The sequence below is a fragment of the Manis pentadactyla genome, chromosome 8, assembly GCF_030020395.1.
Source record: "Manis pentadactyla isolate mManPen7 chromosome 8, mManPen7.hap1, whole genome shotgun sequence".
NCBI lineage: Eukaryota > Metazoa > Chordata > Mammalia > Pholidota > Manidae > Manis > Manis pentadactyla.
The window spans coordinates 92,257,569-92,329,368 of record NC_080026.1 but is presented as its reverse complement, the minus strand read 5'-3'; the positions used below and the strand labels follow the sequence as shown (position 1 = coordinate 92,329,368).

Below are 71,800 nucleotides of genomic sequence, written 5' to 3'. Positions count from 1 at the left end.
GCCCACTCAGAATTTCTACATCTATCTTCATAAGTGAAATTTGTCTCTAGTTTTTTGGTACCATATTCAAGTTTTGTTATTAAGGTCATGCTTGCATATAAAGTAGATTGGAGGGGTTTTAAATCTTTTTCAATAATCTGGAATAGTTTGAATAAAAAGATATTTCAGTTCTTTAAAATTCAGCTAGAACTCAACATTTATTCTTCCTGCCAAACCCACACTAAACTACATTTCTCAGCCTCACTTGTCATTTGGGTACCATGTAACTGAGTTCTGGCTGATGAAATGAGGCAGAAGCAAACCCTCTAGGCATAGGCCATAAAAACCTCCAATTTTCCATTCTCCTTGCACTTTCTTCTTTTCCAGTGCCCTCAGAAGCTATCTGTTGTAGATGATGACACAGAATGGAAGGAACATAAATTCTTGAAGTACCTCTAGGAGACAGACAAATTTGATTTGGTCTTTATGTGAGTAAAAGATAAACTTCTATTGTGTTAAGCCCCTGAGATTTAAGAAGAGAAGTTAGAGCAGTTAAAATTGCCTTACTAATACTGTAATCAACTGTAAAATTATCTAGATTGAAGCATTTTTAAGTCACACATTTTCTAATAGCTTTACTGAGTTGTAATTCACATATCATACAAGTCACCCATTTAAAGTGCACAATTCAATAGTTTTTACTATATTCACAGATATGTGCAACCATCATCAAGTCAATTTAAAATATTTTTGTCACCTCAAACAGAAATCCCATATTCTTTAGCTATCACACCCCTAAATCCTTTACCCTCACCCCTAATCCTAAGCAACCACTAATCTACTTTCTGTCTCTGTAGATTTTCCTATTCTGAATATTCTACATTAATCAAATCATATAATTATGTGGCCTTCTGGGACTGGCTTCTTTCATTTAATGTAACATTTTAATGGTTTGTCCATATTATTAGAATTTCATTACCTTTTATGGCCAAACAGTGTTCCACTGTATGGATGTAACACATTTTATCTGTTCATCCACTGATGGACATTGGGTTATCGTCATATGTTGGCTACTATGAATAACACTGCCATAAATATTCATATACAAGTTTTTGTGTGGACTTATGTTTTCAGTTCTCTTGGGTCTAGGAGTAGAATTGCTGGGTCATATGGTAACTCTATGTTTAGTCATATGAGGAACTGCCAAACTCTTTTACAAAGTGACTGCACCATTTCATATTCCCACTAGCAGTGTATATATGTTTCAATTTCTCAGTATCCTCACCAACATGCTATTATATTACTTTTTGGTTCTCACCATCCTAGTAGGTGTGAAGTAGCATCTCTTTACAGTTTTGATTTGCATTTCCCTGATGACTAATGACATCAAGCATCTTCTCATGTACTTATTGCCCATTTGCATATCTTCTTTGGAGAAATGTCTATTCAGATTCTTTGGCCATTTTTTAATTGGATGGTTTGTCTTTTTTATTATTGAGTTGTACTAAGTCATAGACATTTAATCACATTTTGATTCTGCATATGATTATGGGTCTATTCAAGCTTTCTTTTCTCTTTGGATTAGTTTTTGTAACTTATACTCTTCTAAAAAATCATTTGTTTCTCTAGTTCTTTAAGTTTACTGCCATACATTTCATACCATATTCATTTATAATTCTCTTTCTCTCTTTCATATCTGTAATTACATCATGTTTCTTTTTCCTAGTGCTGTGCATTTTAGCTTCTGCTCTTTACTCTGCTCACCTTATTCTGGCTTGTCAAACTTTAACTCTCTTATTTTTTATAAAAGCTAAAAGTTGGTTTTTAAAAATTTGTTACTGTTTTTTCTATTTATTTATTTTGACTTTTGACTTTTTAGAAATTCCCTTTACTGTGTGTACTGTCTGTTCTATTATATTTCTTTCATTGTTCTTTATCTTAGTTTAAGTCTTTTATTCTGAAAAATAAAAACTTTAAGTCTATATATTTTCTCTTGTGAAGAGTTTTAAATGTGTCTGGTAAGTTTTAAATAATTTATTCCCCTTTTGTTAGTAATTTTAATTTTCAGTTTTGATTTCCTCTTTGACACAGCTGTTATTATTATTATTTTTTTTAGATAATTATTTTTTATTGAAGAGTAGTCACAGCTGTTATTTTTTAAGTGTTTATTTTTCTAGTTACAATCTTTTTAAAATAAACTTTTCATCACTGAATTATCATTTAATGAATTAAGATAAGTTAATATGGCCTATAAAATTGTTAGTGTTTCATGTAGTTTTATACAGACATACATATACAATGTGAGGTGCATATATATGTACACATAAGATGCATTTATAACATATGATACATCTATATATGATCTTATGTTATTCAAGTCCTCTACTTATTTGCCTATTTTTGTCTACTGAATTGTCAAATTCTGAAAACTTAACATTTTGATCTGCCACATGATTATGCATTTCTTTAGTTCTTTATTTTTAAGTTCTGTTTCATTTTTAGAAGTTTTTGTGTGTTATTTAACTGCTATGTAGTCTGGCACACAAAGGTTTATAACTGTTTTATGTTCTTCATAAGGAAGGGGTTTTACTTCTAGAAATGGGTATTGGATTTGATCTACTGATACAATATAACTAAATTTATAACTGAAACATCTAGTGAGGCCATCTTGATTTTATTAATTTGCAGAAACCTTTATTTTTTGTTTTTATTATTAGAGAATTATATATCTCTGGCACTTAAAACATCCAATAAAATGTAGATTTCCTTCTGAAAATTTTGCCTTGTACAGAATAAATTCTGAGTTTACCTATCAGTCCCCTCTCCTTTCTTGACAAGTTAAAAAGTATAGAAAAGGGACCCCAAATAGCCAATACAATCTTGAAAAATAACAACAAAATTGGAGGACTCACACTTCTTGATTTCAAAGCTGACTACAAAGCTTTCTTTGAACAGTTTATTTCTAGTTTAATGCCTTTGTGGTCTGAAAAGTTGGTTGGTAGGATTTCAATCTTTTGGAATTTACTGAGGCTCTTTTTGTGTCCTAGTATGTGGTCTATTCTGGAGAATGTTCCATGTGCACTTGAGAAGAACGTGTATCCTGTTGCTTTTGGATGTAGAGTTCTGTAGATGTCTATTAGGTCCATCTGTTCTAGTGTGTTGTTCAGTGCCTCTGTGTCCTTACTTATTTTCTGTCTGGTGGATCTGTCCTTTGGAGTGAGTGGTGTGTTGAAGTCTCCTAGAATGAATGCATTGCATTCTATTTCCTCCTTTAGTTCTGTTAATATTTGTTTCAGGTATGTTGGTGCTCCTGTATTGGGTGCATATATATTTATAATGGTTATATCCTCTTGATGGACTGAGCCCTTTATCATTATGTAATGTCCTTCTTTGTCTTTTGTTACTTTCTTTATTTTGAAGTCTGTTTTGTCTGATACCAGAATTGCAACACCTGCTTTCTTCTCTCTGTTGTTTGCTTGAAATATCTTTTTCCATCCCTTGACTTTAAGTCTGTGTGCGTCTTTGGGTTTGAGGTGAGTCTCTTGTAAGCAGCATATGGATGGATCTTGCTTTTTTATCCATTCTATTACTCTGTGTCTTTTGATTGGTGCATTCAGTCCATTTACATTTAGGGTGATTATTGAAAGGTATGAATTTATTGCCATTGCAGGCTTTAAGTCTGTGGTTACCAAAGGTTTAGGGTTAGCTTCTTTACTGTCTTACTGTCTAACTTAACTCGCTTGTTGAGCTATTATAAACACAATCTGATGATTCTTTATTTCTCTCCCTTCTTATTCCTCCTCCTCCCTTCTTCATATGTTGGGTGTTTTGTTGTGTGCTCTTTTTAGGAGTGCTCCCATCTAGAGCAGTCCCTGTAGGATGCCCTGTAGAGGTGGTTTGTGGGAGGCAAATTCCCTCAACTTTTGCTTGTCTGGGAATTGTTTAATCCCTCCTTCATATTTAAATGATATTCGTGCTGGATACAGTAGTCTTGGTTCGAGGCCCTTCTGTTTCATTGCATTAAGTATATCATGCCATTCTCTTCTGGCCTGTAGGGTTTCTGTTGAGAAGTCTGATGATAGCCTGATGGGTTTTCCTTTGTAGGTAACCTTTTTTTTCTCTCTGGCTGCTTGTAATACTTTGTCCTTGTCTTTGATCTTTGCCATTTTAATTATTATGTGTCTTGGTGTTGCCCTCCTTGGATCCCTTGTCATGGGAGTTCTGTGTACCTCTGTGGTCTGAGAGGCCATTTCTTCCCCTAGTTTGGGGAAATTTTCAGCAATTATTTCTTCAAAGACATTTTCTATCCCCTTTTCTCTCTCTACTTCTTCTGGAATGCCTATGATTCTTATATTATTTCTTTTATATTGATCACTCAGCTCTCTTAAAATTCTTTCATTCCTGGAGATCCTTTTATCTCTCTCTGCATCAGCTTCTCTGCGTTCCTGTTCTCTGTTTTCTAGTCCATTAATGGTCTCTTGCATCTCGTCCATTCTGTTTTGAAGTCCTTCCAGAGCTTGTTTTATTTCTGAATTCTCCTTCCTTAGTTCTTGCATATTTCTCTGCAAGTCCATCAGCATGGTTATGACTTTTGTTTTGAATTCTTTTTCAGGTAGACTGGCTAAATCTATCTCCCCAGATTCCTTCTCAGGGGAAGATGTAGCAGATGCTGAAGCTGTCTGGGTTAGTCTTGTCTGGATCATATTTTTTTGCCTTTTCATGTTGACAGGTGCTATTGACTGTCAGCTGGGAGGGCCAAAATTTTCACTTACTACTGGCCTTTCTTTACTGGGGCAACTGCGACCCCTAGTGGCTTGTGTTGGGTAATTGCGTGTAGAGTGGGTCTTTGTGTCTTGCCTGGCCGGGAGGGAGAAATTTCCCTTTCTGTGGGTGGAATTTGTCTCAGGCTGCTTCTCTGCTTTCGCAGCGCCCGGTGGGGTGATGGATGGGGGGGCTGCTTGACTGTTTGCCTCCGTGAGGGGTCTCAGAGCTGTTGCCCAGGGGGTTAGTGCACCCGGTTTTCCCTGTGATTTCCAGCTGCTGTACTGTGACCTGGGTTGTTTCCGTCAAGCTGTTAAGTCCCTGTCCCTTTAAGACTTTCAAAAAGCCCCCGCTTTTCTTTGTCACAGGGGCATCAGCTTCAGCACCCGCTCAGAGGTCTTACTCCCTGTTCCCCCAGTATCCAGGGCCCCCTGGGCACGTACTGTGTCTGCGCTGTGGCCCGGATGGCTGGGGCTGGGTGTTCGGCAGTCCTGGGCTCCGTCTCCCTCCCGCTCTGCCTATTGTTCTCCCGCCGGGAGCTGGGGGGAGGGGCGCTCGGGTCCCGCAGGGCCGGGGCTTGTATCTTACCCCTTTCACCAGTCGCTGGGTTCTCGCTGGTGTAGCTGCAGTCTGGCCACTGTCCTGCGTCTTCTGGTCTCTCTTTTAGGGCTAGTTGTGTTTGTTGTATTTTCAAAAGTATATATGTTTTTGGGAGGAGATTCCCACTGTCCTACTCACGCCGCCATGTTGGCTCCGCCTCCCAGCTGACTACAAAGCTACAGAAATCAAAATACTATAATACCGGCATAAGGACAGATGTATAGACCAATGGAATAGAACAGAGAACCTAGAAATAAAACTTCTCATATATGGCCAATAGATTTTCCAAAGTATGCAAGAACATTCAATGAGGAAAGTACAATCTTTTCAACAAAGGATGTTGGGAAAATTGGATATCCACATGCAAAAGAATGAAGTTGAACCCTAACGTTATACCATAAAGAAAAAATAACTCAAAATGCATCAAAGACCTAAATGTAAGAGCTAAACTTATAAACTCCTAGGAGAAATATAGAGGAAGAACTTCATTATATTGGATTTGGCAATGGTTTCTTGAATAAGATACCAAAAGCATATACAACACAAGTAAAAATAGACAAATTGGATTTTGTCAAACAAAATTATTCAATAATAAAAATAAACAATCCAATTAAAAAATGGACAAAGGTCCTGAATTGATGTTTCTTCAAAAAAGATATACAAATGGTCAATAAGCACATGAAAACATGCTCAACATCACTAGTCATTAGGAAAATGCAAATCAAAATTACAATGAAATGCCTCTTCATACCCATTAGGATGGCTATTATCCAAAAAATGGAAAGTAACAGGTGTTGGCAAAGATGTGGAGATACTGGAACTCTTTTGTCTTGCTGGTGGAAATATAAAAGGGTGCAGTCACAGTGAAAATCAGTTTGACAGTTCTTCAAAAAGTGAAACAGAATTATCATATGACCAGCAATTCTGCTCCCAAGTATATACCCTGAAGAATCAAAAGCAGGGACTCAAACAGACACTTGTACACCAATGTTCATAGCAGCACAATAGCTAAAAGGTGGAAACAACCCAACTGCACATCAATGTATGATTGGATAAACAAAATGTGGTACCTACATATAACTGAATATATTTCACCCATAAAAAGTAATGAAATTCTGCCACATGCTGCAACACGGATGAACCTCAAAAACATGCTAAATGATATTAACCAGACACAAAAGGACAAATATTGTATGATTCCACTCATATAAGATACTTGGAATAGGCAAGTTCATAGACAGAGTGCAGAAATAGAGTTTTCATGGTCTGGGGGCAAAGGAAATGGGAAGTTACTGTTTAATGGGAACAGAGCTCCTGTTTAAGATGATTAAAGAGTTCTGGAAATGTACGGTGGTGATGGTTGCACAACACTGTGGGTGTACTTCTTACCACTGGATCATATACTTAAAATTGCAAATGGTATGTATATTTTACCACAATAAAAAAAAATTATACCAAAAAGCAACCAATCAAAGGAAAAGCACAGAAAGCCACTGAGAACAACATAAATTTTCATCTATGGATATCCCAAATGGACAAATATTCACATTTAAACATATTTTTTTCCAATTTTTAAAGAAAATAAGCTGTGCAATAAGGTTAAATTCCATTCCATCCCCAGTTCTATTTCCCTTTTCCCCTAATGAATTTGGTGTAGTTGTTTTGATTCCTCATTTTTATACTTTTACTTTTTATGTAGATATCCATAAGCAATATATCATTTTTAAATTGATAAAATGACAATCATATTCTATGTATTATTATGCAACTAGCTTTTCCACTCAACATCATGTCCTTGAGCTCTGACACATACAGATTTGGTTTCTTCATTTAAAGTGCTGTACAATATTCCACTGTGGGACCATACCACCCAGTATCTACTCACTCTATTTTTGGCAAACACTGTTTTCCCACTTTTCACTATTACAACAATGCTGAATGGACATCCTTTTAACTGCATCTATAGGGCACCTATGGGAGTGTCTCTAGGGCTCACCCACGCACCATGATGATTGTTGACCCAATTGAGATTCTTGACCCAAAGCCTGGTACCTCTTTCCTTTACCCAGGGAACTCATAAATATTATTATTTTCTCTGTAAGCACTGAAGAAAGCTAGGAAGGACTGCCATAAGACTTGTGCATTTTTAACTTTACTGAGTTTCTTTGTTTTTCCAGTCAAGAGTTTATATCTTTTATAACTCTATTGCCTCTATTTCCTTTTATTTCTCTCTCTCTCCTTCTCACTCTCTCACTCTCTTGCTCTCTCATATGTGTGTGTGTGTGTGTGTGTGTGTGTGTGTGTGTGTGTGTGAGCTGGCAGTCAGAGAATACCTGTCACTCAGGTGAGACTTGTGACCCTTGTTCTTGTCTCTTCTCACTAATATCCTGTCCTATCCTTTTCCTCTGCATCCGGGGAATGTGTCCCCATTTGGTCCTTTGTATCTTTCATTTGATTTTTATACTTTCGATTCTGTTTATTGCATCAATGCAAATTTTAATTCAGCTATTGTATTTTTGTTTACCACTGTCTCTTACTATGAATTGACCTTGTTTAATAGAAGCAGTATTCTCTTGTACCTTATAGAGAGGCTGAAGTGCAACTATTCTAATTTTGTAAGTAAACTCCATTGCTGAGAAACGTTATACTCAGTCATGTATTCAGTTGACAGAGCAACTAAGCACCTCTGTGTCATGTGGGTCTAGAGCCTTAGTGATGAGATACAGCCTTGCCCCTTGTCCTTTTGTCGTAGGCCCATTTCCCCTCCTGGTGACTCTCCTCTAATGAGGACTTCTTTCTACCAGCCCAATGTCAGATGCTTGGATTACCCCGGCTCCCACACAGGACCCTGAAACCCTGGTGGAATCTTCCTCCCAGACCTAAGGTGGGAGATGTTAGGGTATGTGGCACCCAGCTAAGTGCTGGCCAATAGTCTCCACATGCTGGTCTGCTTCCAGGTGTAAGTCTCTTTTCTAATCCTCCAGACAACTTGGGCCATGAGCCTTTGGATGGACTCTGTCTTCAGCTCCCATGTCCCACACTCTGGACAACTCTTTCCATTGGACCTGGTTTCTGATACCCACTTTTGCTGCCAGCAGGGTCCAAATGACTCTGAAGGGGACTCCACTGCCTTGCTCCAGAGGCTCCCCAGCATTGCCCAACCAGCATCAGGAGGACTGTTAGGGTCAGTCATAAAACCCCTTCTGGGAAACTAAGCCCCGACCAGCTCCTCACTAACGGTGTCTTAGTCTGGCTCCTTGCTAGAAGCTGCAAGATCCCCCTCCAGCACAGGCTTAATTTCTTAAGTCGATGCAGATATTTTTCTATGTGCAGTAATTTCACTGGGAGTTTTGAATATTGGGAGGGGGAGGGGCAGCCATGACATGCTTACTTTAGCAGATGGAGGAAAGAATGTAGGAGCAGGACTAGAGGGGGGACAGTGCACCCATCAGCAAGGTAACAGGTGGCATTCAAGAGCATCCTTACATCCGGCATGGCACCCCCTGAGCCATCACACCTGGAAACCCTTAACTGCTCCCTCTGGAGAGAAGAGAGAGTCCTTGAAAGGGACCAAGATTTGACCAGGCTGACAGCATGTAAGGCAGTGCAACACACAGAGCCTGGCCCTTCGGGATTTGCATGTGGAATACAATGTCCCCTCCCCCAGGCCCAGGAGCCCAGCCCAGTGCAGATTCCCTGTGCTCCAGACCATTTCCCTCCCCTCAGTCAGCAGCTGCTTACTGAGCACGCACCGTGCAGTCACTAGGATCTAAGCACTGGGGGAGACAGCAGAGCATGAAGCAGAGCAAATCCTGCCTGTCCGTTGGGAAGACTGCCTATACCCCAAACAAATCGGCAAGATAGATAATACAGTCAAAGGTCTCTACATTCTGATTGTTGCTCACTCAATTGTTAGGCCTGCTCAGTGCCAAGGGCAAGGACTTGGGGTGGGGTTAAATGCTGAGCCCTCATAGGGCAACAGCTTTATCTGGATGGTGTCATGTCACCCGCAGTGGCTGGCCCAGTCGGGGTGATTATCCTCCTTTCACAGACAACTGCCCTCCAGAGCCTAGGTAACCGTGCTATCTCCCTCCCTAGCCTCACTGTGAGCCCTTCCACAGCTGCCTAAAGGCCAAGGCCGCCCTCTGGTGGTCACATGGTAACAGGGGCTGAGGCTGGACAGGCTGAGCAGGGTAGGGGTCCTCACCTGGGGTCCTGTTTGGGGTGGGGGAAGGACGAGGCCCTGGAACCAATGGGTGACCCTGGCCAGATGCAGGCAGAGTGCTTCCAATCCTGGTTCTTCCCTTTATTCCTCTAACTGGCTTCTTTAAGCCCCAGTGTCCTCACCTGCAAAATGGGAATGACAAAGCTCCTGAGGCCTTGCTGAGAGGACTTAATAGGATGAGGAGTAAAATACGCTAAGCACGGTGCCCAGAATAGAGACCTAAGGATAGTGGATGACAGAAACTATTACTATTGTTAGTTATCTGGCCTCAGTTTCCTCATCTGTAAAATAGGGACGGAAAATCTCATCTGTGCCAACTTCATAGAATGGTCATTCATTGAATGATTACTTATTAAGTGCCTACTATAAGCACGCATTTATAGTATTTTAGGCTCCCTCACCTCGTGGCTCAGTCCTTTGGAGTAGGAGTGGGGAGGCACACCCTAGCTGCCACTTCAGTGCTGGCCGCCCCTTAGGGATGGAGGCGGCGGTTGCGCTCTGTGCTCCAAGCAGTGGGCAGGCAGCGCCACCTAGGGGTGACATGCCACCATGCCAGAAAACGTGACTTCTGCCCTCATGGTCTCTAAGAACTGCGAATTTGGCTCCCTTCGAGGGTTCATAGACTGTGTGGAGCCAGGACCTGATGCAGATTTCTGGGGCACTTCCCAGTCCCACAGAGAGTATTATGTGGGGGCAGGGGCTTGGAAGGAGCCACTCTCTGAGGTTGCTGGCTGAGCCTCTTGGCATACAATTTACTAAACTAGTCTGGTCTGTTTTTGTCATCTGCAAAATAGGTGATCATAAAATAAGTCCCTCCACACACAGAATTGAAATGAGACTTAGGGGAGATGAGGAGGGCAGAATGTGGAAGAGTTGAGAGCTGGATCTTTCTGGTGAGATGACTGATGGGTAGAACCATGTGAGCGAATGAACTTACCCAGAATGAACTGGGTGAGTCCAGGACCTGCTGACTGGAGTGAGGGCCCAGCGATGAGGCCAGAATGGAAGATGGAAGCTCAAATGCCAGTCTGGCACAATGTCATGGAGCAAGGGCCTTGTAGTCAGACGTGTGTTCAAATCCTGGCTGTGCTTTTACTAGATGGAGGGTCCTTGGCATGTCCTTAGCCTTGTGTATCCTGCTCCCTTTTCTAAGACATAGTTAATATGGACGTTATGGGTGAACAGAGCACAGAGCCAGTGCATAACAAGCAGGAAAAAGGGGATGTCATTACTTCACAACAAATTCTAGGAAGCCAGTATCACTTTGATATCAAAACCAGACAGACATAAAAAAAAAAAACTATAGCCCAATATCCCTCCTAAGCATACATACAAAAATTCTAAACAAAATTTTAGTAAATCAAACCCAACAATATATGAAAAACGTAAACACATCATAGCTGGGTGAGCTTATTTGAGGAATGCAAGTTGATTTAACATGTTTAAATCAATGTAATTCACCATATTAACAAATTTTAAAAGATGCAGAAAAAGCATTTGATAAAATCCAACATCCATTCTTGATAAAAATTCTCAATAAACTAGAAATAGAACAGAATTTTCTCAACCTGAGAAAGGACATCAATGAAAAACCTACAACTAATCTTATATTTAATGATGAAGGGCTGAATACTGGGCCTGGGGGAGGGGGGCATTGTTTTCCACATGCAAATCCTGAAGGGCCAGGCTCTGTGTGTTGCACTGCCTTACAGGCTGTCAGCCTGGTCAAATGTCTACTCTCATGCTTTCTACCCAACACTGAATGAAACAGAATAGGGAATGCAGAATAAACACATACATATGTGGGCAGCTGATTTTCAGCAAAAGTGCAAAGGCAATTCAGTGGGGAAAGGATCTTTTTTCCACAAAACGTGCTAGAGCAATTGGATATTCATATACAAAATAAATGAATTTTGACTCATACCTTGTACCTATATAAAAATTAACTCAAAATGGACCATTGGCCTAAGTTTAATAGTTTTGCATAACCAAAAACTTCTAAAAGAAAATGTAGGAGAAAACCTTTGTGATCTTTGGTTAGGCAAACATGTCTTAGATATGATACCAAAAGCACAATGCACGAAAGAAAAAAATTGATAAACTGGACTCCATCAAATTAAAAACTTCTTGAAAAACACCATGAAGAGAATGAAAAGACAAGCCATAGATGGGAAGAAAATATTTGGAAGTCATATCTCTGATGAGGAATTTTATTTAGACTATATAAAGAATCCTCAGAACTGAATAATATAAAAACCAAACAGTACAATTAAAAAAATATATTTGAACAGGCACACCAAAAAATTTATGTGAATAAGGCCATGGAAAAATGCTCAACATGATTAATTATTTAAAGAATGCAAAATAAAACCACAATGACATATTACCACACACCCATACCAAATCCTGGCCAGGATGTTAAGAAACAGGTACTCTACTCTGCTGGTGGGGATTAAAAGTCTTAAAAGTCATGTAACCACTTTGGAAAATACTTTGGAAGTTCCTCATAAAGCTAAACATACACTTATCTTTTGTTCTGGCTATTCCACTCCTAGAAATTTACCCAAGATAAATGAAAATATATGTCTAAGACATGCACATGAATGTTCATAACAGGTTTATTTGTAATAACAACAAAAACCTGAAACAACACAAATATCCATCAGTAGGTGAATGGATAAGTTCTCCATACAAATATCCATATAATGGACTGCTATTTAGCAATAAAAAGGCATGAGCTATTGATGAATGCTTCAAAATGAATGAACCTCAAAATAAGTATATTGCATGACAGAAGCCAGACAAGAAGAGTACATACTGCATAAATCCACTTATATAAAATTTTAGAAAATACAAAATAATGTATAGAGACAGAAAACAGATCCTTGGTTCCCTGGACATAGTGCAGGTAACTGGTGAGGAGGGCTGTAAAGAAGGGATTGCCAAGGGGCAAGAGGAAATGTTTTAATGTGATGGATATGTTCATTATCTTGATTGTGGTGATGGTTTATTAATAATATATTTGTCACTTTAAATATGTGAGGTTTACTTTATGTCAAGCACACTTCAATAAACTGTTAAAAAAAAGTTTCGGGAATGTTATATTTGAAATTTTTATACAAAGCTAGTCTTATTAATGCATTTTATTTTGCTTGCTTTATAAGTATACAACATGTCCAAAATCAAAACCTGTAAATCTCCTTTAGTTTCCCAAATTTTGTGGGCTGCACTAATATCATTATTTTCTGTGTGTGCCAGGGTGAGGAAAAAGGACTTGTTTTAAGGGTCATTCTTCCATCCTTGTGAGATGTGGGGTCAAGGTGGTGCCATTGGCTTTGAAGCACAAATGGGTGCACTAGCAGGGGCTTCTCAACCACAGGACCAAAAAAGTCTCTCCAGCGTTCTGTTTCGCTTTCTGGAGAGGGGAGTGGCTGAGGTTTGAGAGAAAAAGAGCTAAGTGTCTGCTGGTGCTCAGCATCTGTGGGCACCAACCCATGATCCTTCGTCCATATAAGCAGCAGTGGGAGGGAGAGTGTCTGTGCTGGGTGGTGCAACGGGGGAGGACAGGGTGGCCACAGGTTTCCAGGTTCTGGGGTAATGTGACTTTAGATAAGCAGACTCTGTGCAGTCCAAACCCCCTCAGTGTCTCTGCCATCTTGCTGCCCTAAAAGCAGCTGCCTCTCCCTCTGAACACAGAATCCTCAGGGAACAGCCAGAGCTGAGAGCCACAAGGTTCCAGCCAGACAGAGTTTGCCCTGGCCTTGTATGCACAGGTCAGACTGGGGACAAGGCAGAGGCTCCACCAGTGGCTGCAGTGGCCTCCTCGAGGAGTCAGCTGCAGTAGCAGCCTAGCGCCATGTGTCCACATGAGGGGAAAGAGAACGGAGCAGAGGGCTGAGTGCAGGGAGACGCCACCTGGGTTCACGTCATGTACGGCTTTTTCCCTTGCCAGCCATGCGCCTTGGACAAGTTCCTTAACCACTCCATGCCTCAGTTTCTCCACCAATAAAATGGAGATAACAAGAATAGCCACATACAGTTGTGAGGACTAAAGGAGTTAATACCTAGAAGATGTTTAGACAAGCTGACAAAGTATGCTCGCAGATGAGTTTGCTATTGTTATATTATTCTATGCTTTTAAAAACCCCTCTCCCTTTCCCACACATCAGACAACTCAGGCCTATTCACAAAGCAGACAGAGCATCCTGCTACTTAACTTCTGGGCTAATGGCAGTTAAACTGAGGTCTTCAGGCTCAGGGCACTTGCTGTTTTATCTATGGCCCTGGCTGCTAAGAGCCTCCCAGCATATCTAGAACCCAAATCGTGGTGGACAGATCCAAGCAGGTCCTACTGTATCCAGCAGGGGGCAGTCGGCACCAAGGTTTGCCTGGCATTTCACAGCATTCTGCCGCCGACCACCAGGCCCTAGGAACGCACACTATTTATGGTTAGAGGGAGAGTCGCTCAAATTCTAAAGCCAAAGGTAAATTTGTGGGCACTGGTCCTTTCTGGAGCCCTCTTTTTCCTGTTTCCCACCTGCCTACTTCCTGGAGGAGGAGCTTCATGACACAGGTGGCTGGGCCTGTTTTCCAGTCTGTAAGATTGATGTCATTGCTGTCTCCTCCCCTGAGGTTTCCCACATATGAATTTCTAGCAGGAAGAGCAGGACAGGAAGGCTCCAGGCCCAGCCCACAGCACAGCCGGGAAAAGTCGTTTGTTTTAAGTATCAATGCAAAGAAAGGGAGAGGCCTCTCTGAACCAGGAGCAGGCAGCCTTGGGCCAGCTGCTGATCCTCTCCAGCCGCAGCGTCCCAAATCTTGGCTCCAGGGTAGCCCCCATTCAATCTTTGCATCAACCAAGGGCTTCCAAGCCCATGTTGAGGTATTAGTCACCCCCTTCCAACCCAAACAGCACAAATGAAAGACCAAAACAAGACCAAACAAAAAATCATATCTTTATTGTTTAATAAACTTGCTTGGAGGGGCAACAGTGGGCCATGGGGAAACACCCAGCTTTGATTAGTCAGAAACTCCTGATAACTGCATACAAAATGACTATAAAAATCACGTAAAAAACAAGAGTCAGCAAAGCAGCAGCCCTTGGGGAGTTCTCAAGGCAGCTGGGAAGCTGATGAATGGCCTTTGGGGCATGGCTGAGGAACTGGGGGGGCCCCAGGGCTGCACCTCTCCCCGCCTCCATCATAAGGCACACAAACTTTCCTCCCTCCCTGCTTACAAATGACTTCAAAACTGCCCTTAAAGGGGCATGACCACCACAGGCCAAGGCACAGCCAGAAGTGAAATGGGCATGAGCGGGGCACTGAGCTCCCCACTCCCGGCGGCCCCGCCCTGGAGAAGGAACCCTTGCTCCCGCGCCGGCAGCGTGGGCAGGCACAGGATCCCAGAGCCCCCGGAGCAGCCTGGGCCACGGAGGCCGGAGCAGGTCACCACAGCTTTGCTAAGTGCGGCGTGGGGAGCGGCGCACAGTCCCACCCAGGCCCATGACGCGGCCTGAGGGTCTGTGCTGGCCCGACCCGGCAGGAGCGGCCCCAGGTGGCCCTAACTGGGGTAACACATGCAGCACCCTGTGCCCGCTGCCTCCACACTGGGCTTGGCGCCGGGCCCCAGGAGCCCGTCAGTCACAGAGTGCTCCGTGATGATGTCCTCCACCCTGGTGATGTACAGGAATGTCAGCAGCACCCCCAGGAACTGAAGAGAAGAGGCAGGGCTTGTGAGCCCCTACCGGGGGCCTGGAGGGCAGGCCCCAGGCCCTCTCCCAAGCAGCCTGAGCCTGGGGCCCCATCCGCCCCTCCCCGGAAACCCAGAAGTCCTCCATTCTGGGGCTCCCGTCTACCCCAGCTATGCCACTCACTATCGGGGGGCCTTGGGCAAGCCCCTTATGCTTGCTGAGTCTTGTTTTCTCCTCTGTAAAATGGGCATAGTAGGACCTACCTCACAGAACTGAAGGAGGCAGTGCCTGTGAAGCGCTTGGAAGAGCTTTATAAACAATGCTACTAACATTCCACCTCCTTCAAGCCTCCAGCCCTCACAGGGCCAGTCCGGATTGCTGGTACAAGAGTCTTTCCAACCCACCCCTGTACCTTCTATACTCTGTAGTAACAAGCCACACTTTATCTGAACCCACAGCCTGCCCACCACCCTCACCTCTAGCTCCCTTCCCCGGGTGGGGAGACCAGCCAACCTGGGGGAGCAGGATGCCCAGCAGGAGGCCCGCCATGATGGTGTAGTTGTCCGTGAACCAGATGAGCACGGCGTTGGTGCAGCCCCGCACGTAGATGATGTCCTGCACACTGAGACGCTGCCCAGGGAGGAGCCCGCTGAGTCCCCACCTGGCAGAACCCCAGTCCCAACCCTGCCTGCCACTCACTCAAGGTCTGGGCAAATCCCTCAACCGCTCAGTTTCTCACATGCAATGTGAGAAGGTGGCTCTGACCACGGGTCTCAACAAGCAGCACTGTCCGTAGAGCCCTGAGGTTGTCACAGTGATTAAGGTGGGGGCTAAGGGATTGCAGAGCTCAAGGCCTCCCACTGCACAGCCTACCTGCCTCTCAAATGTCCCCCAGGCACCTGGATGGGGGAAAACCCATCCACAAATTATCTGAGCCCAAAGCCTCACTCCAGAGACATAAAAAGCAGTTTTCTATGTGGTTTTACTGTATGCTGAATTTTGCAGAAATACTACTATGTAACTTAAGGAATGATTAGACTTTATTTTGTTTGGAACTTTATCAAGAATTGTTCACCATGTTTAAAAACCCTGTCAACAGCAAGAATAATGCCACAGTATATGACATGCTAACATCACACCTTCCTCCCAGGTCTGGGCTGTCTCTGCGGGTGCAAATACCCAACTGCTTCCCTGTGTCTTCCACTGTATCTATCTAATGCCTGAGCATTTACATGTTGAAATACGATGTATAGTTGTAAATTGTTTTATTTTGTTTTGCCTTTTATCTCAGATAATTTGGTTAATTGTTTTGAAATTATGTTGGTATGTTATATTATCTGTGAATTTCATTTGGGGATGATAAATGACATTACCAAGTGTTTATTATAAAAATTGGCCATGGGCCTAAATGGCTTGAGAACCACCGCTGGTCAGTCTATGGGTCTCCAACTTCACTGTGTGTCAGAATCACCTGCTGCCTTCCTCCTCCACCAAGAATGTGCGTTTCTAACAAATTCCCAGGGGCTGCTGTTGCCTCAGGTCTGGGGACTTCACTTCGAGAACCACTGTCCCCACACATCTCAAGTCATTATTTTTAGCTTCCTTCTCAGCACCACCCCAGCTTCCCTTCTAGTCCAGGGGAGGTGGTGCCCCGGAAGCTGACCCAGGAGGGGTCCTCCAGCAGGCTCTCTGTCCTGTGGGACTCCTGGGTCCCAGGCTGAGGGAGAAGGCATGAGACGTCTGCAAATTGGCAGCTCCAAGAGCAGAGGGAGAGTGGTACTGGGCATGGTGGGCACACAGGAATGCTGGGGTCCTGGGCAAGCGCATGGTGTCTCATACAGACAAGCCCATGGTAGGTGCTTGGCAAGCCCTGGCAAGCAGCCTCTCCCGGCCTGGGAGGATTCTTGGCTCCCTGAGTTCTTCTGTGTTTGGGTAATGGGGGAAACTCTGGCAGTCCCCAGATCCTGTGCACAGCCAGGAATGTTGGAAAATCTCAGGGGCCAGCAGCCCCACCCCTAGGAGCCCCACCAACCACCCTGGGGACAGGACAGGAAGAGCAACCTTTCTGAAGGAGATTTCAGACATTACCTCTTTGTCAATAGTTCTGTAGCCACACATGGTGTTGACGACTTCTGTCTGAAAGAGAAATGTATATTAGCAAACACTTATGTAGTGCTTACTGTAGAAGACACTACTATTCTTCCCTATTTTGAGGATGAAAGAACTGAGGCACAGAGTCACACTGTCTCATATGGCTGGACCTGGGCAGCTGGCTCAAGTCTGTGTCTTAACCTCCCCCTCCAAGAAATGCCATGGAAGGCTAGTTCCATGGTAGTTGGGTGGGAGGACCACTTGTCCACCAGTGGCATCCGAGGAATGCAGAGAAAAGTGCGTGCAGCCCTGTGCTCCCCAACTCCAGCCACCCCAGAGCCATGGCTTCACAGGTTCACAGTTATGCGCTGTCTCTGAGATCAGGGCTGGGCTGTTCCTGCTCTGCTGGCTCCTATGAAGGAAAACCTCAGACCTCAGCCAGCTGCAGTTCACCTAAAGGCAAGGCTGTTCACCTCCCTCCCTGCCCCTGCAGACCACCACCCCACCAGCAGAAGGGCCACCCAACCTCCTTCCTAGGAAGACAGCTGTTCTCAGGAACTCCCAGCTGCCGATTAACCTAGATGCAGGGAAAGCTGTGTTCAGCCTGGACCCCATCAAATCCTTTCCCAGCAGACCATCACAAGGCTGGCAGGGGCACATCCCATTGCTACCTGTGCCCCTGAGTAGTCTCCTCCTTCTATAAGGTGAGAGAAAGCCAGGATGGCCTCTGGCCTCACATTGCCTGGTCCAGATCCTGCTCTGCCATCATGAGCTCTGTGGCCAACCTCAGGTGTACTACGAGGGACCAGCACATGGAGGCACTCAATAAATATTTGTTGAATGAATGAATGAGTAGATTCCTTGGTCTCTTCCATATAGCAATGGTGATCAGTGAACCACCTCATGGACTGTTTTGAACATAAATTGAGATATACATGTAAAGTGCTTATCTCAGGGCTCAGCACCTGGAATAACACAGAAACTCTGGCTAAAGTCACTGTGGACATGATCCCAACCTCTGGAAGGCAAAGAAGGCTGCCTACTCTCCTTCCAGAAGAGTAGGTTGGACTTCAATTGCTTTCCAGATTGGTCTAAATGTCAGGGTCCAGTGTGTGGGAAAAATAACTTCTCTCAGGCTAGACTGGCCCCAGGTGCCTTCAGACCCAAAACACCAAACACCCAGCATCCAGTTAGCATTGGCTGGTGTCTGTGGCCCCTCCAGGCCATGAACATGAGCCCCATAGAGAGGGTCACACCTGAGGAGCAGGTGCATGAGGGCATAATGGGAGCGGGCACTTTCTACCTCATTTGTTCATTCATTCTGTCCTTCACTGAACAAATATTAATTGAGCATTCATTATGTGCCAAGCACTGATCTATGGGTTGAAATATAGAACAAAACAAAGTCCTTGCCTTCATGGAACTTATATTCTAGAAAAGGAGACACAGGAACAGCTCAATAAGTGAACTATATGGTATGTAAGAAAGTGACAAAAGTAACTTCACTTTCCCCTGTCCAAAGCCCTAGAGCCCTCAGGGGCAGAAATGTGGCTGTCAGAGGCCTCCCTAACACAGAGAGCCCAGAACCCTTTTCTAGGCCCTGGAGACAGACGGGCACTCACCTCTCCTGCCAGGAGAGGCCCCTCCATGGAAGGGGAGAAGATGCATTCACGGCCTGTCCAAAGGTAAAGCCTGCCTGGGTTTGACCACAGAATCTATATTCTGCACAGAATCAGTTCTGCTGAAGGTCATGGGCCCTGGGACCAGCTGTTCAGGGCCTCCAGACAGGAGGTCAGAAAGAAGACTCCTGAGCAGCCAAAGTAGGAATACAGTGAAGCTCACAGGGGTTATTAATGTGCCTCCCCCTCCCTAGCACAGGACTGAGGAGCTGGGTTACTGGGTCTGAGCAGCTAATGGGAAAGGGAAGAGAGCCTTATAGGGACAGATGCCCCCAAAGGATTGCCAACAATGAGGGAATAGATAATGATAAAAACTGGACACAAGGGCTCAACAGGAATAGCAGTCTGAGGTCACATAGTATAGAGGCAAGCAGCCCTCTGCAACAGTAGGTCTCAGGGGCATCACTCTTTATTACCAAATTTTACAAGCCTTAGTGAAGTCTGGTACTTCAAATCCTCCACAGAAAGCCTGACATAAGACATTTAAAACTGAGGCTAGGGAAAAAAGGGACTTTCCCTGAAGAACTGGTATGTTTTCTTCTGTACAGCAGCCACAGCCTAACAGACTTTATCTCCCTTTTTCCTCTGGCTGCCAGGGAGCTCTAAGCCACTAAACATGAGGCTCATTTCCAGTGAGTCAATAGGCCCTTTAGGCCTATGTATCAGTATTTTATATTTCTCTCCATCATTGGGACCTCCCATTTTAGAAAATATTTTCTATGGTCCTGGATTTTTTTTTTTAGTTTTTTTAGTCTATGTTTTTCCTGTGCGCTCATTCAGCAAGTTGATTGAATGAAATATTTAATAGATTCTTGCACAAATGACACATTCTACAGAGGAAGGAAACACCTCTTTTATATGTAGAGAATTTTAGAGAAAATTGTCCAGATGTGAGAGGCCCAGGGAGAACCCACAGGGGTTTTGTAATCCAGAACCAGAGTGAACCCAGCCAGGGGAAGATCACGTCCTCACCTTAGTATTCCCATCCAAGTACTGGCTTTACATTCCATTTCTTTGCAGATGGCCTCTGTGTTTATAATCCCAGCCTGGACCTCTCCTCAACACTCCCGACTCCTGCATCTCACTGTCTCTTTGACATTCTTCTGGAACATCACACAGGCCCGTGAGCTCCACATGTCCACGCTGAGCTCTTCGTCCCTCCCAAACTGCCTGCCTAGAGTCCTCTTTTCTCAAGCAATGGCCCCATCCTTCTTGTATCTCAGGCCAAAATCTAGGAGTACTCCTTGATTTCTCTTTCATCTACCTCCCACAACTGACCCATCAGCAAATCCTATGGCTAACTCGTGAAATACAGCTAGAATCTGACCATGTCTTACTACTTCTACCAGCACCACCCACTCTCAGGCTCTGTCTTCTCCCACCTGGTGTGACAGATGCTGTAAGGAGCTGTCTAAACCCCTGCTGCTGCTGGAAGCACTGCCAGCAGGAGCCCTTAGGGGTCAGCCCTCTGTGGTAACTGTCACATGTGGTTAATTTTATGTGTCTACTTGACTGGGTGTTGGGGTGCCCATAGAGTTAGTAAAACATTATTCTAGGTGTTTCTGTGAGGTATTTTCATTGAGTTTAACTTTTAAATCAGTAGATTTACTAACACAGATCACCCTCCCAAACATAGGTGGGCCTCATCCAATCAGTTGAAGAACTGAGTAGAACAAAAAGTCTGCCACTCCCTGAGCATGAGAGAGTTCTTCCTGCCTGACTGACTCCAGATCTCAACTGAAACACTGGCTCTTCCTGGGCCTTCAGACAGGAACTGTATCATCCATTCTCAAACCAGAAAGTCCCTTCCAGGGTGGGACACTGTACTCATGCAATGCCTGGTCATTGTGGGGATAGGAATGCCTGCTCCTTTGCCCCAATATGAGACGACTCTGAAGAATCACCCCAGATCATCTCCATAGATTCAACTGAGGCCCCCATTGAGACTGTATGGTTACTCAACTTCTCCCTCTGCCCAATTCTGCTTCCTTACAGGTATTGGTCCTGAGAGCACTTCCCACTAAGCCTCCTGCCCACCAAAGAGCATCAGAGCCCACATCCAGGAGAACCTAACCTGTGACACCTGGACCACCGCACTAGCCCCTAACCAGACTCCCTGTGTCTACCTCTGCCCCTACAGCAGCCAGGTGATCCTGGTAAGCCTAAGTCAGCTCTTCCACTTGTCCACTAAAGCCCTGTCACTGGCTCCTTACCACTCAAGGGAACACCAAAGTCTTGACCATGGCCTTCAGGGCACCCATGACACCCCTGACTTCATATGCTACTATCCTCCCCCATGCTCACTCTGTGCCAGCCCCACTGGTCTCTGTGCTGTTTCTCTTTGCACTTGCTGTTCTTTCTGCCAGAATGTTCATCCACCAAATATGCATCATTTACTCCCTCACTTCCTTCAGGGTTTTACTGAGAACCTACCTTTTCAACATCTAAAATTGCAACCCTCCATCCCCTGCTGTATTTTACCCCTTAGCACTTATCACCTTCCAGTATACTGTCTTTTATTTATTTATTTTGTCAGTTTTCCCAACTAGAATGTCAGCTCCATGTGGGCAGAGAGTTCTCTGTGTGTTTTCTGTACTGCTAGAACCTAGAATCACATCTGGCACATAGTAGGTCTTCAATAAACATGCTGAATGAATGAATGCAAGTTGGAATCCCACATCTCAACTTGGACATTCAAGCGCCAGCACTCTGGGTGACGAAGTTCAGGATTGCCCCTCACAGGCCTCTCTGAAAACCCTGGGTTCCTCCCCAGCATGCCCCCTGCCCAGAGAGCTACTCTAAAATAGCAACTAAAATTTCCAAACAGACCCCACTCCTGGCCCAGACTTTTTTAGGGCTAGTGCACTTGGCTCAGGAGTGAGGGCCCCACCCTATCTCACTTGGTTTACAGAATCCAGCAGTGGGCACAGATGGTGACATCAGAAAAGAAATTTTCCATGACTATTCAGGGCATGAGTAATTGTAAAGCTCTCTGCCTCGTTCCAATCCAGAAACCAAGCATCTTTTGGACACATTAGTCAAACACAGAGGATTGATGAAGCCTCTCATTCATAAGCAGTGACTGCTCAGGACATCCTCCCAAGTGGCCAAGTCGGTGACTGGGCTGCGAGGGTGCTGCTGGGGAGAGGCAGAGGCTGGCATATACAGCACCAGACCCCCTTCCAAGCGCCGTGTTGCCGATGATCACCAGGACATCAAGTCCAAAGTCTACCGGACATGCCTAGGCTCTACTCTGGCCCTCCAGCTAAGGATGCAGAGCCAGCCGCCCCTGCTAAGCCCTCTGGCATGGAATCTCTTCTGCTCTCCACCTGGCTTGTAACGTAGTCCAGAGCCCAGCTCTGACCATGGCTGCCTGCATTTCATCCCTTGGGCAAGGCAGCTAACCTTTGGTGCCTCAATTTCCTCATCTGTCCAATGGGAAAAGTAACAGTACCTACCTTACAGGGTTGTAGAAAGAACTAAATGAGTTGATACAACCAATGAACCTAGAAGAGGCCTTCACATGGTGGGTGCTCAATGGATCTTAATCACCACTACTAACAAAGACAAGCTTCCCTCCCCCACCCCCAGACTTACCCCTTGAGGCTCAGGGAAGCTTAGCAAGGGCCTCCACTCCTGCCTACCCCACTCACCCACCTGCACCACCCTGTCTTGGAAGATGAGAAAAGTGACCAGCTGGGGCAGCCCCAGGAGCAATGGGTACCGTGTTCCGGAAGCAGCAGGTGTAGGGCACCCCGCAGGCCAGCGGGCCAGGGGCGTTGCAGTCATGGTACTGGTTTTTGCTCCAGTCTCTGTAGTCTTCCCCGCCACAGCACTTAAACTGGAAGAGGAAACAGGCAGGCAGGGGGAGCTGCTGTCACCACTGAGGTACCCGCTGAGGAGGTCCCAGCAGAGAGCAGGAAAGGGCCCACCCGGAGGCCACATGATCTATGCTGTGGGGAGCACCCAGGAGGTAGTGAGCACCCACCACTGGAGAGGCATGCAAGCCAACACTGGACAGCCTTTGGGTGGGATATCAGGGTAATGCCAAACACTGAAGGGAAAGTCCTTCCTTGACAAGTGGACTCCCTTCATGTCCCCAGTACACATTCTTGACCTGAGAAGCTGGCCTTTAAGTTCCCAGAGACTAGAATTCTAGGGAAGGCCCCACAGCCCTGTGGTCCCTGTACCACACTGACCTTTTCTCCTTGCCTGCCCAGCTCTGCCTGTCCTGCCCTGGGCTCAGGACGGAAGCGAGGGTGAGGCTGGCATCATTTCCCTTAGCTTAGCTCCTCCCTGGGTCTTCTGCTACACTTGTGCCAGTGCCTGGGGGAGGTAGTTACTTGACTGAGGTGCAGGCATGTGCCAGGCATTGATCTGGGCTTTGGAGAGACAGGTGAGCAAAAGTGACAGGGCCACATAGGACATATTCTGGGAGAGGGAGACAGAAAGCAGCCACTGCCTGCAAAGGTCAGCAACGTGGTGCTGTGTACCAGGGATTCGGGGAAATGGATTGGGGGAGGGGCAGCAGCAGGTTGGGAGGTCAGGAGAGGCCACTCTGATATGACATTTAATGTGAAACACGAACAATAGGAAAAAGCTAGTCAACATGTGCAAAGGTCCCATGTGGAAACGAGCTCATGTGTTACAGCAGCAGGCGTGGAGGCCAGCGTGTCTGGAGCAGAGCGAGCAAGAGTGGAGGGGATGAGGTCAAGAGGGCGGCATAGGCAGGACTGTGCAAAGCCTGTCAGCCAGAATAAGTAGGGACCGGGGGTTGTATTCTGAGTGATGGCAAGTCACTGGAGTGCTCAACCACGGGAGTGACGTGGTTGGAGGCTCTTGTAGAAACACAAAACAGACATCCTCCCAGAGTCCCCATAGAGCCCTTTGGGTTATTACTTCTTGGGACCTGGGGTGAGGTGCAAAGAATTTGATTTGCAACCAGATTACAGTTCAAATCCCCACACTACCACTCCTAGCTGTGTGACTTCAGGCAAGTCAACAAGCCTTTCTGGGCCTCAGATCCCTGTGTGTAAAGCAGAAAGAGCAATGCAAGCTTTTGCACAGCTGAGTGAGGATTACTAACAGTCGCCATGCACTCAGCACAGGGCCTGGCACCATGCCACTGCCCAGTGAACATGAGACCACCCCATCCCACCCAAGGAGAAACACAGTCCCCAAGCCAGCTGAAGGATGATTTCAATAAAAACATCTTATGCTGCCCAACAGCCAGAGCTGGCAGGCACATCCCTGGCAGAGAAAGGCCTCCCAGAGGCTGCACCTGCTGTGACTACAGTGAAGGCCTGAGCCAAAGGAGTGGCTGCTGTGGGTAGCTCTGGGTGTGGTGAGATGCCAGTTCCACTGAGGGCTAGCACGGCAGACCAGGCCAGAGGAAGCCCCCAAGGTCACATCCCAGGAAGCGCGCCAGGGCTGAGTGGGCCCACGGCCCTCGCGTTCTGCTGGTCCCCACCTGGGAGGACATGACAACAATGACCACTGCAGCTGATGCTTTCTGAGGTCTTACCATGTGCCTGGCACTGCTCTAAGCACGTCTCAGTTAAGTCAAGGCAATCTCACCATGACACCAAGAGGAAGAGACCATTAACATCCCCCAGTGCAGGTAGGTACCTGAGGCTCAGGACTAAACGAGATCGATGCATAGAAGCCACCGAGGGCTGACCCTGAAACTGCTGCTACTATTGCTCCAACGGAGTCGGCTGGGCCCTGGGGGAGAGGGACAGCATCCCCGAACGACTATCATCACAGTCAAAGAAATGTCATGAAGAAAAGGAGAAGTCAGGTTCTGTTCCCCCCTGCAGGGGGAAATGGACCCAGGGAACAGCTCTCTCCACACTGGGCCTGTCCCTGACTCGGTAGGAACTGTGCTCCCCATCACTGAAAGGACTTGGCAGAAGGGACTTTGAACTTGGTGGCTTGGCAGTCACTCCCACCTCAGGGAAGGAGGATCTTCATCCATTGGAGAGGGGCAGCCTGGAAATCTTGCCAGGTGACTTGTTCTTTGTTTTGGTGAGGGGTGGAGGGGCCTTGGGGTGGCCCATGTAACTGGAGAGGGGCAGGGAAGGCAAGGACATTCTGGGCCAGGCACATGGGCAGAGGACTGGTCGAGAAGGTCAGGCCCCATCTTGGTGGCCCATCCACGACCCACCCTTCCCTCCTAACTTGGCCAGCTACCTTCTGTGCGAATGGATAAGTCACCTGACCCCTCACCTTTACACTCTAGTGCAGAGTCCTGAGTGGGGAGCAAAGGGCATGGGAGGCACATCTCTGACTGTGCCAGGCTCACCTCCTGCTGAACAAAGTCCATAATGTTTTTGAAGTCCAGATCATCATAGTAGTTCTTGATTCCTCTTCTAATGTTGTCATTTAGAAAGTCGATGGTCTGTTTAGACAGAGAAATCACAAAAGAAGGGGAACATACATCCCCAGAGTCCAACCCAAGATTCCTCAGAAATCCAGACTGGCACAGAGTATCCACACGCCCAGAGATCCCACCCCACCTCCCCCACTCCCCACCCTGAACACCCACAAACTCTCCATACCCCCAATGACCATCTGATGCCTGAGTCCCTCTGTCATGTCTGAACAGGAGTGATTTACCCCATTTCCTTTAAGGGTCAGGCAAGTCTGGCCCCAAAAGGTGGAGCCTGCCTGGGGGCAGCTCTGACACCACAGTGCTGGGCTGGTGCTCTTTCTGCTACCACAGACAGGCCTGAGCTGGATCTTCCCTTGGCCCTCCAGTCCTCCTCTCCACTCTTCTCTACTGCCCAACCTCTTGCGTTACGGATAAGGAAACAGGCCCAGAACGGGGTCCTGATTCTCCCAGGGCACAGAGCAGGCTGGCTTGGGGCTCAGTCAGGACTGGAAATCAGGTCCCCCTCTCTTCATCACAGCAGCGCTCTGGCCTGGACGAGAGGCCCCACCAGGAACTGGCATGCCACCCTCTCCCAATCATGCTGGGCCTTCTGGATCAACAGCCCAGCTGTTGTGCTGAAATCCAGGAGCACAAAAGGCCCCCCAGTGGGAAGGGGTGGGGGCGGGAATGTGGGCAGCCCAGTTCCATGCTCACAGTGACAATTGGGGCTTTCAGAGCAGGGAGGCCACTGTATCATCAGAGATTGTGCAGGCACAAAGGGGGCATTCTCGGCTCTGGAGCCAGACGATCCACGGGGGAGGCACCCTTGGGTACACTGGGAAAACAGGGCACTGGGATGCCCCTACAGACCGCCTCACAACTACTTCTGCCTTCTGGGCCTCAGTGTCCCACTTGTGAACCAATTTTGCAGGCCTATCTTTAGGATACCTTCCAGTTCTTAAGATCAAACACTAGACTGGCAGGGACTGTCAAGCCTCATGAACAAGAGCAGTCCCTGCAGCCACCCAGGCCGCCGGCACTTCATTTAACATTGGATCTTCCATTTATTTACCTGCAAAATGGAAGGACAATCCTCTGCCTCAGAGGGATTTGAGATTTAGATAAACTAATGCTACAAAAGTGCTTAGCAGGACACTGGGCACACTGTAGCTCCTGGTACTATTATTATAGATATTTCTCTCTCTTTCCAGAAGACAGATACCCTAACGGTACCACTCCATACCCATTATATCATCAGTGGAAAATGGCTAATCCCAAGGGAAACTGAGGCCCCGGGTCACGTCCGAAAGACCTCCTGCAATAGAGACAGACTCCGGGACAAGAGCCAGACCTGGGAGCCCTCACAGACACCCTGCAGCTCAGAGAGGTGGCAGGATTTGTCCCCAAACACCCTGCTGGTCACTGGCAAAGAGATGCTGGAACCCAGGTATCAAACTCCCAGCCTGAGATACTTGAAGAAGCCAAGATAAGAATCCTAGGTGCAGCGTGGGGCCATTTCCCCAAACCATCTCCAGTACCAGCCATCTCCTTCTCATTACCCGCTGCTCAAAGCCATGGTAACAAAGGAGACTGACTCACAGAAATCTTTCTCTGTGGCCAAAAGGCAAGGCCGCTCTGGAGCTGACCTGGGAGCTGGCGAAGATGGACAGCAGCCTCGGAGGCAGTGGGCCAGGCCCTTGCCCCTGAGAAATTCTCTGCATCAACAGTGCCCAGTCCCGCATGGCAGGGACTGGCTGCAACAGCTGCTTTCTGGCCACACAGTCTGGGCAGGGCAGGGGCCCACCTGGCCTCAGCCCATCCTTCCCAGAAGCCCCCAGGTCATGAAGCCTTTCCAACCTTGGGTGCCTACTCCTCTGGAGATGAAGGGACAGGCCAGCCCTGAAGCCCCCCCAACAGATAGGGGATGTCTGGGCGTGTCTAGGAAGCAGGACACCATGGTGGGGGCAGTTTGCCACCCAGGGTTGGATTGGGCAAGGGAATGAGCTCATGACACTGACACTAAATGGCATGCTGGAAGGGGCCCTTGGCTGAGCTGAGGTGCAAGAGCAAGATGCCAGGATCAGGACATGTCCAAAGCCATGTGCGTAGGGGTGTGTCGATTCATTTCCTTCTACTCTTAAGGCACTGAAGACACAGTCCTGGTCCACCATATCCTTCTGCTCCTACCCCAGCCCACTGGCCACCTCCCAGCCCTCCCACTGCTGCATCTCCCAGCCCTCCCACTGGGACACCTGCTGTCTGGACTCTCCTAGAACTGAAGATGTGGGGTAAGGGAAGAGGGCAGGAGGCCCAGGGCAGGGTCAGCACAGGGGATGCCCAGTGGCCCAAAGTGGGAAGGTTTTCCCTTCCTCTTTGGTGAGCAGCTCTGACGTCTCTCCCCAAACCGTCTCAGTCTCTGAGTACTTTCCAATGTGCTGACTCCAAAAAAAGGCCTCTGTGAAAATCAGGCTTCCATCAGGTAAGCTGAGTTGAGTCCCTGCAGGTAAGGGAGGCCCTGCTGCAGGCCTCTCAAAATGGACAAGGGCAACAGATGGTCCCAGGCTCCATGGGCAGCATCTGTTCTAGTTCCCATTGGGACCTCTTTGGGTCATGCTGGCTATTGTGTGTGCCCTGCCTTTGGCACCACATGTGCATGTGTGTGTGTGCCTGCACATACACCAGAGAAAGGAGTAGGCCATTTAGGTAGCTCCCATTTAGGTGGGGGATGGGTGAGGAGCTCCAGTGAGGCAAGTGGGTTGTGCAGTTCATTAATTCACTGTAAAGTGTTATACTATGTTCAGCTATGTCGTGGGGGGCTGGGGGGCCCACTCAGAGGATGTGCCTTGTGGAGTGCGGCAGGGAAAAGAGAATTCTGGCTTCCTCTGCTGCTCCCAAAGGCCAAACACATCCAGTACCAACACTATCCCACTCTAAACCAGGTCACACCAGCAGGGGCAGCAGCAATGAGGACTAGAAAACCACCTTTCATGAATGAATGGCTGACATGACCTTGGAGGCCATGTGGCCCAGGCTAAATTAAGCAGAGTAAGCAAACATCAAAGGCCACAGGATTTTCAGAGCACATTGTTTAAGCCTCCAGAATCAAGCTACAAAGAACTGTCATTCCTATTCTTTTCTTTTAAATCAAATTTTAAAGATACCCAAACCTTCCACAGTAGCCTCTCACAGAGGCACTTAGAGTGGTTTTAAGTGAATGAGGAATTGAAGCAGGTGGGGGGAGCATGGGGAGCAGTTCCCCGAGGATTGGGGGTCAGAGGAGCAGGAGGAGGAGGGAGGAGCGGCGGAGCTAGCAGCTGGAGCCCCCTCAGGCCTCCGGGGATGGAGCTGTCCTGGTTTCCTAGCTCCCCGCAGGCTGCCAGCTTCCATCACTTCCATATCAGTTTCTGAGACCAAGGCTGGGGAGGCCCAGCTGTGTGGCCCAGTTGACACCAATGCTCACCTAGTTCCCACAAGGTGAAGGGGGAGCTCAGCCTAGGACTTCCTCCCCAACCCTCCTCCTTCCTGGGCTGAGCTAGCATAGCTGGAATTTCCCCAGTCCCCCCAGAAGGTGGGGACTCCTCTCCTTGCCTCCCTCCAGACCCCAGCCTCTGGTCCAGCCCTGAGATGTCTTCTACAGATCTTTTGTTTCTGACAAAACCAGGCACCAGAGAGAATCGAGGGAGTAAGAAAAAAGGAGAAAAAGCTGCAAGGTTCTTTGGAATATTTGCCAGACCCTTCCTCAGACCTGGCCGTAAGTCACAGTTTCAATCCCCATGGTGGGAGAGATTACACTTCAGCTTCCCAGGCTCCAGCTCTCACTCCCAAATGGCTGTCCACAGTGGGTTTACCGGCTGTGGGAGTCTGGACAGATCAGTGCAGAACTCTACTTTGCTCTGGGTGGAAAGGATATATTTGTTTAGGTGCTCAGCCACGTAGGCCTCGGTGCCATCTCCTTTCTCCCTGCACCTGACCTTAAGGTCATGTCCAGAGACAGTTAGTACCATGTGCCAGTGCCCTGATAACATAAACAAGTTGTTTGCCACCCACCATTCCCTGCCTGGTGTCAGGTGTGACCACAGCATGCTTTGATCAAGGCCAGTAAAAGGGCTGCTCCTCCCCCTGCCCTGGTGGTAGAGGGAAGGAGGCCTGGGTTGGGGGTACAGCTGTACCAGCTATAGCTCTGTGCCCTCTGGGTGTCCCTGCCAGGCTTTACCTGACAGGAGTTGCCCTCTTCTAACACCATCAAGAGAGGCCCCACAATAAGCTGGGGTCACAGAAGGTCAAGAGGAGTGAGACCCAGACAGCGGTGGAGGTCATTCAGGTTCTCCTCACACTGGCTGAGGTCAGGATGCTGCATTTCTGCTTTGAATGCCAGGGCCTTCAGAGCCACCAGCTCTGTCCCAGCTCCCTAGTGCATGGCCACTAGATCCTGTATAAGCAGAGAAGCCACTTCAGTATGACTGTTAGGTCATGTCTGACAGAGAAACCTCATCTAGGGTCAGAGGTTGACAGAGAGTATCTTCCTTATAGCTGAGAGTCTGTTTATCTTTCACTGCTTAGCTGTGGCCATGGTCTGTACATCTTCCTGAGAACCCAGCATGAAGCATTAGCCTGATGATTAATCTTCATTTTTCACCACAGTGGATTCTTAGAGTCAACAGGTAGCCTGTGTGGATTGACTGGTTACAGTGTGGCTCACAGAAATCTGTCTTCTTCTCTTGATGAGGAAAAAATGGAATTGGGAACTCATCTCCAAGAAGCTGACCTGATTGCTTCTCACCTTTTTCACCACCTCACACTGTCCCTTCCTGCCACCATCAATAGCTGAGCTGCTCCTTCCCTATCCTCACTATTGGCCAGTCTCTTATTTTACAAAATCACATTGCATTAGAGTTTGAAGGGAAATTATTTTTCTTTATATGGTATTTTTTCCCTTGATTATAAAAAAGAAAAGAAAATATGGGAGCTTAGAAAAAATATAAAGGAGAAAATAAAAATCACCCTAGTCCCATGTCATAGATGGAATAGGAGTCAAAATGTTAATATTTCTATTTCCTTTCAGACTTTTCCAGGCCTATTTTTTTTCATTGTGGACATCTTATTGCATCTGTACTTTTGTATATCATCTTTTAAATTATTGCAAATTATTTATCACAGGCAAATGATAGCATGGCCCACTAAAGAGCCCTGATGATGAAGGTCCTTCCTGACCTGCACACTGAGATCCCCCTCCCCGATAGTCTCCATGAGGGGATACCCCCTCCAAGGACACACTTCACCCCACGTTGCCTTCAGGGTTTGGGGATAACAGGACACTCTCACCCCTGACCTCAGAACTATGGCATCCTGAGCCGTAAAAACTAAAGGGCCCCTGGAGGTTTTGTCTTGGCTCAGCTCACTCACTGGAAAGAAGGACTGGTGTCACAGTCCCTGTTGACCTACAGAGCACTGGAAAATGGCAAATCAGCCTGCCTTTGTGAAAGCACACTGGAAACTAGACCTGCTATTCATTTTGGGAACTGTTAATTAAAGCCATTCATGCTGCTGACCACAATCTGGATCTGGTCTCCAGCTAGGAAAGCATGAATCTATAACTTCTGGAAAGCCATGGACCAACTGGGAGCCCAACTGGGTACACAGGAAAGTATTCCCATAGACAAATGGTATAAAATTCTTTCATCCCTCAAGACTGCTGAAAAATAAACCAATACTCTGGATCTGTCAGTTCAGAGAAAAGTAGAAAAGAGGAAAAGGGAGGAGTATGTAGCAAGACTAAATAGGGGCACCTAAGATAATCAATGGGGCAAAAAAGAAAGCAAAAGGGACATTAAAAAAATCTTGAGATAAATGATAATGGAAACATAACATGCCAAAATTTATGGGATGCAGAAAAAGCAGTTCTATGAGGAAAGTTCATAGTGATAAACATATATATTAAGAAAAAAAAGATATCAAATAGTCTAACTTTACACCTCAAGAACTATAGAAAGAAGAAAAACTAAGTCCAAAATTAGTAGAAGGAAGGAAATAACAAATATCAGAGCAGAAATAAATGAAATAGAGACTAGAAAGACAATAGAAAAGATAAACAAAACTAAGAGTTTTTTTTTGAAAAAGATAAAATTAAAAAAATTTTTTGATAGACTAACCAAGATAAAAAAAAGAAGTCAAACAAATAAAATCAGAAATGAAATAGGAGACATTGCAATTGATATCACAGAAGTACAAAGGATGATAAGAGACTGCTATGAACAATTATACACCAAACTGGATAACCTAGAACAAACTGGATAGACTAGAAGAAATGGATAAATTTCTGGAAACATATAACCTACCATTCCTGAATCATGAAGAAAGAGAAAATCTGAACAGACCAATAACAAATAAGGAAGGGGAGTGAATTAGTAATCAAAAGTATCCTAATAAGAAAATTCAAGAGCCAGATGGCTTCACTGATGAATTCTACCAACTAACTGGAACTAATACCAATTCTTCTCAAATTCTTCCAAGAAATCAAAGAGGAGGAAGCACCCCCTAAAGTCATGTATGAGGGCAGAATTACTCCGATACCAAGGCCAAACAAGGACACTACAAGAAGAGAAAATTACAGGCTAATATCACTAATGAACATAAATGCAAAAATCTTCAACAAAATATTAGCAAACTATATCCAACAGTACATTAAAAGGATCATAAACTATGATCAAGTGGGATTTATCCCTAGTATGAAAGGATGGTTCAATATCCTTTGATACAATATATTAACTAAATGAGGGATAAGAATCATAGGATTATCTCAATAGATGCAGAAAAAGCATTTGACAAAATTGACCACCCTTTCCTTATAAGAACTCAACAAATCAGGTGTAGAATGAATGTACCTCAACATAATAAAGGCCATACCTAACAAGCCCACAGTTAATATACTCAACAGTGAAAAGCTGAAAGTTTTTCCTCTAAGATCAGAAAGAGAAAGTGCTCACTCTCATTACTTCAGTTCAAGATAGTACTGGAAGTCCTAGCCAAAGCAGGAAAATTAAATATAAGTCATCCAAATCAAAAAGGAAGAAGTAAAATTGTCTGTTTGCAGATGACATGATCTTATATATAGAAAATCCTAAAGACTCTGGCAAAAAACTGTTGAAAACTAGTAAATGAATTCAGTAAAGTTGCAATATTCAAAAATCAACATACAAAAAACAGTTGTACTTTTATACTCAACAATGAACTGTACAAAAACAAAATTAAGAAAATAATCCCATTTAGAATAGCATCAAAAAGAATAAATTACTTATGGATAAATTTAGCCAAGAAAGTAAAAGATCTATATACTGAAAACTATAAAACATTAATTTTTTTAAATGAAGAAGACACAAATAAATGGAAAGACATCCCCTTTTTATGGATTTTAAGAATAATTATTATTAAAATGTCCATACTACCCAAAGCCATCTATAAATTCAATACAATTCCTATCAAAATTCCAAAGGTATTAATCACAGGGATAGAAAAAAATCCTAAAATTTTTTTAGGAACCACAACAGAACCCAAATAACTTAAGCAATCGTGAGCAGAAGGGGAAAGCTGGAGGCATCATACTTCCTGGTTTGAAACTATATTGCAAAGCTATAGTTAACAAAACAGTATGGTATTGGCATAAAAACAGACACATAGATCAATGGAGCAAGATCTAGAAATAAATCCATGCATATAGGGTCAACTAATTTTTGACAAAGTCACCAAGAATCCATAACTGAGAAAGGTTATCCTCTTCAATAAATAGTGCTGGAAAAATTGGATATTCACATGCAGAATAATGAAATTGGACCCTTAGCTTACACCATATAAAAATCAACTCAAAATGAATAAAAGACTTAAAACATAAGACCTGAAGTCATAAAACTGCTAGGAAAAGACATAGGGGAAAAATTCCTTGACACTGATCGTGGCAATGATTTTTTTGATCTGACACCAAATGCAAAGTCAACAAGAGCAAAAATAAACAAATGGGGCGACATCAAACTAAAAAGCTTTTGCACAGCAAAGGAAATAACCAACAAAGGGCAGCCTGTGGAATGGGAGAGAATATTTGTAAATCATATACCTGATAAAGGGTTAATATCCAAAACCCATAAAGAACACTTACGTCTCAATAGCAAAAAACAAAAAACAAATAATCTGACTAAAAAAATGGGCAGAGGACCTAAACAGGTATTTTTCCAAAGAAGACAGACAAATGGCCAACAGGTATATATGAAAACATGTTCAACATTTCTGATCATCAGAGAAATGCGAGTCAAAACCAAAATAAGATATCACCTCACACTTGTTAAAATGGTTCGTATTAAAAAGAAAGACAAGAGATAACAAATATAGCAAATATTGGTGAAGAGAAAAGGGAATCTTTGCATACCGTCAGTGGGAATGTAAATTGGTACAGCCATTATGGAAAACAGTACGAAGTTCCCTCAAAAATTCTAAAGTATAACCACCATATAATCCAGCAATCCCACTTCTGGGTATATTGCCACAGGCAATGAAATCACTATATAAAAGAACTATGTCATGGAAAGAAGTCCCATGTTCACTGCAGCATTATTCACAATAGCTAAGATGTGGAAACAACCTAAATGTCCATCAACAGATGAAGGTGTAAAGAAAATGTGATTGATCTATATAATTTTTTCATATTGATATACTTATATTGTACATATATATTCATTGCACATATACACACATACAATAATATATAGATATATATGTCATATATTGGATATATATATATATGTATATATATATGTGTGTATATATATAGGATAAGCATTCTTATCCTAAAAGCCAAAAAGAAAGTTAACTATGTGAGGTGAGGATGTGTTAATTAACTTGATAGTGGTAATCATTTCACAATATATACATATATCAGATCATCAAATTGTACAGTTTAAATATATTACAATTTTATTTGCCAGTCATACTTCAATAAAGCTGGAAAAACAAAAGGAAAAAAGAACTGAAAGAAAAGACTGAGCTGCCTTTGTCTTGCTGTGTGCTCGTAGGAGGGCTTTCCTAACCTCTCTGTGCCTCAATGACTTCGTCGATATGATGGGAACCTCCCCTCCCCTCTCCTGGGGCTCATAAAACAGTAGGAAGATTCCTTGATTCCATGGGTATAAACAGGCCTGTGGCCTGTTCCCACCTGGGCTAGAACACCAGTTGTACCCACAAAGAGTTTGGAAGGAGTCAGACACTGGGTCATTTGAGGGCTTGGCACAACCCAGTCTCTGGGATAGTGACTGCTGCCTTGGGCTGAACTTTTGACAAGAAAGACAACTGGCTGCAGCCCTGTTGTACGCCCACCCAGCAGCAATGCCCAGGAGCAACAGGAACCAAGCTGTCTGGGTGGGGAGGGGTGGAGGTAGGGGAGTGGACAGAGAAAACTGAGCTTCTGCAAAAATGTCCTGCTCCCCAAGGCCCACCTCTAGCACCAAAGGAGTAAGACTATGGGAGAAATGATGGAGCCCTGGGTTGGAAGTCAGCCCTGCTCAGCCACGAGCTTTCTGCAGGACCTTGGGCAAGGCCTTTCTCTTCTCCAGGCTCTGGGCAGAGGAGCTGCTGTGCAATGAACGTCTGCTAGGGGCCAGACCAGGCCAGGTTCCTGCCATGCATTCTCTCAGCAAATCCTCACCCAAAACTCCATGAGCGAGGGACTAGGATCTCCTAAGGAACCTGTGGGTCCGAGAGGCTAGGGGACTTGCCAAGGTTACACAGCTAGCATGAGGCACACATAGCCTACAATGGAAGAAGTGGGAGATCAAGACAGCCTTTCCCGTTCAAAGGGTCCCTGGTTCCTGCACATGCTTCCAGGGCCAAGATGCCACCCTCTCAGCCTTCTCTCAGCCCACCTCTATATCCAGAACAATGGGGTCCTGTTGGTACCGCATCCAAAATGTACACCAAAGCCTGCCATTTCTGCCCAGGCCCATCAACTCATCGGGGGTCAAGCCCATCATCCCCTCTTTCCTGAACGACCACTACAGCCTCCTGGCTGGTCTCCCACACTCTCCCTTGCCTCCCTACTGTCTGTTCTCCACCCAGCAGCAAGCAGAATGTAAATCAGATCGTATCACTTCCCCACTCAAAACTCTCCAAAGGCTTCCTACTGCCTTTAGAAAACATTCTGAGCTCCTAAACCTTGGACCTACATGATCTGGCCTGGCCCGTCCATCTAACTTGGCCTTCCATCTCCTCCCCATCACTCACCTGCTTCAGCCAAGCAGCTGGCATACTGGTCCACAAATCTGCCTAGCTCTTTTCTGCCTCAGGGAGTTCCCCTGCCTGGACCTCTGTGGCCTCTGGGCCTCTCCTGGTCAGCAACTTCTCATGATTTAATGATTGTCCTCCTTTGCCCCAGGCATCCTCCTGTCACCCTGTTTTGTTTCTTATTCTCTGGGTTACTTGTTCAGTGCCTGTCTCCCCAGCAGAATGGATGCTCCAGGAAGAATGATCTACTCTGCCATCTGCACAGTCCCAGTTTATGGCCCAGGGCACCCACACAGTGGGTGCTCAGCATACACGTGACTGATAAATGCACCACAGGCCCACCTGGTTCCGGAAGATCAAGGCCAACACTCCACCAATGAGCTCGATTATGAGGCAAAGCCCAAGGATGTACATAAACTGAAAAACAAAATTCCGAGATTTACCTAGAGGTAAATGGCAGAGGATGTGCCATTTGCTCCAAGGTCAAGCCCAATAAAGAGAAGCATCTCTGTTGGAGCTCTAATTGGCTCCTGGGCCTCTTGGCCCTTCCTCCCATGAGGACACAGGATGTGGACAGACATTCCTGGGAAAGTCCACCTCTGGAGTCAGAGGTCAGGAAGAGGGAGTCAGCTGTTCCCGCCAAATGGTCATCGAGGTTTGTCCCAGGGGTCCTCATAGGACTCTAGGTGGAAAAACACAGCCTCTCCCCATTCCCCCCACCACAGGGAGAGCCGGTCCTCTCTCCCACTGATCCAGAGGGACAGGCCTGGCTTCATGGCCAGGCTGGGAAAGAATTTCCAACTCTGCCTGCAGAGCTCCTCAGAAGTGGCTTCCCAGACCCCAAAGGGGTGTCTAGAGCTTAGAGGACATGTACTGCACCTCTGCCTTTTATTGCAAAACAGGCATTGTCCAAATTGACACCAGAAACTTCCAGCCTCAGGCAGCACCAATATCCTGCTTTTAGGGGCTTTTAGGGGCTTCCCATGTAAGGGGAAACAATGAGGTCAGACATACACGTGGGTGCAGAGTGGGTGGATCTGCCTACCTGGCACCCCCAGCTTTGGGGAGCCATCCCTCATCTCACGGTAAGGGGGGCAGGAGGGCTGTCCCCACCCCCTAACCCCAGGGCAGGGACTTGGTCCAAGCAGGCCCATCAGAGTTCTGGAACTTCAGCCAAAGTTACCAGGAAAGATTCCTTGGGATCAAGAGCTGTGAAAACTCGACTGGCCTGGGAGCCCAAGGACAACACCAGGCATCCAGACGGCAAAGGAGAGCCCAAGGGCACTGTCAAAACCCTAGGCCCAGTGTGTGTCTGCTGGTTACATAAGCTCACCAACAACAACTTTTTGGTTTTACAAGCTCTCATTTGAGTGTGATTTCTCCCACTTCCAGCTGACAGTCTAGACCACACATGTTTTAAGTAAGAAGAATAGTATTAAAATCAGCCTTTTTACACAGAAGTGGAGGTGGTCTGGGTTCTCCTGGGCCAATATGGACAGGTAGGCTGATCCAGGAAACACTCTAGAAGAGCTGCTTTGAGGCAAGGACTGAAAAAACTGGGCCACCTGAGGACCTAGGGGCAGTGTCCCCAGCTCTCCTAGGGATTTCAAAGTCAGCCCCCCACCCGCCAGCTGAGGGGCACGTGGGACCAACTCACCGCTTGGAGAAGGCTCAGGTTGTCTCGGAGGGAAGCCAGCACTCCAATGAAGGAGACGATGAACATGATTACCCCCAAGAGGATTAGGATGATGGCTGGAGCCAGGAAGGCACTTTCGAGGGTTTTGTATTTCTGCCGCTCAACCTCTGCATAGATCCCCACGGACAGGACCACGGCCCCAATCAGCTGTAGCAAGAAAGGAGGGCGTGAGAAAAGAGGACTGGTTGTCACTTGATTGTCATACAAGGGAAAATTGTCTGGGTACTACGGTGCCTGCCACTGAGGGATTGGGTTTGTGGGAGGGGCTCCTCCCAGATACCCGTACATGAAGGAACCAGTTATGGGCTGAACTGCATCCCCCTCAAATTCATACACTGAAGTCCTAACCCTTGGCACCCCAGAATGTGACTGAATTTGGAAATACAGCCTCCAAGGAGGTAGTTAAATTAAAATGAGTCGTATGATTGGACCTTAATTCAGTATGACCTTGTTCTTAAACAAGAGATTAGGTCACAGACATACACAGAGGAAAGACCATGTGAGGACACAGGGAGAGGACCGTCATTTACAAACCAAGGAGAGAGGCCTCAGAAGAAACCAATTCTGCCAACACCTTCCTCTTGGACTTCCAACCTCCAGAATTGTGAGATAATACATTTCCGTTGTTAAAGCACCCAGTCTCTGCTACTGTGTTATGGCCACCCTAGCAGACGGATACAGGCCCTATTTTGAAATACCACTGTGGGTTAAAATTGCAGTATTTCCAGAATCTTTCACCTGGCTTTGGCATCTTAATATCAATAGATGTTTCCAAGGGGTGGAGAGAAGTAGTCCATCTCCACATCAACAGGTGATTACAAGGGTTGGAGGAATGAGGATATATCTGAACTGGAGAGGTTTGGTGGGGTCCGTTTTTGCAGCTGGGTAGTGAGAGACACAGGCAAGCAGAAGTGGACAACTGTGTATAAGCAATAAACAGGTTTCTCCCATTTTATTTCTCACTTTGACTGGTTTTGGTTTCAAAGGTATTTGCCCCAGGTTGGGAAAATATTTTCCTCCAAGAGTTACAGCCACTTTGGAAGAAAGTACTATTGAGTCCAGGGAAACGGCACTGGTTAGAGGGTCAGAGAACCCAGCTCTGCCACTTGTTAACCTGGGGCTTTGGACATGCAATCTGACCCCACGAGTCTGTGTTCTCCTCTGAAAAATGGGTATAAGATATTTGTTTGTGCCCTGCTCACCCACAGGTCTTTGTAAAGCTTTAGTGAGATGAGGCAAGCGGGAGCACTATCAACCTGCGCGCCTGGGGCCACCGTGTTGTGTGTTACGCAGGCAGGTCACCCAAAGGAAGTTTCGGAACTGTTCAGGGCGACAGCAATTTCCACATTGACATGGAGGTGCTGATTTTCAGGATGAACATTGGAAAGGCCAAAGGTCAGAACAGGAGGAATTTTGAGGGTATTTTCACATCGAGTTCCTCATTATCAACTTTCCTAACAGTGGGAAGATGACCACCGCAACACCTCACCGGGGAAAAAACGGGCAACACAGCCCTGGGAGAACCCCTTTTTCTCTTAGCCTGAAAAGCCGCTCATAATAAATTTTTAGGGATATTTATCAGCTGACACCACCTCCACCCCTCAGACAAATCTGGGGCTACACTGACACATCGCCCTGGGATCCTGCAGTACTGTCCTACCTGGGCCCCTTCAGCCTATTCTCCACACTAGGGTGACTGAGGAAAACCTAGCCAGAACGGAGGCTGGTTCTCTCTGCATGCAGAGTAAAAGCCACAACCCTAACCACAGCCTACAGGCCTACATGACCTGTCTGACCTCATCTCTTACTCACTCCCCTCATCTCTTACTCTACTTTAGCTGCCCCGGGCTGCTCACTGCTGGTCAAATGCATAAAGTGTGCCCCCAGGGCCTTTGCACAAGCTGTTCTTACTGCCTGGAATGCTCTTTCCTGAATCCACATGGTTCACTCCCTCACCTCCTTCCTTGCTGCTCAGTTGACACCTGCTTGGTGAGGCCTTTCTTATTTAAAAGTAGAAAGTCCCTCACTGTGAAACTCCCAATTCCATTTCCCCATTTTATTTTTCTCCTTTGCACTTACCAGTATTTAATAGAGTATGTTTTTTCTTTTATTTCTTTATTGTTTGTCTTCCCCACAAGAATATGAACTCCATTCCAGGAGAGAATTTTCAGCTGTTGCAGGCAACCCCAGCACCCAGACTAGTACTGACATTCAGGAATAACATTTGGTGTTTTACCACCAGTGTCTGTTGATGGATGGAGCAGGGTACCCCAAGAGACCCCCGTGGGTTTGAGCCTGATGCTCCACCCAGTCTCCTGCCTGTCCAAGGATTCTGACTTTCCAGGCCATACATTCCCAAGGGCAGGGACAAATCAGTAGCTACACTGGACACTGCTGAGCAGAAGGGAGTGTGGGAGAGTAACCAGAAGCTGTGGCGCTATAAGCTAAGGTCCACGTTAAGGAAATGAGGGATAATACAGACAAGATGTTGGCAAGATATGCCATGAGCACAGCTACCCTGGAGTCAACATCCGGAACACAGAGGAGGTGGCCATCCCTCCAGTTACTCATTGGTTTATCCCAGCCTTAAATTGGCTATAATGTGCCTCAGAGGAGATCCCCTTGGCTGTCCCGAGGAAAGGCAAGCACCTGCCTCCCCCCAAGCTTTGACAGGTAGCAGGGGTACCAGAAGTCCAGCAGACAAAGCTCACTTAGAAACAACAGACAACAGAGGGTTGCCAGGAAGCCACTTCCTTCAGGTCAAGTATTCTGCTGTATTTCACAGCTAAGTGCCATTCCCCTTGGTTTGAAAAAATAATCTAGGATTACTGAGACCCACTCCCCCTGGTCTAAAAGGCATGCCTTTCCAATACAGGCAGATGGGGGTGCTAAAGACATTGACAAACTTGGAGGTGAGCTACTTATTAACAAGTTGGCCATATCAGGAAAACTGAGTGAAGTGATGTCATCAAAATTACCCACTCGGGTAAAATTTTACATTTATAAGGCAGGACACCCACCCACCCAGCCCTCCATAGGAAGGTGGTGATCACAGGAAATAAAATCCACCTTTGGTAGAGAAAGATTAAGCAGAGGCGGACTGATCAGTCACACTCCAAACCCCAGACCATGGTAAAACCCAGAACACTGTTCTAGGCTGGCCTAAGCCTCGGGGATCCTCTGAGAACAAGGGCAAGCAGCTTTAAAAAACCAAATGCCCTCCCTACTTCTGGAACACTAAACTTATAAGGAAATCTCACTCAGCCCCAGCCCTGAGCCAGACAGAGCCCAGAGATTCCTCCACCCTGAAGTTGAGGATTAGAGTTAAAGATGAACCCCACAGAGAAGTGAAATCTTCAGGGCCCAGGCTAAATATGCAAGGACAAGATGTACTTGAGGGTGACAGAGGTGAGGGCTTATCTCCTGTCACGATGAAGAGTATGATTCTTATGCTGTCACAGAACTAACAAGATAACATCTTAATATTTTCAGAATCGATTCTATATGCTTTCAAGAGTTCTGTTTCCTGTTACTAAAAAAAAAGTTTAGGCAGGATGGACATGGACTCTGATAACTTCCCACCACCTAGGTCTGTCCCCCTCCCTCATTCCCACATGACTGTACTTTTGGGTTAAAGTACCCTGCTTTGAAAACCATCTCCAAACACCAGAGCTGTCCTTGGCCCCAATTCCAAGCAGAACTGACCCCAGCCCTCTCCACAAAGGTAATCAGAGGCTTCTTCTATTTTTACAAGCAGCCCAGAGCCCTGGGACCCTCTCCAGAACAGTTTTGCTGGCAGGAAACATAACTTCCGTTGGTCTGATCTCCCTCCTGTTGCAAAGCATTGCATTTTCCTTGCTAGTCGGCCTTGCGACATTCCCAGATCACTAAAGCCATAGGAAAAGCTTCTGCGGCAAATGCAAACCCCAGCCTCCCAACCCCCTACCACTGTGGACAGAGCTGTGGGACTGGTCCTCCTAGTCCACCCTCTGGGCTGCCTGGTCGATAACCCCCGAGAGGGTTCCCCACACAGCTCAGGCTGATCTGGGCTCCTCATTCAAGACTTAAAGGGGCAATGGGCATGGAGAGAGGCAGGCACATCCCTTCCCGGGAACTTCAAGGTTTCCAAGTAATATTTACATCTCCAATGACATCAGTTTATGTTTCCATCTGAGTATAAAATGAACTGTCAGTGCCAGTGGGCAATCCTATCCACTCTTCTCTGCTAATTATAGCCTTTCACAGGCAGCCAACCACTCTAGCTCCAGTGCAGGAAGCAAACGGCCCATTTTTCAAGCAGAACAGCTTCAGCTAAACAGGTCTGGGGTGGGGGGCACATGACCATGCCCATTTGGGGCCAAAGAGGGAAAGTGCATGCAGCAGGCAGCCCACAGGCCCAAACACTCAGGCTTTGCAAGCCATGTGGCATCTTCAACAGGGTGCACAGGGGCCCTGGCACCAAGTGTGAACTGGACCCAAAGGTCTCCTCTGAGCCCAACAGCTGGGAACCAGCTTCGTCCTCCACAGGGAGAGGCCCAGGGAGTGGCCCAGCTTCACCCAGCTGCTAGGAAGCGGGGGCCGTGTGATGCATTCCAGCACCTGTGTCTCCTCCTGCAGGAAGCATCTAGTCACCATCCGGGCTGGCTCACCCCCAGCTGGAGCAAGTCTGCACTTTGAGGGGGCCAGAAAAGCCCATTTTTACCTCAAAAGGCACATACCAGGCAGCTATTGTGTTCTAGGCCCTGGGTGTCACAAGAGTAGACATGGACTGGGACAGTCTGGGAGAGGGGTTAAGAGAGGCTGGCAATGATCTCTAGGGTCGGATGGATAGGCTTCAGGGGATCTTTCACTAGGAATGGAGGAAAAAGTCACACTTTTACTTTCATTAACCTCTAACTGAAATGTTCCTGGCACAGAAAATGTGAAGTAGCCCTGGTCTGTGGAAAGCAAACTACAATTCCTACCATGGGGAGGTGCAGAGGGCTCTGGGGATTTGAATAAATGTGGGGAAGCAGGAGGGAATGTCAGGAAATCAGGATGGCTTCCTGGAGAAGCCAGTGCTTCCTGGGAGGCCCCAAGAACTGATTCATTCTGGAATTACCTTGGGGCACTGGAGGATGTGGGGCTCTCTGCTGGGCCCAAACAAACACTTTTCTGAGTTTCTACTTTGAGAGGATATGGGGAATAGGTGAATTCCAAGGCCTGAGAGAGATTTTAAATAAAATGGGGTTAGCAGGACCCCTGAATCCAGCCAAGAAACCCTGGGCTTTGCGTTCACCAGCCCTCTGCCCCAGGCCAATTCTGCCTGGTCCTGGGCTGAGCCCACCCTGCAGAGAGCCACCTCCTACTCTGCATGCCCTGAACCAGCTTCTCTCCTGTACAGATTAGGGTGCTGGAAGGAGCAGTAGAAGCAAGACAAGAAATGGGGTGACATTCTGGGCCTTCATTTATTAGGTTAGTGCCCTTGGCCATGTCACTTCTCCTCTTTGTACCTCATTTTTCACCTGTAAAATAATGAAGCCCACTGCCACTTACAGAGGAATTTTGCCACGCCAGCAGCCTGCAAGGCACTATTCCCACAGCATGCCCACCCCCTGCATGCCCCCACACAGCCAAAAACAGCCGGCCTCGGCCTTGGCTTACACACCAGGCTCAGTGAAGCCAAGTGACACAGAGCACATGAGAGGCAGGTCACGGTTCACAACCAAAACCTGCCTGTCTGACCTGCCCTGAGGCCTCCAGATGGGCCTTTTGCAAAGACCTGGGAGAGAACTGATCTGAAATGTCTTTGCAAACTGCAAAGGTGCCAACGGCAGAGCATTGCTGTGAAGAGAATATTCTGTGTGATGCTCATGTCTACATGGTAGCCACTAGTCATATGTGGCTAGCAAGTCCTTGAAACGTGGCTTGTAAGCCTGAGGAACTGAATTTTTTGTTTTCTTTCATTTTCATTAATTTAAATTTGAACACATGTAGCTAGTGGCCATTGCCTTGGACAGCACAGCCCTAAAGCATCTCTCATTGGATGCTGACCCTTCCTACTCTCACTGCTCTTTTCTGAAGGTAGAGACCATCTTTATTTTAAAAATCACATGCCCTAATCATCCTGCCCCTAGCTAGAGAAGGATCAGTTAATATTCACTGACTTCATTCATCAGGAAACAATATCTTCTCCCATTTGGCCTGGGAAAACTCAGCTCATGTCTCACTCCTCTTGCCCCTAAGGAAAGCAGGACAGGCCAGATCCTGAAGGCCTTGGCAGCACCCCCAATCCAAACCCAGAGAGTGCCAGCCCCACCTCCAGGGCCATGTGGCAGTAGTTAGTCTAAGCTCTGGGGCCCTGGACACGAGTGCCACTGAGCTGGCCCCAGCCCTGCTCCCAGGCACCTGTGCTTGAGTAATGGGATTCCTCCCCACCCCAAATCAAAGCCAGCCCTTGAGAAAGCAGCAGAAGCTCCCTCTTACTGCTAGCAAAGGAGCCAGTCCCTAGTCTTTGTCACTGCAACTTTGCTACGAACTCTGCCTTGACCCTGGACACAATTTCTTTCTTTCTAAAAAACTGGATATCAAGTGCAGAGAACTAAATTAATTGCAATCCTTGGTCCATGACATTCTCTGACATAGTCTGCTTTCATTTATAACATAATAAGCACTATTTATTAACCAGTTGTCCTGTGCACACTGGTCTGCTATGATCCCACTGTCATACACTAAGGTTCCACATACACCTACATCTGTTTCTGGCTCCCTTTCGCTTCCACTGGACAATCTGTCTATTCCTAAAGAGACCTCCCGATCGCAGTGACCATAGCTTTATAACATTTTGGCATGTGGTAAGCCAAGTCCCTCTTTCCTGTCTTCTTCAGAAGTGTCCTGGATATTCTTGGACCTCGAGTCTTCCATACACATTTTAGAATCATCTTAATCAAGTTCCATGGAAAAACCTGCTGAGTGAGGCGTGACTGGAACTGCGGTGAATCTATAGGTCCCTTTGAGGGAAATGGACTCTATCTTTACTCTACCAGGCCTTCTGCCCATGAGCATGGTCTCTCCCTTCTTTACAACACCTTTATTATGCCTTCTCTAATAACAGTGCTCCCCACCTCCCTCAAGCTTTCCCAGGGCTTTCTGGGAAGAGCTGGAGAAAGGCTTCCAGAAGTACTTCCCAGCCCTGCCTGGGAAAGCCCCCCTCTAGGTCTATGGATGGAAAACACAGCCTCCAGGCAGCAAAGTAGGTATGCCGATTGGTTTTGCTGCCCCTTGTGTCACCAACAGGGTCAGAAATCTGACTTAAAAGACTCCCACAAGCACACAGCACATTCCAGGCTATAAAAGAGCTAAGCTGGGAGGTTAGCAAGTGCCAGCTATTCAAACCAGCCAGGGCAGACAGTAGAATTTTGAATCAAGAACCACCACAACCGTGCAAAGCACTGGTGATAAGAGATGACCCAGCCAGGACCTGCTTAGGAAGGAGTTAGGGGCAGACAAGTGCAAAGTGGTAAGAAATAATTGTTAAGGACATTCTGAGACAAGAGGCAGAACAATTACCTCCTCCTGGGAAACCAGAGAAGGCCCACTGGAGCTGAGCCTTGAAGGATACACAGGAATCTGACTTCATACCACTAGATCCTCTGTGAGCACAGGGACTACTGGCCCAATACCTCTATCAGAAGAATGAATCTGAGAAATGATACAGCTTCAGATGCCTATAAACCCAAAGAAAAACTCTGTTGATCTCGTTCCTGAACAGAGCCTTACAAGGTTTAAGGGTAAGAGGGAGCTGCGCATATCTGAAAACCAGGGAAACGGCTATGGGACAAAATGAAAAGCAGATCACCTCCATCCAACACACTCCTCTCTCTGGTTTTCTTTTCCCCTCCCTTTCCAGACCTCTGGCTTTCTCTCATCACCTTCAGTGTCTGAACCAAGAGAGTGGGAACCTGCCTCTCGGGGCTATGTTCCCATGGCCTCTGAGTGATTACCTTCCCATAACTCAGCCCTAGGTAGGCCCCAAGCCAGCCCCCAGGCCAAGCTGGCTCATTACCCAGTGGATAATCAGAACAGAAGCCAGTGCTCCCAGAAAGACACATGGGCCCGGCACTGGGGACAGGCAGTCCCTCAGCTCAGGCTACTGCAGACAGCACCCTAGGCCCAGGGTTGGAACTCTAGCTGAGAGGCTAGGGGTGGGGGGTGGAGGCTGGGATTCTGGGATATGGGCTTGGGGATCCTAGAGATGAAGAGCTATGCAGCGTGCAGGTGGGGGCACTTCCTGTTGGGGTAATTGCTCAGGTACATCCTGGGACAAACTACCGCTTGTTCCCCTGCTCCCTTCTTCCTCTGGCCCAGAAGTGCCTTCCCCTACAGCCTACAGCAAAGGCCCCACAGCTCAGGCCCCACCACTCATGGCTGTCGGCTGCTAGCAGGAGCAGGTAAAATGACCCCGGGCTTCTTTCAAATGCTTTAAAAAGGGGACATGGGCTCACAGAGGTGACAAGGGGGCTTTGTTCTAGGCAGCGGCCTCCAGTTCAGGCCCCAGAGCACCCATGTGTCCACAGGTGAGAAGTGGTAAAAGAAAGAACTAGTAAGGATATTCTGAGAAAAGAGGCAGAGCAGTTACTTCCTCCTGGGAAATCAGAGAAGATGGGCCGGGCATCCAGCCACCTTCCCCTGGCCTGGGGCCTCTCCCAGAGACAGCCTGGGGGTCTTCCCTGCAGGGCCCAAGGGAAGGCAAGCAGGGGCTTCCCTGTGATCTCCTCTCTCTGACCCTCTAGGCTGCCAGAGGAGAAGCCACAACAAAGGAGGGAGCCCCCCAAAAGGGAGCTGGTAGTGGAAGGAGGGAAGGATGAGATTAAGAAAATTCTAGCAGCAGGCGGAGGGCAGTGAGGCCTCACAGCCAGGACTACTGCTTCCCAGGGGACACCTGACTGAGTCGGACATTCATAAATCAAGGGCTGTCCCTACACCATTCTGGCAGCAACAGGGCTTACTAAGTGTTTCATGACGTTTCTTGTTTTTAATGTTAGATTAGTTTTATACCTAAGAAAAAAATGAAACCAATTCTTATATATGTATCACTCAGCCTTGAACAAGGCTGGGGTGGGCAGGGCATCTCTGTCTCCTGTAGGGACTTTCTCATGCAAAAGTGTGGGATCTCCTTTGATCATATATATAACCTTTGGTTTGTTCTACCCCCCTTTGCACAAAATACCACATTGGAACTGACCCTGTGCTCCTGAACTAGAGTTGGAAGGCAAAGGAGGCAATCAGACCACAACTGTCAGTGCCTGGCATGTGTAGGGCCTTAAAGAAATATAAACTACCCCCACTCCAAGGACTCATGGCTCCAAAGAGGTCGAAAGGCAAAGTGAAAAAGGAGGCATCACACATTGGAAGGAGCATTGTGGGTTGGGGGAGCCCTGGACTTTAATCCCAGCCCTGTCACTAACTCCTATGTGACCTTGGGCACGTCCCATCCCCCCTTTGGGCCTCAGTTTCCCTGCTCTAAAAGGAGTTTGGGAGTTGCTTCCCAACCCCCAAAATCTCTTTATTGCTCCAGGAGTCCATGGACACTTATGTCCAGAGAGTCCCTCCTAGAACTTTGGCCATCAGCAGACTGAGGGTGGCCCAATGTCGCCTCTCCTGAGTCCTCCACCATGGGTCTGCACCTGCTTTCCCACCTGGTCCACATGTGCATGAGAAAGACCTTAAAGGGGACAGAGATGCCCTGCCCACCCAGCCTCGATGAAGGCACAGGCCTCCAGCACTGCCTCCCACAGCAGCCATGGAAAGAAGACCAAATGTTTTTGGAAATAATAAAACTAAAAAGGGCTAATACCCATCCTCCCAAGCTCAGCTCAAGGCCCTCCTCCCTTGGGAAGACTTCTTTGTTCACCCCAGCTATAGGGATCTCTCTCTACTTCTGATCACCTGTGCAATCAATCATGGGAAGCCCTCAATTGTACTGATATTCATAGTACTAACTATGCCTATTGAACAGATAGTTCCAGACATTTATTACCTTCTGCGAAGCAAAGCACAGTGGCAGGACCCAGCAGCATGCATGCCATGTTTGACCTTGACAACTTCACAGTCTGCACGTTCCAGCAAATGCGTTAGTCCCAGACATTCACAGGAAGTTTAGTGGCTTAGTTCCCAGAACACACTTCCCCACAGAAGCCATATGGAAAATGGTTAGGGCCCAAGCCAGTTCACAGCAGACTATGAACCACAGTGCCCTTGAAGCAAAACACCATGCAAAAGTTCCTGCCCCCCAACAGGTATTCAGTAAGTGTTGCTCTCCTTCCCCAGTAAAGCTGCGGTACTGTTATAACATTGACATTTTAGGTTTCAAATCAGATGCCAGAAATCATTTCCCCATTAGAGGCACTTTGGTCCAAGGATAATTCAGGGGAAAGGGAGTCCCTATTCTGATTTCCAAGGCAACACTCATTGGTTCAAAATACATTTATTAAATGCCTCTTACATACCAGGCATTGGGAATAAAAAGATGAGACCTAGTTTCTGCCTTCAAGGAGCTCAGTCTGGTAAGACATACCTGCCCACCAATGAACGCAGCAGAACTGGGTAAACACAGGGTTAGAGGTAATTGAGTGGGCAGAGAGGCAAGAGAAGAGGAGATGCTAACTCATGGGCAAGACCAGTGAGATCAAGGAAGGCTTCCTGGAGAAGGTGATATTTGAACTGAGTCCACTTAATGCATGCAATGGACAAGAAAGAATTTCTGAAGTGAACAAGGGGTTTCAAGACACTCTTGAAGGTGCCACGGGTTCAGGTCAGCATAGCTGGAGCCAAGGACTGGAAGACAGGGAAGGGGAGGTGGGCAAGGAAGCTCACAGAAATCAGATCACCAAGGCCAGGTCTGTCAAGTTAAACCAAAAAGTTCATTCATTCATTCATTCATCATTCAGTATCTCTTTACTGAGGGTTGTTTAAGCCAGTGGTTCCCAGAGGTTTTGGTCTTAAGACTCATTTTCATTCTTAAAACATTTTGAGGACCCTAGAGCTTTTGTTTTTATTGGTTATATCTACCAATTGTTTAAAGGAAATTAAAGTAGACATAGTTTAAGTAATTATATAATGTTCAGAAATAACAAGATTTACACATTAACATAAATAGCATGTATTTTATTTTATTTTATTTTAATTTTTTTGGAGATAATTATTTTTTATTGAAGGGTAGTTGACACACAGTATTACATTACATTAGTTTCAGGTGTACAACATAGTGATTCAACATTTATATACATGATAATTCTAGGTACCAGCTATCACCATACCAAGTTGTTACAATATTTTGACTATATTCCTTATGCTATACATTACATCCCAGTTACTTATTTATTTTACAATTGGAAGTGTGTACTTTTTTTTTTTTTTTTTTGTGAGGGCATCTCTCATATTTATTGATCAAATGGTTGTTAACGACAATAAAATTCTGTATAGGGGAGTCAATGCTCAATGGACAATCATTAATCCACCCCAAGCCTAATTTTCGTCAGTCTCCAATCTTCTGAGGCATAACAAACAAGTTCTTACATGGAGAACAAATTGTTACATAGTGAATAAGTTACATGGTGAACAGTACAAGGGCAGTCATCACAGAAACTTTCGGTTTTGCTCATGCATTATGAACTATAAACAGTCAGTTCAAATATGAATACTCATTTGATTTTTATACTTGATTTATATGTGAATACCACATTTCTCTCTTTATTATTATTATTTTTAATAAAATGCTGAAGTGGTAGGTAGATACAAGATAAAGGTAGAAAACATAGTTTAGTGTTGTAAGAGAGCAAATGTAGATGATCAGGTGTGTGCCTGTAGACTATGTGTTAATCCAAGCTAGACAAGGGCAACAAAACATCCACGTATGCAGAAGATTTCTCTCAGAACAGGGGGGGTGAGGTTCTAAGCCTCACCTCTGTTGATCCCCAATTTCTCACCTGATGGCCCCCCTGCGACTGTGCCTGTCTTAGGTTGTTCCTCCCTTGAGGAATCTTACCCGTCTCTGGCTAACCAGTCATCTTCCGGGGCCATACAGGGAAATGTGAAGTTGGTAAGTGAGAGAGAAGCCTTATTGTTTGAAATGGTTAGCTTTTTATTTCTTTGCATATTTATGCCCTGTAGCTTCTATGCCCAGCATTTGTCTTGAGGTATCTTTACCACTTGGACGAATTACGATACTCGGTAAATTTGATATGAGGCACGAATTCTATTTAAGGATTGTAATTAGGAAAGAAGAAGAAAAGCTATAGAAGTAGCAGGCCGAAGAAAACATGGGAAGATTGATTATTTCTTTGACATATCTTCTTGTAGAGTAACTTCAGCATGTATAGGTTTTAAAATACTAATTAAATTGTGCACACACATTAACATAATAGGAGTATAGTTACATAACCAAAGCATACCTGTAATTACCAGCCATCTCCAGTGAAACCAAGAAAACCAGTTAGGCACCTTAGGCATTTGTGAAAACTTATCTCTGATATGGTGGATATTGTCCAACTGAACTTGAACAGTCTGAGAGAAATCAGACAAATTAAAACAACCCATTCCTGGGGAATGTTCACATCCCTTATGTTCTTTTAACAGTAAATAGTCTGTAGTTGTAAGATTTTTGGAGCGCTACAATTTGCACTTCTCCTAATTCTTGATTGACTTCCAACAGTATAGATCCAGTCAAATTTGTTGTTTTACTGTATGCACAGGCCAGCTTAGATATCTCCTTCCTCATTCCCATGGCAAGTCCAGGAACGGGTGGGATGAGTGCATCTACAGCTGTAGCAGTGCGTGGATCTTTGTTGGGGTTTTTTGATGATCATCATCTGGCATGAGTCTTCCAGAGAGTGCTGATGTTGGAAGTTCTTTTTCATATCGTATCTTAGTTCATTTTCGGGGTAGCCAAATTAAGCTTTGATCCTCTGTATAAACACAAACAGACCCTTTGCCTACACTTTTATATGCCCTTTATACCCTTGTGCGGAACTCATTGGAGGTTACCACACAGGAACTGCCCTTTTTTTTTTTTTTTGTATCACTAATCTAGACTTACATGACAAATATTATGTTCACTAGGCTCTCCCCTATACCAGGTCCCCCCTATAAACCCCTTTACAGTCACTGTCCATCAGCATAGCAAAATGTTGTAGAATCACTACTTGCCTTCTCTGTGTTGTACAGCCCTCCCTTTTCTCCTACCCCCCATGCATGTTAATCTTAATACCCCCTACTTCTCCCCCCTCTTATCCCTCCCTACCCACCCATCCTCCCCAGTCCCTTTCCCTTTGGTACCTGTTAGTCCATTCTTGAGTTCTGTGGTTCTGCTGCTGTTTTGTTCCTTCAGTTTTTCCTTTGTTCTTATATTCCACAGATAAGTGAAATCATTTGGTATTTCTCTTTCTCTGCTTGGCTTGTTTCACTGAGCATAATACCCTCCAGCTCCATCCATGTTGCTGCAAATGGTAGGATTTGCCCTTTTCTTATGGCTGAGTAGTATTCCATTGTGTATATGTACTACATCTTCTTTATCCATTCATCTATCGATGGACATTTAGGTTGCTTCCAATTCTTGGCTATTGTAAATAGTGCTACGACAAACATAGGGGTGCACTGATCTTTCTCATACTTGATTGCTGCATTCTTAGGGTAAATTCCTAGGAGTGCAATTCCTGGGTCAAATGGTAAGTCTGTTTTGAGCATTTTGATGTACCTCCATACTGCTTTCCACAATGGTTGAACTAAGTTACATTCCCACCAACAGTGTAGGAGGGTTCCCCTTTCTCCACAGCCTCGCCAACATTTGTTGTTGTTTGTCTTTTGGATGGCAGCCATCCTTACTGGTGTGAGGTGATACCTCATTGTAGTTTTAATTTGCATTTCTCTGATAATTAGTGATGTGGAGCATCTTTTCATGTGTCTGTTGGCCATCTGTATTTCTTTTTTGGAGAACTGTCTGTTCAGTTCCTCTGCCCATTTTTTAATTGGGTTATTTGTTTTTTGTTTGTTGAGGTGTGTGAGCTCTTTATATATTCTGGACGTCAAGCCTTTATCGGATGTATCATTTTCAAATATATTCTCCCATACTGTAGGGTTCCTTTTTGTTCTATTGATGGTGTCTTTTGCTGTACAGAAGCTTTTTAGCTTAATATAGTCCCACTTGTTCATTTTTGCTGTTGTTTTCCTTGCCCGGGGAGATATGCTCAAGAAGAGGTCACTCATGTTTATGTCTAAGAGGTTTTTGCCTATGTTTTCTTCCAAGTGTTTAATGGTTTCATGACTTACATTCAGGTCTTTGATCCATTTTGAGTTTACTTTTGTATATGGGGTTAGACAATGGTCCACTTTCATTCTTCTACATGTAGCTGTCCAGTTTTGCCAGCACCATCTGTTGAAGAGACTGTCATTTCGCCATTGTATGACCATGGCTCCTTTATCAAATATTAATTGACCATATATGTCTGGGTTAATAGGGATTCTCTAGTCTGTTCCATTGGTCTGTGGCTCTGTTCTTGTGCCAGTACCAAATTGTCTTGATTGCTATGGTTTTATAGTAGAGCTTGAAGTTGGGGAGTAAGATCCCCCCTACTTTATTCTTCTTTCTCAGGATTGCTTTGGCTATTCAGGGTCTTTGGTGTTTCCATATGAATTTTTGAATTATTTGTTCCAGTTCATTGAAGAATGTTGCTGGTAGTTTCATAGGGATTGCATCAAATCTGTATATTGCTTTGGGCAGGATGGCCATTTTGACAATATTAATTCTTCCTAGTTTAGCATGTATTCTATAAAACATTTTTTAAAAAACTGAGAAGAGTGGCATGGGCTTACATTTTTGCAAATGCTTGTTAATAAGAAGATAGCTGGATTCTTATAGCTGCTCCTCACCCAGTCCTTGGCCCATCACCAGCATAGGCCCCTGAAATTCTCTACTGTACCCTCCTGAGGGAATGAGAATGGGAGAGGCAAACAGCATCTTCTGTATTATTACAGAAGTGGGTTTGACTTCCCAGACTCCTTGAAAGTTCCCCCACGGATCCGTGGAGCACACTTTGAGAGCAGTGGATTCAGGAAGGAGGTGGGGAGAACAGCTATAATAGCGGAATGTCTTAGCTTTGCGGGAGCTCACATTCTAGTTGGGGAGAGACAAACAAGAAAAACACAGTGCATGTCATGCTTATAAGTGTTATGGAGGAAAAAAAACAGGAAAGGAGGTCAGGGAGGCTGGGGGAAGGGCTGTCATCTTAAATAGCCCAGCCAGGGAAAGCTGAGCAGACTTGAAACAGGGGAGGGCTCTCTACCATCAATAAACGTCCAAGCAGCTACCAAGACCTGGGAATGTGCCCCTGTGTTCAAGGAATAGCTGCTACAGCAGGACAGAGGGGAAAGTGTAGATGAAGCCAGAGGGTAGGGGTGGGGTAAGGCAGATCAGGGGGAGACTTTAAAGTCACTGAGAGGACTCTGACTTTTGCTCTGAGTGGGATGCATTACAAGTTTGCAGAGGAGTGATCTGACCTGACTCTGATTTTTAAATGAGTTACTCCAACTGCTGTGCCTAGAACAGCTTGGGGATGGAGGAGCGAAGGGACAGCAGTCAGGGATCCACTGCAGTAACCCAGATGCCAGGCAGCAGTGGCCTGGACCAGCAGGGGCATGTAAGGTGGCAAGAAGTTGGAAGACTCAATATATTTTGAAGTTGGAATAGGGAAACCACTGAAATAATTTAAGCAGGGAAGTAGCACACTCAGATTTGCTTTCAAAAGTTCTTTCTCCAAACAGAATATGCACATAGCCCCAAGTGTTGCCCCCCCAACTTATGCATGTGTCATCACGGGAAATGCACATGTACCACAGAGTGGGCTGGCGGTCAGCTTGGCATGGTGAGCAGTGGGGTGGCTGGACATCAGGCACCTCCTAACGTGGTATCCCGCATCTTGCACTGAATCGCCAGGGCAGCGCTCCTGCAGGAAATGGGTGGCCCGAACGTAAATTACCAGGAAACCATAAGCAAACCCAGAAGGCTGGTGTTCTGCAGATCAACTGGCCTGGAGGCTTCAAAGGACCCAAAAGCAGGGAGGATAGTCTGTATTAGGGAGATTAAAAAGATGTGGCCGTTCACATCTTTTTAATCTCCCTGATACAGACTGTCCTCTGAGTGCATCCTGGATTGAGTGAAAGAGCCCCCACAGAGGCCGTTTGGGGAACAGCTGGGTACATTTGGATATGTACTGCATTTCAGATGTTTTATTTATTGGTGATTTTTTTTCAGACAGACAATGACAGCGTGTGCGAGAATGCCCTTTTTGAAAAGCTGAATGCTGGAGTATCTCAGGGTAAGGTCATAAAGGCTGCAGCTTCCTTTCAGCTGGGTTGGCAAACAAGTTGTATTGAGAGAGAGTGAGAGAGGCAGAAAGATGAGTGAGAGAGTTAAGACAAGATGGTAACCACTGGTCAGTCAAAAAGACACGCAGGTGTTCTTCAACTCTTCCTTCAACTTGTCTGTGGGTTTAAAACTTTTTTTGAAAGCTCATTTCCCCTGTCACAGCTTGATTTGGGAACTGCTGACTGGGGGCTTCTCCGGCAACTAGTGCTCTCCACCTTGCAAGACAGAGGCTCCTCTCCTGGCCCCACCCCAGCCAGACCCCAAGCCTCAGAACCAAGAAACCCAGAGACTCTGCCCCACGCATCCAGGACACACTGACTTCCCCAAAACCTGTTCGTGCACACTGGTTGTTTGCAGAATGTCTATGATCTGGGCTTGTTGGGTCTGTCCCCCCCAGCACACTGGGGGCAGCCAGCTCTGGATCATGCAGCTCTTTAGAACATCTCCCCCAAGTGCCTGGCACAGGGCCAGCGTGTCCAGCTGCTGATCAAAGTTGGGCACCCAGGGAGTCTTGGGTCTGGCCTCCAGCCACTGAGCAGCTCCCCTTCCAATAGGAAGAGGGCTCGTGAGGAAGCCCCCGCAGCTCCACATCCATATCAAGGCCCAGCAAGCCTTTCCCTGTCCACTTTTTGAATTTCCCTTAACAGAGACAGCAAGGTCCCAGTAGGTCTTGGTGGATCAGGCAAATGCATGAAAGTAACACATGATCAATTGTCTTCCAGGGACTCCAGGACATAAAACATTGAGGGCCTCAGAGGTAACCCCTCATGTTTCAGATGCAATGGACCATTTTTTGTCAAAATGAGATCCAGTACAATGCATAAACTGGGATGCTGGATCTTGATTTTATTTTAATACACCATAAGAAACATTTTAAGGACAGTCAGAGGAGTTTTAATATGGACTTCGTAATTTCTTAGGCATGATAACGGTGCTATGGTTATATGCAAGAATGTTCTTTTTTTTTTTTTGAGGAAATGCATCCTGGGATATTTGGAGTGAATTGTTATGATGTCTGCAACTGACTCTGACATTGCCAAATATTACAATTACTGATTCCGGTTGGCAAGTATATGAGTGTTCTTTGTGTCATTCTTTCACCTTCTCTGTTTTAATTTTTTACACTAAAAAGCTGAGAAAGCAAGCAAGATCCAAGTTCCATTTTTTCCAAGAGGAGGTCTGTTTACAGATCTTCATCTCCCTTTGGCCTGGGAATTCTCAATGGCCACAGCCAGGGGACAGCTCATCAGAGGCCTGGCACAGTCAGCCTCCTCTAGCCTGGAATTAACGCCCTAACCAGATGGTTCACTAACTGCTAACTGGGGCTAACTTCAGGGCTTCCCGGAAACCTACCTATTACACATCCAAGAGAGTCTTGGAGAAAACAGGACCTGAGGACATTGGGACACACCCCTCGCTGCACCTGCAGAGAGGCCTGGAGGGAGGGAGAGAGAGTGTCAATCCCCTCCTCCTCCGCTTTCAGAAAATTAGGACAAGAGGAGATACACACAGCAAACCAACATCATGATGAAACCCCAGGCGCGAGGAGGTAAGGGCCACGTGGCCGCCTGCTCCCCAAGGTGGGGCTGGTGTGACTCGGAGAAGAGCCAACGCCGGCTGGAGATGAGAAGCTGTGTGACCACGGATGGACCACATCCCTCTCTGAGCATCGATCACATCTGCCATTAAATAGGAATGATAATACATGCCCAGTGGTCACTCAGAGGAGCCTGTGAGATGGAGAAACTCCTTTGTAAACTGACACATAGTGAGAATCCCTGTTCTTTCTTCAAAAGTCCACAGATACAAATACTGTTAAGTGGCTACTCTGTGCAGGAGGTGCTATTTTTCTTTAAATAGATAGGCTTTTCTTACTAAAATAAATATGTTCCTGACCTGTCAGCATCTATGAAATCACAGATATGAGGAACTTTAATACACATTATGCTTATGCACACATATTAAATTTTAAAGTGTTCCTCTAGGAACCACCTACACCTGTCCTGTGGAATGAGCAGAGAGACACTGTTCTGGCCTTATTTTGCAGATGGAAATCTGAGGCCCAGAGAGAGGCTGTCACTCCCACAAAGCCACACAGAATATTAGCTGTCAGGCAGCAGCTGTGACCCAGGTCTCCAGACTCCCGGGCCAGTGTTCCACCACAAGCTGCTCTCCCACATGGGGACCAAGAGCCCTCATGCCCCAGCAGGTCCTCTCCTAAAGTAAAAATAAAACGGACAGTGACAGACACAGAAGGACAGTGATGCCAGCTCTGTGTTGGCGCTCCTGTGCTCCAGAGAGCCTGACGGGGACCTGGATACAGGTGCCTTGTGCCATTCGAGAGTGCTCCCTCTGTTCCCAATAGGGTGGCAGTCAACGCACCTCCTGCCCAGGACGCTGGTCCCCACTCCACGGCTCTTGCTCATCTTGCAGCGCCTTAGAGAGAATCATCTAGGGAACATTAGATGAGTGACTAAATGACCAAACCAATGAGGAAACAACCCCTCCTCAAACAGCCCAGCTCCCTGAGAGAGACTTCTTCTGAGGAAGAACCCCTGGCGCAGGAAGGAACTGACAGTGAGGCTTTGCATTCGCTTGTGAGTCCCCAACCTGAGTCCCTCTTTACCTCCATGGAGAGTGGGGCAGTAACAGCGCTGCCTCTCAGGGTTGCTGAATGATTAAATGAGAGAATGTCTAGAAAAGAACTCAGTCCAATGCCAGCACAGACGGAGGGCTCAGTGTTAGCTTTACAAAGATAAAAGAGGAGGAAGTGGAAGGTACAGCCAGACTAGATGGAGGGGCAGCAGGTGGGGATTTCCCGACTGCAAAGGGCAAAGCTTGGTTCTAAGAGAGGCCATACCTCTTCCAGTGGGGAAGGAAGACAGAAACAGTCACCACTCCTGTCTCAGAAACTGTGGGCCCCTGAACAACTCCTGTCCTCATCTTATTTCTGCTCTGATTATGAGTCCAGCCCCCTTGGGGATAGAAAGGGTCAAACTGCCACCCCTATGGGAGCCCAGAGCCCAGCCATCCACTGCTGACTAAATGTCCCCACCAGAGAGTCTCCTGGGAGCCGCGATCCGGCCCTTAGCATGAAGCTACCTTGAGCACACTGCTAGGACTCAGTGAGTGCCAGCTGTGCAAGGAACAGGGACTGGGCTGGCTCATCCATCCCCCAAGCCCAGCCAGGGCCAGGCAAACAGCAGTAGTGGGTCAGAGGCTGAGCAGAACCAAACCAGAAGCCTGAGTTCCAAGGCACTGCCTGAGCTCTCACTGGCCCTGCAGGGAACACCCTTCCCCTCCTGCACAGAAGGCCAGTCTGCGGGAAGTCACAAATCAGGCCTCTGCCTGGAACACAGCAGCAACCCCCTTTACAGTGTAGCCCCCGAACCCCAGCTGGAGAGGATGATCCTAAGGTGGTCACTGAGGAGGGCCCACTGTCCCCTCTGAATGATGTGGGTTGTCCCACTGGGCACAGTTTTAGAACCAGAGGCCTGTGCTATACGGTCTGATCTGTTTCCTCCTCTCTGAAAGGAAAAGGTTACACCAGGTGCCCTCCTCGGCCCTTCAAGGTTCAGCCCAACTGGGAGCCCAAGTCACAGTTTAACTGCCCCATGTGTCAGGTGCCACTCTTGTTCTGAAAAGCTCTAAGGGAATCCCAGATGTTTTGCAGCCCCACTTGGCAGGCAGTTTTAATTGAACTACTTTCAGAACTAGAAGTCCTTCCCGAGAGCTAACTTACATTCCCCTCCCCTGTTTTAAACTGCATCAAGCCGTCCTTGTAGAGGGGAAGCCCCTAAGAAAGCAGGTGTGTGAGCCCAGCCATTGACCTGTGTGGGTACACAGGCTGGGATGGGGCGGGGCCACGGGAGGGGCGGGGCCGCCAGTCTCACCTCCCGCCCCCACCCCACCCCCGCCGCCCCTCCCAGTCTCCACCTCAACCTTCTGCTGGTCCTCAGGAAGGGAAAGAGATTTGCAGAGCCCTGCTCAGCTGGGTCCCTCCCTAGTCAGGCAACCTGGTGAAGCAGAAAGGGCTTGCATAGTTTCCCGGGCTGCTGTAACAAATTACAAGTTTCCTGGGCGGCTGTAACAAACGGGGTGGCTTAAAACCACAAAGGTAGTCTCACAATTCGGGAGCCCATAGGTCCACAGCCAAGGTGTCACAAGGCCCCACTCCGTCCAGAGGCTCTAGGAGTGGGGCATTTCCTTGCCACTGGTGGCTCCAGGTGATCTGTGGCTTGCCGGCCTCTGCTATCAATGGTCTGTACCCTGCGTCTGTGTCTTTTTTCTTCTGTCTGTCTCAAAGCTCCATCAGCTTTTCTAAGGATACTTGTCATTCAATTTAGGCACACCCAGGTGATTCAGGATGATTTCACCTCAGGATTCTGAACCTAATTTTATCTGCAAAGAGCACTTTTCCAAATAAGGGTCACATTCACAGACATGAACATACCTCTTTTGCGAGGGAGATGGGGAGTCACCATTCAACCCATGACCAAGCTCAGTGGTCAGAGGCAAAAATCAAGCCCTCATCCTTCCACTAACTGACCACTATCTCATCACCATGACCTCAAGCAAGTTCACCTGCCCTATCTGGACCTGTTTTGGCATCTGTAAAAGGGGGGATAGACCACCACCTGCCATGCATCTCCCGTGGGGGACAGAACTGCATGTCGGCGACATCACAACCAACTTTCCAACACGAGGCCCATGCATCAGTAGTTCTCAAACTAGAGACATAATTTAAGGAGGTAAATTATCACAGCTCAACCCAAGTGTGTGTGTGAATCCCTGATCCAAAAAACTCAAATCTGGCTCTGTAGGAACTTCTTCAAGTTACAAAGTTAACTACAGAGAAGTGTTGCCTTTTAGAGCAGACAAAGGAATGTTGTAAAGATAATCAAAAGGAAAACAAAATTCTAGAACTCAAGGACCCTTCACTCCACACTGCCCCCTCCATTCATCCCAGTCCTCTGCAGGAGAAGCCCAGAATCCCAAACCATCTCCCATATCTGCAGGGTGCGGTCTCCACACACCTCCACCATCCCTTCCTGACCCTAACTGGGCCTGCCAGTGCCCCACACCTCCTCCTCCACCCCCAGCTAGCACCTTCGCTTCCTTTCTGGGACCACTCCTTCAATGGTGGGTCTCTCCCAAAGGTGTCCACTGGCTTCCCCAGTCCACAGAGACTATCCAGATTGTCCCAGAGGCTGGGAAATGGTTCAGCAGATCACTCAGGATTCACTGGAGACAAAGGCAGCTTGGAAACCAGGCCAGTCTTGTCAGAATTCCCTCACAGACACTGCCATGAGCTGGGGTTTCCATTCCAACTGGCGTGTTGGAATCACCTGGGGAAGTTTAAAAATTATAGGTGCCTGGGCTCCCACCACCCCAGACTCACTAAAGCAGCTCTGAAGATGGGGACTGGACTTGTGTACTTGTAAAATACTCCACTGCTGGGAGCCTCAAGCCATAGTCAAGGCCCACTGGTCTAGAAGTCCCATCTTTTGACCTCAGGAAGTGACCCAGACTCAGGATTCTGCACCAGCCTCAGAAGCCAACACCCCATCCACTCCAGCTGGGGGACGAGCCCCCAGTGTGCAATGAGGTCGCCCAGGGTCCTGCCTCCGCCCGTCTCTGGGCCCTCAGCACCCAGCAAACAATGTGTGCACAGGAACTGACTCCCTGACCCCAAGTGCTTCCATGGTTCTCCCACACTGCACCCAACACAGCCAGTCCTCTGGTAAAGGAAGGAAACAGCACAGAGAGCCTGTGCAACTTGTCCAAGGCCATACTCTGCATCCTGGGAGGGGCTTCCAGCAGCCCTGGTTGCTAGTGGTTCCCAACTCTCCCAGCAGGAAAGGGGAGGCTCTGAGCCCTGACCAGGCCAAGGCTGTTTTCCTTCCACCCTCCTGGCAAATATTTATTCTCCACAGGTCAGGGTGCAAATGACTCCCTTGGTGAGAAAGTTCCCTTTGGAAGACATTAAATAAAACACAGCAGGCACCCTTCCCACTGTGAAACAGCTCTTGTCCCAGGGATGGATGCAAATGGTTGCTGTGGCGGTTACTCCCCCTTCTTGAGTCCTCAGTCACTTCAGCTGTAAAATGGGACAAGTGTCCTGTCTGCCCAGATCACAGGATCGTTCTGAGGATCCAAAGGAGTGAGGTGAGGCAAGCGCAAGACAGCATCTCTCCTGTGCCCTCCAGACCTCTCTCTCACCAACACTCAGCAAGCGCAGGGCCCTTGCCCAGTGGTGCCATTCCTGGGCAGCTGCATTAACATTAATGCCTGTAGAGTAAGACACTCCACTAAGAGCCCTGGAGGCACTGCCCCATCCAAGCCTGGCCCTTGTCGGGGGGGCCCCTTACAACAGTTATCCCCTTTCCACAGACAAGGAAACTGAGGCACAGACAGCCAATCAGACCTGCTCCTTACCCATCAACCCAGAAGTGCTCATTCTCCTAACCTGCTGCCGGCCAGAGCTGGCCTCAGCTGCAAGGCCCCGGCCTTCCCAGAGGGCACTGCTGGCCTTGCCATCCAGCTGCAAACTTCCCTTTCCACAGTGTCTCTGTTTCTTTGTTTCTCTTTCGCACATGCATCCTCGCCACTCCTCTCGAGTCCCCTACCCCTCCTCAAAGTCCTCCCAGAGGGCTCCTCTGCAGTCATGGCCATGCAGCCCAGCAGGAAACCACACCCCACCTCTGCTGTCCGAGCCCAGCTTCCATCTCCCTGAGGGACAGAGGACCCTCTAATGGGGAAGATGACACCTCAGTCTTCTCAGACCCTCCTCCTGGCCCAGGGTCTAGCCTGGAGCTGAACAGATACGCCCTTCCGCTGCCACCTGTCTGCCATTCCCCAGGAGGCAGACCCTGCTCCTGGGCCCACTTCCCCAGGTGGCAGGACCAGCTCTCAGATTTTGCAGGTCACATCTAGAACTGTCTGTCTTGGCCCATGCGCCTGTCATGTGATGCCCAGCCTCTGTTGGGGTGCCACTAAAGCCCAGGAACTAAGGAGTGGGAGAAACCCAGTCCCCAAGAAAGCATGCATGCATCCCCTAGGGGTCAGATTTATCAGCACAAGGGCATGGCCACAGCCATCTACTCTAGGCAACCAGAGCATCTCCAGCAGAAAGTACTCTCCTCAGACAAGACAGACTGCAGAAGTTTGCATTACATCTTCAGTCCCAGCTCCCCCTGAGTTCTGTCAGGCTCTGTGGACATAAGGCCCTTATAGTGTGGTTGGTGTTTTTGCATCTCATCCTGCAGGAGCCTCCACACAGGCCATAGGGTATCCATAGGTGGTGAGTCTAGGAGGCACAGAGAATTGGTCCTTCACCCAGTCACACAGCAGAACCAACACTTGATATGTCTCCCGATGGCAACTGCCATCCAGTCCTGATAATCAAACCTCCCCTCGGTTACTCAGACCCTAAACTCATATGACCAGGCCCCTGGCACTCTCTCCACCCACAGCTTGGTCCTTTCTAGGATTCCTCATCTGCTCCAGCCTTACTTGCCCACCTCAGAGCCTTTGCACTTACTGCCCTGAGATGCTCTCTGCAGGCCTTTTTTTACAGCTGGCTCCTTCTCACTCTCTGAGCCTCACCTGTAATGTCAGCTCCTCAGAAAGGCTCTCCTTGACCACACCATCTAAAGCAGGAACTCCAATCTCTCCTGGTTCCCTAATTCCCTCTTTAGCACCTATCAAAAACTATGTCTATTACCGGTTTGTCTTCCAAGGCCTGGACTAAGCCTGTCTTGTTCATAGTCATTTCCCTGTAAATATCACAGGGCCTAGGATACACAGTAGGCATCAAATAACTCCCTGTTGAGTGAATAAACAAACAGTTCCCACCCTGCAGAGAAGGGAATATCAAGACTTGACTCTCTTGCCTTCCACTAAAATGTTTATTCAAACCCACTCACATCCAAAGGTTCTCTCTGGAAAAGGTTAATCTTTTCAGTCTCCTGTGTTCTGGGCTTACCCAGAAGACATCTTCCCCTGTTTGTGGAGCCAACTGGTACAGAAATTTCATTATCAGTCCCTTATCTGGATTACTCCGAGCCCCACCCCAGGTTGGCACTGTGAGTCGCCCAGAGAGAAGAGGCTCAGGGCAGGGGAAGGCAAGAGGGCAGGCTGTCACTCCTGGTCTCAGGAACAGCCAAAGACAGCAAGGCCCCCCACAGCTTGGACCAGTCCCTCTCCTACAGGCATGGTTCACTCATCTGTCAAATGAATGCATGGGAAGGTTCTCCAAACCCCTTCCCAGGATGGCTTTCCTGATACTCGGGCTGCGGGAGGGGAGGACCTCTCTGGCCTGAGGCCCTAGCCGAGTCCCAGTGCTTCCAGACCTTCTCTGACAGCTCATTAGGCTCTGTGACCACTTCTCTGGTGTGAAGGCTGCCTCACTTTCTGCTTGATTTTCACTATTTTCTCTTTGAAATGCTTGCCTAGAACAAAAGGAAATGGACCTGCCTGCCTGATGATTCAAGCGCTTTTTTTAAATTTAGGAAATAAAATGCGTATGTATACATACAAGGAGATGTCCAGAGGGTGTCCCCTAACGTGTTACAGGGGTTCCCTCCCAGTGACTTTTATCAAAGGTGACTTATATTGTTTCCAGTGTACTTACCTAAATTGCTTGAAGTTTTTTAAAAACTATGGGCACATATTATTTTCAAAAAAACAATAAAGCTCTTTTCAAAAGTTGGAATTTCCTGGTGGAAACTGAACCTACTTTCTTTCCTGTCTAGTTTCACCTGGTGCTTAACTAGGAGGCCAAGTACCTGGATCCTGGCAGAAATGCTGTTTCCCTTCTACAGACATTGGGCAGAGACCATGGGGGATGGGGACAAGGGGGAAGGTTGGTAAGGGTCCTGGCGACCCAGTGAAGAAACTAGGATCAGGCAATCTGGGGCATGGTGGTGGTCTGTCACTGATTTGCTGTGGGGTCTCAAGCAATTTGCTTCCTCTCTCCAGGCCTGTTTTCTCCTTGGTAAAAGGAAAAGGTCACACTAGACGACCCCTTAAGGGCCCTTCTAATTTTCAGTCTATGGCTCTTGAGCACCTAGAAAAAGAGAGAGGAAGGTAGGGAAAGAATGGCTTAAGTAAAGATCCTTAAAGTTAAGAAAGATCCTTAAGTAGCCGATGTATTGTTTATAATGTGCCAGGCACTGCCCTAAGCCCTTCCTATATATTAATCCATTTAGTGGTCTTAGCAACTCTCAGATAGGTTCTAATATCACCCATTTTACAGATAAGGCAACCGAATCACATGGAGGTTAGGACCTAAGTTACTCAACTTAAGAGTGCCAGAGTCAGGATTTGAAGCCAGCTAGCCTGGTACAGAGTCCACACTCTTAATCATTAAACTACAGGGAAACAGAAAGAATCACACACCAAGCTATAATATGAGAGTCCATGCTTGGAGAAAGCAAGGAAGAGTTAATACTGCCTCTAGCATTAACTACCTCCACCACCTACCCATGCCCACTTCCTTCCCACTCACCACCCTAAGTCCTTTTTCTTCTGATTAGTCAACTCCACTCAACCCTGACACCCTTAGCCGACTGGAAACCCTGCCCCATTGTCAAGGCACTAGGCTGGTGTTTCTGGAGAGCCAGCATCTCCATGTTTGGCCTAGCTCACTTTGCAAATTCAAGGCCTCAGGAAACCTGACCACCAAGCTCAGCCTCTAATCCTGAAGCTGCCATATCAGATCCCTGCTTACAAGACTCAGGTTGGGACTTGACTATCCCACGGCAACAAGCCTTCCCTGAGCATCTACTGTGTACCCAGCCCAAGACCAGCATTGAGAAGAGGATATGAATGAGCTACAGCCCTGACCTCCAGGAGCCCACAGTCCAGCTAGGAAAAACAGTCATGTAAACAGATCTCTAGGACACCCTGTAGTCAGTGCTAAAATTAGAGGTGTGTCCCCAAAGGGCTGAGGACACATGTGTTCAAATGATTCACTCTGTGCAGTGGGAAGAGGAATCACCAAGTGCCTCTGGGTGAGCTCATTTCTCATGGAGACACCCCAGTGGCCTCCTGGAAGAAGCACTGAATTGGGGAGACATGGGGGCTCATGCCAGCTCTGCCAAGTGACCCTGAAACACATCCCCTCTTATCCCCGAGGTCCCCCTCTGAGAATGAGAGGGCACCCAAGTTGGGACAGGAGAGTGTTGTAAGTGGTTCAAAATCATATTCATGTTGACGTGAAGACCGCAAAAAGTTTTCAGTGCTCAAATTTCCTTCTGAGCCTTCTGATCACATCAAGTTCTGGTGCCAGTTTATCTTTAAGCCTCTCAAGCACTTACTGACCTGCCTTTTGAACACAGAGGGCAGGCCTCAGGCCTCAGGTTCACAGCCTACTGCACCCATAATATCTAGCCAGGATTTAATAACAGCACTTTGTTTCTCCCATACTATATTTACCATAACTATTAGCTGCTATTTTTGATGAGGAATACTGGTTTCCCATTGGCAGTAGTGATAAAAAGCCTCCTCTAAAAAAAAAATGTTAAGTTTGAAAAGTGAGTCAGTTTAAAGTAATATAGTAAATAATATTATAATTGGTATGAACTCTATGTATGGCAATTCAAGAACATCAAAAGTTTAAATACAGGTACAAAAGCAGGCAGAGCTGCTCTCTGCCATTAGACATTCCAGGAGTGACTGCCACTGGAGGGAGGTGGGAGTGCCTGGAAGAGGGCACAAAGGGGGCTTCTGGCTTCTGCTGTCCATTGTGTTGGTTGACTTGGGGACTGACTACACAGGTGTGTTCACCGGGTAAAAATTCATCAGGCTATGTACACTTATGAATGGTGCCTATTCTGTATATGTATTATACATTCACATGCCCTTTAACCCAGGAATTCCACTTCTAGAAATTACACAACAGACAAACACACACATATGCAAAATTTCACATTCAAAGATGCTCACTGCACTGCTGTTTTCAGTAACCAAAGATTGGAAACAACCTGAGTTCCCCAGCTGGGGACTCATTTAAATAAGTGTTGGCATTGCCTCCACAGTGAATTTCACTCAGCCATCACATAGAATGAGGCAGTCCCTAGCAGAACTCCAAAATGTATGTGGATTTAAACTGAAGTGAAAAGGTAAGGGCAGAACGATGTATGGTGTGCTATGTTATGTGGGGGGAAAAAAGAATACATGGTACACACACATTTGTGCTTAGGGCATCCTATGACTAGGATATTACCTCAGAAAAGAATCACAAGAAACTGATCAGAGATGGCTCCCCTCTGGACACGGCAGGTGGGAGAAGAGAGGTGGAAGGGAGGCCTTTCACTAATGAAATGTTAAAATTTAAATTTACTTTTAACTTTCATACAATGTCCTCACATTTCCTATTTGATAATAAATTGTAAAGCAGTAAATCTTAAGGAAGGTATATGGCAGTGGTAAAACTTACAACCCCTTCCAGATGAAAACTTCAAAGGCGAAGTGTTAGCACTTGGAGCTTATAAAGCAAATAACCCTTGGCCCACACCTCTGCCCGAAAGATGGTACCAGAGATAGTGAGCTTTCCTGCAATGATTTCCAGTGAACAGCAAACCTGGTCTAGGACAAACCACTTCCTCACGCTGGGCCTCTGCCCTGCAGACAAACTCTGGCACCTGGAGCTACCGTGGCAGAGTTGGCAGGTGGCTGAGTTCTTGGCATGAGTAAGGAGCCTTTCAAACAGAAATAATTCCAGGAATGGTACGTCAAGGATTTGGTAAGGCAATCTCAGCTGGCTGGAGAGGAAGGATTCCAAGTTCTGAGTCCCAATTGGCCCCAAGAGAAACAAAACGTGGGCCATAGGGTAGGTAGTCTTCTCTCAGCGCTGCAGGTGACAGCAACGGGACAAGGCCTTGAAGATTTGAGTTCAGTTTTAAGTGTATGACTTCCTTTTTTTTTTTGCTTTTTCTAAGGAAAAGTTTATTGAGAAAAATACTTCTTTCTTTTCTTCACCCACAATTGTTTTTGTTTTTTTTAAGTTTATTTTTTATATGTAAACTTGTTACTTTTTACATATAAACTTAAATATAAAGTTCTATTCATCCCCTTATTTTTTATTTACTTCAAAATACTAGCTTATGTTTTTTTTTTTTGAGAGGGCATCTCTCATATTTATTGATCAAATGGTTGTTAACAACAATAAAATTCTGTATAGGGGACTCAATGCACAATCATTAATCAACCCCAAGCCTAATTCTCAACAGTCTCCAATCTTCTGAAGCATAACGAACAAGTTCTTACATGGTGAACAAGTTCTTACATAGTGAATAAGTTCTTACATGGTGAACAGTGCAAGGGCAGTCATATTACAGAAACTTTTGGTTTTGATCATGCATCATGAACTATAAACAATCAAGTCAGATATGATTATTCATTTGATATTTATACTTGGTTTATATGTGAATCCCACATTTCTCCCTTATTTATTAATTTTTTAATAAAATGCTGAAGTGGTAGGTAGATGCAAGATAAAGGTAGAAAACATACTTTAGTGTTGTAAGAGGGCAAATGTAGATGATCAGGTGTGTGCCTATAGACTAAGTATTAATCCAAGCTAGACAAGGGCAACAAAACATCCACGTATGCAGTAGATTTCTCTCAAAACAGGGGGGGTGAGGTTCTAAGCCTCACCTCTGTTGATCTCCAATTTCTCACCTGATGGCCTCCCTGCGACTGTGCCTGTCTTGGGTTGTTCCTCCCTTGAGGAATCTTACCCGTCTCTGGCTAACCAGCCGTCTTCCGGGGCCATATAGGGAAATGTAAAGTTGGTAAGTGAGAGAGAAGCAATATTCTTTGAAAAGGTTAGCTTTTTACTTCTTTGCAGATTTATGCCCTGTGGCTTCTATGCCCAGCATTTGTCTTGAGGTATCTTTACCACTTGGAAGAATTATGATACTCGGTAATTTTCGATATGAGGCACGAATTCTACTAAAGGGCTGTAATTAGGAAGGAAGAAGAAAAGCTATAGAAGTAGCAGGCGGAAGAAAACATGGGAAGATTGATTATTTCTTTGACATAACTTCTTGTAGAGTAACATAAGCATGTATAGGTTTTAACAAGCTACTAATTAAATTGTGTACACACATTAACAGAATAGGAATACAGATACATAACAAAAGCAGACCTACAATTACCGGCCATATCCAGTGAAACCAAGAAAACCAGTTAGGTACCCTAGGCATTTGTGAAAACTTATCAGTAATACGATGGATATTGAAGTGTATGACTTTCTTTTGTACAGCACTTGGCTTGCCCACATGTCACTATCTCCCCATAGTCCTAAACCCCAAAACAATCCAATGAGGTGGGGCAGGGCATTAGTTATCCATTGCAGAGACAGGGAAATGGAGGTGCAAGGAGGTTAAGAAACTCGTCAGTGATTATCTTTGGAGAGAAGGGGTGAAGCCAGAAACATAACCCCCCTCCTGCTCCTGTTCTTCCCTTACTTTCCCACCCCTCTAGCCATTCAACTCTGACCTACAAAGAAAAAGGCCCTACAGGCCAGACAAGCCAGGGGCAGGCAAAGAATCCCAGAATCAGAATTGAGGGAACTATGAGACCAACAAGCCCAGTATTTTTCAATCCTGACTATGTACTAGAATTACCTGGGGAGCTTAAGTAAATTTAAATAAATACCTATGCCAGGGCCCAAGTATCTGCAGTGCTTTTACAGCTTACTCTAGTGGATTCTGATGCAACTTTGGGAGAGAACCACTGAATGACAGCTCAGAGCACCCCACCCCAATCCCACACACAACCTTCTGACTCCTTAGGGCTTCCACCAATGCATCCATTCTCCATCCTCTGACCCCCAAACATGCTGCTCATCTCTCTTCCACATTAAGAGTCAGAGAACTCGACTGGCAGCTGGGTTCAGCCTAGTTTTCTAGATAGGCAAGTCATTTAACAGCTCCAAGCCCCAAACAGGGAAGTGACTTGCCTGAGATCTCCCAGTGAGTCAATAATAGAACAAAACTAGAATCTGGATCCCAACCACCAGGCAAGGTCACATCCCCAGAGGGGTGAAACGGAAAATGGGGCCTGATGGCAGATCCTGCTGGCAGAACAGACCCACTGAGGGGCCGAGGGGACCACGGTGGGCATGTGTTTGGGTGGGGCAGGTGTCAGCGACCTCTCCTCGGGTCCCTGGGCTGGTCTGCCCTGTGGCATCTAGGGGTCAGCAGACTGTTAGAGAGTGGCAGAGCTGGAGATGGCCTGTAGAAAGAGGTCCTCACTTCTAGGTGGGGACTCAGCCTAGTCTGGAATCTCAATAAAGAACTCAAACTCTTGGGACAGCGTACCAGGAGGGCTCAGCTTCCCTGCCCACAATAATAATAATGGCTCACACTTCCTCAGCTCATCACCGTCTCTGTACTGAGACTGTATGTGGCCTATTGCATTTCATCTCCACAACCATCCTAAAAGCTAAATGTAATTGCTGTCTCCATTTACAGAGGAGGAAACTATGGCCAAGAGCATTTAAGTAGTTTCCCTACACTCACTCAGCTAGAAAGTGGTAGCACAGGATTTGAAGCCTGGTTCGTGTCCAGCCACTACCATCCTACCTCCCAACAAGACGCAAGACCAGGTAAAGCCCAGTGGCACAGAGATAGTTACTAAGCACCCCAGAGGGGCCAAAAACCTCCCCAGATGTCCTCCGGTGGAATCTCCCCAACCACTTGGCGGAAAGGCATGCACATCCTCCTTCCTCCAAAGAGGAAACCAAGGCACAGTGGGGAAACATCTTGTTCGGGGCCATCAGCGAGTTAGGAGTGGATATAGGAGCTGGAACCAAGGTCTCCCGACAGGGACTACAAAGCTTAACCACTTCTCCTCAGGCTGATGGGGAGGCAAACTCAGAAATACCCGGCAGGCGGGGAGGGCGCAGCCAACGCGGTAACAAACGCCCACAATGCCCACAGCACCAAGGGATGGGCAGCCCCCGCGGCACCAAACCGCTGGTCAGGTGCCTGCAGGTGAGCCAGATGGCTATCCTTCCTCTTAGCCAACCAGCTCTAACACTCCCGACCTGGCAGCTGACATTCAGGCTGAGCTCGCGCCGCCGGAATTTCCCGGTTCTCAGGGAGAGTGGGACCGGGAGTCAGGCGTGTGCTCCCGGCGCTCTCCCTGGAGCAGCCAAGTCTGGACCCAGCCCCAGGCTTGGCGTGAGGGCGATCAAGGGAGTGTATGCACTCCCCCCCATCCCGGGGCCCTAGTGGGGTCACTCACCCAGAACACCGTGGAGTAGAAAACCAGCAAGAACTTGAGCCAGAGGTAGGAGAGGCGGGCGCAGTAGCGCACCTGCTCCGAGTCCCCACGGGGCATCCTGGGCGCTCCCCTCGGGGCTCCAGGGCTTCTGGGTTAGGTCCCTCGCTGTGAGCGGCCCCACCTGCGGCTGCCAGCCTCGCCACCGCTCTCGCACTGGGACTGACACCCGCTAGCGGCAATCACAGCCCCGGCCCGGGACCAGCCAGCCCCAGCGGCCAATGGGCGCGAGGCAGCGGCCCAGCCTCTGGGAGTGGACGGGCAAGGGGCGGGGCAGTGGCCCAGAACCCTGAGGAGGCAAAGGGGAGGGGGCGAGGGTTTTGCAAACAAAGTCGCGCGCGTGCAACTCTGGAAATGTCTGAGCTAATGGCGCAGAGGGATGGCCTGGGAGCGTGTACAGAGGAGCCGTAGGGGCAGAGTCAGCATGCCTAATCCAGGGTACATAGAAACGACGCTTTAAACTGCTGTCAAGAGGGAAGACTATGGGAACAGGGTAGGAATTAACCGCTAACATGTAAGTGTGCATGTGCAAGACATGAATGGAATAAGGAAGTGGAGTGGCTGAGCTTGAGGGTGGCTGGAGGCTGCATCTACGAAGGTGCAGCAGACTAGGCTGGGGGACCCACAGTTTCTTTTGGTAACAGATCCTCAGTTGGAGGCCTTTCCCCAACAAGTCTCCTGAAATCCGCTTCTCTGTAGCCAGGCGAAAGTTCAACCCTGCGTCCTGCCCCACACCTAACTTCAGGCCAGGTCAGTGGCCCCTCTGTAAACACACTCAGCCCAGGTCTGACCTGGTCTCTTCCTGCCTGGCCTTTCCTTTGCCTGAGGTCAGACACTGTCTTCCTGACTGTGAGTCTGTCTCCCACTACCCCAGCTTGACTCACCAACGTTTCCTTGCCTGCCAGGCCCAGCTCAGTTTGGGGCTTGGGAGCCCGGCAGTCCTGTTTGTGGCTTTTGGTAATTAAATATGTGTCCCAGAGGTCAAGAGCTCAAGGCAATGCTGGGGTCCCTGGTGGCGACTGCAGGAATGGCACCCTTGTCCAAGTCCTCTACTCTGGGCTCCCCAACTCCTGTACACACATACTCCTCCAGAGAGACAGACGCGCGTGTGAGAGAGACACCAGGCCAGCCTCAGCCCCCAGGGCTCTGGCCTAGAGGAAAGAAAGTAAATCTGGGGGAGGGGAGGGAGGCAATGCCCAGAGGGGTAAAGGGAAGCCATTGTCCTGGTACAAAAGGAACAAGCCCTACAAGAGTGTTTGTGTTGGGTACAGACATGGTGCCAGGGACTGCTGCGGGGTACCTTCAAATAAATAACGAAGGGCTAAGACGACATCTTCCCACAGTGTTAAAAGTTATCTTTTCTGTCCTTTGAGGAGGAGGAAACTAACTCTTTACCCGTCTTTGGAGGACTAGCTTCCCTCACCCAGCCCTGCAGAGCTAGCATTACACCTACTCTTTGAGGTGCTGGGGAGGGGTGAGGAATGGACCCTGTTACCAATTTCCATAGCGTAAATATTTCCACCATGTTCGGTTTCAAGTTACAAACTTGAACTCAATGAATCTGGGGGCTAAGAAACAACATACACAATCACACATAGTTTAGCCTGCCCCTGTAGCTCTGCTATCTCAATCCACCCCTGCAGCTTTACTGATCAGCATAGAGAATGAAGTAATGTATGCATCAGTGAAATTCATGGCTTGTCAATTAGCATAACAGGTGTTAGAAATGAGCTCTCCTTGGGGGTCGTAGTATTCAAGATATATGGGTTGGCTTAAATAGTTTAGGGACACCACCCATTCCATGTCCAGAGTAAAAGCATCTCACCTGGGATGAGGCACTAGGCTAAATCCTTGAGGGTCCCACATCCCAAGGTGTTCTGGTTGCCTGATGTGACCAGTGTAACTGAATCCTGCCTGTAGAATACTGAATCTTCCTTGGACCCTTCATGCAAGGTGATAAACCACCTAAAATGACACACAACTGAGGCTTCACTGACTTTACGGAACACATTGTATGAACTGGTTTTGTGACTCCTTGCTAGTAAATGTTTGTTTTAGTAGGTATTTGTATGGGCAGCAGGATTTGTCCTGAGATCTGTTTTTATGATAACCTGGCAGGGGGATCTGGGGGGATGGGGGTAACTAACCCTTATCTGTAGTGGCTACTACCATTTACGAAAAAGCATGTAAGGCCTGTGCATGACCAACTTGGCTTGCATAAGTGTGCATCTGTGCCACTGGGCAAGTGACTCTGAATGTGTCTCTGATTCCCAGTCTGTGAAACCATGAGGCTAGTCTGTTTCTCTTCTAGCTCTACCAATTTTAGCTATAGTCCTCACAGTCAAATCAGTCAGCAAATGTATGAGCTTCTCCTATGAGTCAGGTCCTGCCCTGGGCTCTGGGGATGCAGCTGCAAATAAAATAGACAAAAGATTCCATTCTTTTCTATGGGGGAGTGGGAGTTTGTGGGGAGATGCAACACGCATGAAAACACATACACAAAAAGGGTATTTTCATGTGCTGATATTTGCTGAAGATCTGGGAGAAGAGCTTCTGAGTAGAAGAAACATCAAGTGCAAAGGCCATGAGAGGGAGAAAATATTGGAGAGGTCCATGGGGCTCATGCAAGGGACTGTGGGAGAGTAGCAGGGGGCCAGGTCAGAGACATAGGAGGAAGCCCCATAGCTTGGGTAAACTGGTAGGATTTAAGCAGGGATGTGATACAGAATCTAATTTATGCTTTTTAAAAGG

The 71,800-nt window shown here is 46.9% G+C and overlaps 1 protein-coding gene across 3 annotated transcripts; it reads right to left on the bottom strand.

Moving 5' to 3' along the window:
• Positions 1-14,499: 14,499 nt before the first annotated feature.
• Positions 14,500-69,231, bottom strand: TSPAN15 (tetraspanin 15). 3 transcript variants are annotated; one of them, XM_036928684.2, is made up of 8 exons: positions 69,014-69,228; positions 37,315-37,500; positions 36,000-36,074; positions 25,329-25,424; positions 22,749-22,865; positions 17,343-17,390; positions 15,768-15,884; positions 14,500-15,274 (listed from the first exon to the last, which is right to left on the bottom strand). In XM_036928684.2, exons 1-8 carry the CDS (start codon positions 69,107-69,109, stop codon positions 15,125-15,127), a joined length of 885 nt encoding a protein of 294 aa, XP_036784579.1. In that variant the 5' UTR covers positions 69,110-69,228; the 3' UTR covers positions 14,500-15,124. The 3 variants fall into 3 exon arrangements, with proteins under 3 accessions (XP_036784579.1, XP_057361917.1, XP_036784580.1); XM_057505934.1 differs by lacking the exon at positions 36,000-36,074 and having other exon boundaries at positions 69,014-69,230; XM_036928685.2 differs by lacking the exons at positions 36,000-36,074; positions 37,315-37,500 and having other exon boundaries at positions 69,014-69,231.
• Positions 69,232-71,800: the final 2,569 nt, after the last annotated feature.

Coding starts and splice junctions, on each gene's coding strand:
- TSPAN15 (XM_036928684.2), bottom strand. CDS start 69,109: ATGCCCCGTGGGGACTCGGAGCAGGTGCGCTACTGCGCCCGCCTCTCC. Junction 36,075..37,314: donor ACCTGAGCCTTCTCCAAGCG/GTGAGTTGGTCC, acceptor TTTGTTTTTCAG/TTTATGTACATCCTTGGGCT. Junction 15,275..15,767: donor TGGGCATCCTGCTCCCCCAG/GTTGGCTGGTCT, acceptor TCTTCTCTTCAG/TTCCTGGGGGTGCTGCTGAC.